Here is a 72,089-nt window from a genome sequence, read left to right on the forward strand (position 1 = left end):
GACCTCGGCCTGTGCCTGAGGAAGCTGTGACCCTGTCCCAAGCACACTGCCCCTCGAGGCTCATCGACTGGTGTGACAGGACCCAACTGTACCGCCTGTTCTTTGCTAATGTGGGACCTTGGGAAGGACATGTCGCCTCTCTGAGCCTCAGTTCACCCGTCTGTGGGCAATAAGATGGTGAATAACCAGCAAAGTGAATCCAGGCCTGACTTGTGCACCTGTTCCCACATGATGCCCCTGGCTCAGTAGAGCATGAAGCACTGTCACTTCTGTGGTCCCATTTGGGGCCCCCAATGGCCCATGAGGGAGGCAGGACAGGGGTGATCCCAGAACTGGTGATGGCTTGCAAGCAGGAGCCCCAAGTCCACTGGTCTCTCGGCAGCATGGGACTGCTGCAGCCTCTCGGCTGGGAGGGCTGGCTCTTCAGCAGCCTGCAGGGCCGGCCACAGCTCAACTGACTGGGCATTCTCTGCAGCACATCCAGTCTCTGTTCTCCCAGAGGGTGCCTCTGCAGGGGCTTGGTTTTCCTTGGCGAGCAGTCCACCTACCTAGCCTGTCTCTCATGTGGGCCTCTCAGCAGTGACCACCCTGCCTGGCTGCTGGGGTGGGGAAACAACTGGTGGAGCAGGGACTCACCTTGCTGGGCCTTGTTGGTTCTAGGCCTGGCTCTCTGTGACACCTACCATCCTGCTGCCCTCTGGACCAGAAGTGGACAGGCCTGGTTTAGGAATTCTGATGGTCCCCAGGCCCTTTGCAGGAGGTCAGAAGCCTATCCAAGGCTTTTCTGACTGACATACTTAGCTGTTGACCATGTCTTAAAGTAAAAGGGCTGTCAGCCAGACCTAGGCAGAGAGCCCCATGAGGTGCGTTCCTTCCGTCTCTGGTGCTGTTTGATCTCCCCCAGGTGGGTGGCTTGGGATTGGGACTCAGGTTCACAGAGGAGAATGTTCAGAGAAGGCAGGGGACCTGCCTGAAGACACAGTAAGGAGGTGAGTGGCTTTCTGGCTCCCAGTCCTGGGCTGGCTGTGCCTCGGTGGGCCTTCAGACCTGGTCCTCCAGCCCTTGCTAAAGGACCTTACCCCTTAGCATGAAAGGTCCAGTAGGTCCCTCCCATCATGCCTGATGTCATTTCAGACACTGCCTAGGTCCATGCCCCAGGAAGGGCCCTGCTCAGTGGACTTTGGTGGTTAAGGGCACAGGCTGCCTGGGTTTCTAGTCATGCCCCCACTGTCCCCAGCCTGAACCATCTTCTGCCTGTGCAACCCTGAGCAAGTTACCTCACCTCTCTCAGCCTCAGTGGCCTCCTCTGAATACAGGTGGTACTGCCAGGCACAGCTAACAGTGGGGAGCACTCCCATGGGCCAGGCACCTTTCCAAGTGCTTCATGGGCACTAACACTTCAGTCTTTTCAAATAGTCTCAGGAGGTGGTGTTATTAGCCCCATTTTATAGAGGAGGAAACTGAAGTTACAAAATAACCAGTAAGTAGCAGAGCTGGGATTGGAATCCTGCAGCAGTTCCCAGAGCCTGTACTCAGCCACCCAACGACAATGATAACAGTAACTAACAATTTCGGCCTCACAGGATTGTTCAGCTGTTAGATGAGGGAGCTTGCATAAGACATGGAGACGAGGCTTGGCGAGTGGCGGAGCTATAGAGCCAGCCTCCATCACCCATCCTGACCACTCCCTGCCTCCGCCGTCGGGTCACCCTCCCAGCCTCAGGGTGGATGTGGGGGCAGCAGCATGCACAGAGGACAGGAAGTGGGAGAGCACAGCACATGCACGTGTGCGTGCATGTGGGAAGCAAGGGGGCTGGAAGCCAGGCTCATCCCTACGGTCCTTGTGGTCACCCCACTGGAGCAGGACTGGTGGGGAGACTTCCCCTCCTTCCACACATGAGGAAAGTGAGGCTGGGACCCCTTCCCAGGTCGCTCAGCACATAAGAGGCTGCACTGGACTTTGGGCCCCCATGGGTGGGCTCCATGCTGTGCTCCCAGCTGACAGTGGCCTTTGCTGTGCCGGCAGTGGGAGCCACGCAGGTTTCTCACAGCGGCTTGGTGTGAGCAAGGCCGTGCCTTCAGACTGACCTGGCTGTGGTCTCAGGGGCGCTTTGGAGCACAGTGGCATTCCTGAGTGTTCTCTCTGTGCCAGCCCTGTGCTAGGGACTCTACATGGATTTCTTAATTTAATCCACACAACAGCCCTATGGGGCAAATGGGGTTGCCTTCACTTATGGATGATAAAACTGAGACAGAGAGGTTAAGCAACTGGCTCAAGGTCACACAGCCAGCAAATGTGGTGCTGGGGTCTGGATCTAGACTGCCAGCCTGTGGCCCTCATCCCTGACTACCGTGTCACACTGCCCACTTTTACAAAGATTTAATGTTTCCCAGTCTGGAAGGTTGCCTTGGGGGAGTGTGATGCATTCTGCATGTTCATTTTCCCTTTAGCAATCATCTGGTTTATGTAGACTCCAACTCTTGGGAAGGAAGACTCAGCTATTGGATTTGGAAAGTGTGTTCTTCATTAGCAATCTGGAGTGGGCAGATGTGATGAGAATACTGTCAGCCCTGTGTTGGGGGGACTGGGTCACCTCCAAGTTTCATTCCAGCCATGGGACCCCATGATTCTGAAACGTCATGAGGCAAAAATACATTGTCAATATTCTCCAGCAAGCTTGAGTTGCACGTGTAGCATGACCAGGAGTGGAGGCGTGGTGGGTCTCCATCAGCGATCTAATCTCCTGGTGGTCTTTTCCATTGTCGTGCACTGTCCCCGGGCTCCACAGGGACCTCGTCCTGGACCGAGATGGGCAATTGGGCTTTTCTCCATCTGCTACTTATGATTACATCGAGCCCAACCCACTTTAAAAACACTGGTTTGTCACACAGGTTTCTCAGATAAGAGATGCACGTAGTCGTGTTGGAGTGACAGAAGTTCGCCCTCCTGCAGCGACAGCACCCAGGTCCACTTCTGTGAACCGGCATTATTGAACCTCGTGCTGTACAGCGGCGCAGCCTGTGGAGGTCTGTAACAGGCGGCTCGCCCTTCTGCCAAGTGCCTGTGCTGCTGGGGTTTGGACTTCCTATGTTTGAGTATATTGTTTTCCTGTCTCCATCCTTGCTGCTCACCTGTCACTTCTCCTAATGTCAGTATGCCTGGCTCTAGTAGTCTCTTTCCCCCTTCTTGTTTTTCTGTTTTCAACCTGCTGGGGGCTGGGAAGCCGAGCCACCGAGCTCGTTGGAACTGTGAGCAAGGGACGGTTGAGCCTGCCAGAGCTGGTGCTCAGAGGGTCTCTAGGGACAGGCTTTGTCCCCATCTTCAGCCACTCACAGTCCGAGTGTCAGGGATGAGTTGCTGGATGGCATGTTTCAGATCAGCAGGACATCACTGTATTTACTGTTCCTGTGAGGGCTGGATGCTGGCAGGGGGAGGTCTGGTGGTACCTGGTGACTGGCAGGAATATGTGACTTGGCCAAGGTGCTCCTGGCATTCTGATCCTGTGTCAGACTTCCACTGGTGTCTCTGACTTCGAGTATAACAGTGACCATGACATCTCTGAATTCCTGTCTCACACTTTCCCTGGCATCTCTGACTTTGAGTGTAACCCTCACCGTGCACCTCCCACTTCATGTGTCACACTTCGCACGGTGTCTTTGACTTCACATGTCTCACTGTCTGTGGCTTCTCTGACATCTGTCACACACACCATGGTGTCACAGAGTTTCTGTGTCATACTACCCCTGGTGTTTCTAACTTCATGTATAACAATCCCCCTGTTGTGTCTGAGATCGTGTGTAACACTTCTCCTGTCATATCTGACTTCATCTGTAACACTCCACCTGGCGTCTCTAACTTCATCAGTCACAATGCCTCTTGCATCTCTGACTTCATGTATAACAATCCACATTCTGCATCTGACTTCGTGTGTCACATTACACCTGGTGTCCCTGAATTTGTGTATCACATCCCCCATGCTGTCTCTGACTTCATGCTTTGCACACCACTCATGTCTCTTAATTCATGTGTGACACTCCCTGTGGCATCTATGAATTCCTCTGTCACACATGCCCTTGTGTCTCTGTCTTCCTGTGTAACACTACCCCTGGCATTTCTGACTTCGTATGTCACACTCCCTCTGGTTCTCAGACTTCATGTGTAGCAGTCCATGTGGCTTCTCTTCAGTCATGTGTAACACTCCCCCATGGTGTCTCTGATTTCCTGTATAACACTCCCTGTGGTGTTCCTGACTTTGTTTGTCACACATTCCATGTCATCTCTAAATTCGTGTGTCACTCTCTCCCTGGTGTCTTTGAGATCTTGTGTAACACTCCACGTGGTATCTCTCACTTTGTGCTTCACGTGCCCCTTGCATCTCTAAAGTCGTGTGTCACAATCTCTGTGGGATTTATGACTTCATCTGTCACACATGCCCTGGTGTTCTGTCTTCCTGTGTCTTCCTACCCCTGGCATTTCTGACTTTGTATGTCACACTTCCCTGGTTCTCAGTCTTTGTGTGTAACCCTCCAGGTGGCAGGTCCTCAGTCATGTGTAACACTCCCCTGTGGTGTCTCTGATTTCCTGTGTAAAACTCTCAGTCACGTTACTCACTTTGTGTGTCACCTCCTCGTGTCATTTATGACTCTAAGTAACACTGCACGTGGTGTCTCTGACTTCGTATTTAACGTACCCCCAAGGTGTGTCTGATTTCATGAGTAATACTCTCCCTTGTGTCTGTGAATTCATGCATGATGCTTCCCCTGGCCTAATTTACTTCATTAGTAACACTCATTCAGGCATCTCTTACTTCATGTTTCACAGTCCACCTGGCAGCTCTGATTTAGTATGTAACAGTCCTCATCTCCTCTCTGACGTCATGTTTAACATTCCCCATGGCATCTCTGACTACATGTGTAACACACACCTTGGTGTCACTGACATCATAACAATTCACTTGCTGTCTCTGACTTCATTTGTCACTCTACCTGTGGTTTCTTTAACTTCATTTGTAACATCTCTCACTTCATATGTCACACTCCCCAGTGGTTCTCAGGTTTAGTGTGTAACAGTCCACCTGTTGTCTCTGATTTCGTGTGACACTCTCCTCCTTGTGTCTCTGACTTCTTGAATCAAACTCCCCACAGCATCTTTAAATTCATTTGTAACACTCTCACTGGCATCTCTGAGTTCATGTGAAACCCTCACCCTGCTGTCTCTGACTTTGTGCATAACTGTCTCACTGGCCTTTCTGGGTAACACTACCCTGGTGTCTTTGACATCATTTGAAAGACTCTCCCTGGTGTGTTTGACTTTGTGCCAAATACTATCCAGTGTCATCTTTGACATCGTTTGTAACAGTCCCCCTGCCACCTTTGACTTCGTACGTAACACTCCCCATGGCATCTCTGACTTTGTGCAGAACTTCTCCTGTCATCTCTGACTTCATGTGTAACAATCCCTCTGTCATCTCTGACTTCGTGTGTAACACTCCCTGGGGAATCTCGGAATTTCAGTGTCACAGATGAACCGTCATCTCTGACTTTGTGTGTCACACTATCTTTGGCCTCTCTGACATCCTGTGTAACACTCATCCTGGCGTCTCTGACTTTGTGTGTAAAAATCCCCAGTGGTGTCTCTGACTTCAGGTGCAAATCTCCCCCAACTGTCACTGATTTCATATGTAACACTCCCCCTAGCGTCATTGAGTTCATGTGTCACAGTACCACTGTCATTGCTGACTTCATGTGGAATACTGCCCATGTCATCTGTGACTACGTCTTTCACACTTCCCCTGTTGTATTTGACTTTTTGTGTAAAAATTCCCCTGTGGCCCTGACATTGGGTGTCACACTCTTTCTGGCATCTTTGTGTGTCACACTCCCCAAGGCATCTCTTACTTCATGTTTCACAGCCCACCCTGGTGTCTCTGACTTCATGTATAACCATCGTCATACCCTCTCTGACTTCGTGTTTAACTCTACCCATGGCATCTTTGACTCCATGTATAATAAAACACATTTTTGTCTGTGGCTTCTTGTCTAACACTCCACATGCCATCTGTGACTTCTTCTGTCACACTCCCCATGGTGTCTGTGCCTTTGTGTTTCCCAGTCACCCTGGCATTTCTTACTTCAGGTGTAATACTCGCTCTGGTCTTTCTGACTTTGTAACACTCCACCTGGTGTCTTTCACTTTGTGGGTAACACTCCCAATTGCATCTCTATCTTCCTTTCTAACACTCCCACCTGTGTCTCTGAGTTTGTGTGTAACCCTTGATGTGGCCTCTCTGACTTCATGTGTCACATGTCCCATGTTGTCTTTGATTCATGTGTCACTATCTCTCTGGGATCTTTGACTTCTTGTGTAACACAACCCGTGACATCTCTGAATGTGTTTCATACCCCACCTGTTGTCTCTGACTTCATATTTCACACACCCCATGGCATCACTTTCATCATGCATCACACTGTGCTTGTCATCTCTGATTCGTTTTTCACTCTCCCCCTGGTGTCTTTGACTTTGTGTTTAGCACTCCTCTTCTCGTCTCTGACTTCACGTTTCACAATCCCCCTGTCATCTCTGATTTCATGAGTCACTGTCCACCTGGTGTCTTTGACTGTGTGTGTACCACTCCCCATGGAGTCTCTGACTTCAAGTGTAACACTCTCATGTCTATGACATCATGCGTAATACTTCCGCATTGTGTCTCTGACTTCATATGTGAAACTCTCTGTGGCATCCCTGATGTTGTGTGTAACACTATACCTGTCATCTCTTAGGCCTTGTGCAACACTCCCCCTGGCATTTCTGGCTTCATGTGTCACACTCCCCCTGTCATATGTGACTTGTGGTTAACACTCCATGTGGCATCTCTGAATTTGTGTGTAACATACCCCTGTTGCTTCTCTGAATCTGTGTGTCAAAAACCCCAGTCGTCTCTAATATCATGCATCACAATATCCCTGGCATGTCTACTTCGTGTGTAACACTCCACCTGGGCTTCAGATTTCATCTGCAACACTTCACATGATGTCTTTTACTTCATGTGTCACAGTCCCCTGGCGTCTCGTACTTCCTGTTAGAATCCCATTGGCATCTCTGACATTCCCTGTGGCATCTACAACTTCGTGTGTAAAAATTGCTGTAGTATCTCTCTCTTCCTGTGTAACACTCCACGTGGCATCTGTGACTTCATGTGTAACACACCCCTTGGTGTCTTTGACTTCATGTGTCACAGTGCCCTGGCGTCTCATACTTCCTGTGTAACACTAAATGTGGCATCTCTGACTTTGTGTGTAACACTCCCTCTGTTGTCTTTTACTGTGTGTTTTACATCCCACATGGCACTTCTCTCATGTGTAACACTTCCCTGCCGGACCTCAGAAATCATATGTAACATTTTTCATGATGTCTCTGGTTTTGTGTGTCACACTCTGCCTGGTATCTCAGATGTCGTGTGTAACAATCCACGTGGGATCTCTGACTTCCTGTGTCACACTCCATGTGGCCTCAAGCCCCTTATGGTACACACACCCTGACATCTCCGACCCTTAGTATAAAGCTCACCATGGTGTCTCTGACTTCGTGTGTCACAATCTGCCTGTAGTCTCTATCTTTGTGTGTCATACTTCTTGTGGCATCTCTGACTTACCATGTAACACTCCCCATGGTGACTCTGATTTCATGTCACACTTCCCCTGGCATCACTGACTTGTGTCACACTCCTTGTGGTGTCTCTGACTTCGTGTGTAACACTCTTCATGGTGTCTGTGACTTCCTGTGTAATACACCACCTGCTGTCACTGACTTCATTTGTAAGACCCACTGTGGCATCTCTGAGTTCATGTGTCGCACTCAACTCTGCTTCTTGGGCTTCATGTGTAACACTCCCCATTCCATCTCTGATATCGTGTCTCACAATCCCCCTGTCTCTGATTTCTTGTGTCACACTCTACCTGGAGTCTTCGACTCTGTGTTACACTCCCCATCATGTATCTGACTTCGTATCTCACAATTCCCCTGTCGTCTTTGATTTTGTGTTTCACACTCTACCTGGCATCTTTGACTGTGTGTAATACTCCCTGTAATGTCTCTGACTTCGTGTGTAACACTCTGTTGCATCTGATTTCGTGTATCAAACTCCACCTGTGGTCTCTGACTTTATGTGTATCACTCCCTTAGTTGTCTTTGACTTCGTGCATAACACCCGCCCATGACATCTTTGACTTTGTGTGTAACTCTCCCCATGGTGTCTCTGAATTCATGTGTTAAACTCGCCATGGCATCTCTGACCTTGTGCCTAATATTCCCCATATCATCTCTGAATTTGTAACACTCACCCTTGCTTCTCTGACTTCATGTCTCACACTCTCCCTGGCGTCTCTTGGACCATGTGTTACACTCCTAGTGTTGTCGCTTACCTCATATGTACCTCTCACTGTGGTGTTTCTTACTTCATGTGTAACATGCTCCCTTGTCTCTCTGACTTCGTTTGTAACTCTCTGCTTCATGTCTTTGACTTCATGCATAATACTTCCCAATGGTGTCTCTGACTTCGAGTGTAACACTTCCCATGGAGTCTCTGAAAGAACCCCCACAAAAAGGGACAGGGCTGACTGAGGTGGAAGAGGCAGAAATTCCTTTCTGGAGAGAAAAAGACCACCTTCTAGCAGAGATGCTTCACGGCCAACTGGGAGCAGCCTTAACCCTAGCCTCCCCAGGCACCTGCAGCAAGAGCAACACGAACAGAAGGGCGCATATAGCCCACGAGGGGACACTCCCGGAACATTTGGAACTGGTGATGAGAGGGAAGCAAACTGCTGGACCTCATAAGGCATCTCTTATATAACCCCACCTCTCCAAGATCAGGAGATGTAGCTGACATCCTTGAATCATGGATCTAAGCACAGAGAAAGAGGCAAAATGAGGAGATAAAGGAATACATTCCAAGTAAGGAAACATGATAAAACCCCAGAAAAAGAACTAAATGAAGCAGAAATAAACTATCTACCTGACAAAGAGTTCAAACAAAGAGTCATCAATATACATGATTTTGGGAGAAGAACCCAGTGAGAACATCAACAAAGAATTGGAAAAGATAAAAAAGGATCAATCAGAAATGAAGAATGCAATACCACAAATGAAACCTTCACTAGAGGTACTCAATAACAGAGTAGATACAGAAGAATGGATCAGCAAGCTGGATGAAAGACTAGAGGAAATCACACAAGCTGAACAGATAAAAGTATAAAAATTCAAAAAGAGTGAGGGCAGCCTAAGGGACCTCTGGGACAACATCTAGCATACTAATATCTGTGTTATACGTGTCCCAGGAGGAGAAGAGAGAGACAAAGGTGCAGAGAATCTGTTTGAAGAAATCATAGCTGAAAACTTTCCTAGCCTAAGGAAGGAAACAGACATCCAAGTACAGGAAGCACAGACAGCACCAAATAAGAGAAACCCAAGGAGGCCCACACCAAGACACGTTATAATTGAAAGGTCAAGAATTAAAGATGAGAGAATCCTAAAAGCCACAAGAGAAGGGCAACAAGTTACATACAGAGGAAACCCCATAATGTTATCTGCTGACTTCTTCAGCAGAAACTTTACAGGCTAGAAGGGAGCAGCACGATATATTTAAAGTGCTGAAAGGAAAAAAACCTACAGCCAAGAATGTTCTACCCAGCAAGCTGATCACTCAGAATGGAAGGAGAGATAGTTTCCCAGACAAGCAAAAACTAAAGGAGTTTATCACCAAGAAACTAGCTTTACAAGAAATGCTAAAGGGACTTGCTCAAGTGGAAAAGATAAGACCACAAATAGGAATAAGAAAATTAATTTTTAAAACAACAATAAAATCACTGGTAAAGGCAAATATACAATAAATGTAGCAGCTAATATGAAGGTCAAAAGACAAAAGTATTTAAAATTATCTATTTCCATGATAAGAGGGTAATGGATACACATGCAGAAAAAAAGAGGTTGAGATATGATATCAAAAACAGAAAATGTGGGATGAGGGGAGTAAAAGAGTAGAGCTTTTAGGGCCAGCCCAGTGGTGCAGTGGTTAAGTTCACGTGTTCTGCTTCAGTGGCCCGGGCTTTGCCAGTTCAGATCCCAGGTGTGGACCCATGCACCGCTTGTCAAGCCATGTTGTAGCAGGCGTCCCACATATAAAGTAGAGGAAGATGGGCATGGATGTTAGCTCAGGGCCAGTCTTCCTCAGAAAAAGAGAGGAGGATTGGCAGAAGATGTTAGCTCAGGGCTAATCTTCCTCACACACACACACACACACACACACACACACAAAAGAGTAGAGCTTTCAGCAAGAGGTCAAATTAAAGAGACCAGCAACTCAATATTGATTTACGATACATGTAGGCTATAATATATGAACCTTGTGGTAATGACAAACCAGAAACCTATAATACACGAATAATTAATAGAAAGGAACCCAAACATAATACTAAAGAAAGCCGTCAAACTAGAAGAGCAAGAGAAGAAAGGAACTGAGAAGAATTACTAAAACACCCAGAAAAAAAAAGCAACAAAATGGCAATAAGTACATTCTTATCAATAGCTACTTTAAATGTCAATGGACTAAATGCTCCAATCGAAAGGCATAGGGTGGCTGATTGGATAAAAACGTCAGTGGATACAGAGGAAATTATTAATAAATGCTATTTTGTATCAAGAAAGAAAACGTACCAGCTCTAAGAGAGAACACTAACACCTTCCCCGTTAGCTCTTTCAAGAACGTGCTTAAGATAAAAGCAGTGCCCATGCCCACAAGTTCCTTTAGCTCATTATCAGAGCACTGCACACTATTTGTTGACCTTCACTGGAAGAATGGCTGCAGTGGACTTGCCGGGATGAGTTCTCTCTTACATATGAAGGGGGATCAGAACAAAAAGTCTTAGTTGCAAAACGATATATTCTCCTGGTAAGAAAATAGATTCTTCATCATAGTAAATGTGGTGGCCACAAGAACATACCAGCTACAGGGAGCAGAACTGACCAATGGCCCCAGCTGCTGCTCTGAAATCCATCACTTCTTTGTGCTGAGGCCACGCCTTCCACAGACTCTTCCCAGCCCATTACTGAGCTCAGCAGGGATAGCTTGGCTGCCCTCTTCCTGAAAGATGTGAGCTGCAGGATTCCTCTATTGGTTGACTTTGGTTCAAGGTTGTACCCCGTTGCCAAACTTTCCTTTCCTCAAGTCAGACCTCCATCACAGTCTGACAGCCCTGCCAGCTTCTCTAACTTCCACCACAATTTCTCTCTGAAATATTTCCCCGCCAAAATCCTTGTCATCTCTTGGAGGATCCAGATTAACATTGTGAGCCAAAACAAGAAAATACTCAGTTTCAAAAAATTTTTGCATCTATAATAGCATCTATTCCTTATAAATATCCAATAAACATTACCCAAAAGGGAAATTGTAACCCCCACAGTTTGGATGACGAAACGAGTTAAGTGATTTAGCCAAGGTCAATTACCTTATGTTTTTCAGTAGCTTCTCCATTTCCTAGTCTTCCATGATCAGTGTTCAGAAAAGAACTTTGAGTCTGCTTTCCCTTTTGATTATTATTTCCCTACTATGAACAACAATAACATCTATAATTTACTAAGCAGGCACTGTGTAAGCGCTTTGCATATATTCAACTTTTCATTTAATCCTCACAACAACTCAGGGAGGTAGATACTTCCCCCTTTATATATATGTGAGGAAATGGCTCCCAGAAATTAAGTGACCTGCTCAAGGTCACTCACCTATTAAGCAGAAGGCCTAGGACCAGCTCCTGACTCTAAATCTAGTGCCATTAGCACTTATCCTAACACGTCATATCTGTCAGCATTTTACTAAGTACACCCACATTCATTAGGAAGTGGGATGGGCACTTACCAGCAACTCCCCTGAGGAAGGTCTGGAGATGACAAGAGCCAGGGAAAGGAGCAGGTGGTGATAGGAGGTGACAAGGTACAGGCAAAGGTGAAGATGACTAACCTTCTCCCAACTTCTCCATCTCAGGTTGCAGAAGAGTTGCTCATGGCCACCTGTACTCCAAGGGGTCTTATTTCAAAGAAAGTATGGGGGGAAGTAAGCTTTTATTTAAGAGGTTGCAGCAATTATTTTCGCAAATAATTCTCATAAAAATGTTAGGAGATGGGACCCAGCTCCCTCCCACCTGCCAGCCATGGAATGGGGAAGAAAGTATTAGACACTCAAGCTTCTCCATGGTCCAATCTTTAGCCTCCTCTCCAGCTTCATCTCCCCTCATACTCTGTTTTACTTGATGCTTCAATACAGCAGCATCCTTACCGTGCTGTCACATATCACTGTACATTCAGTCATGAAGTTCACTGTCTAGTTCACCCTTACTTCCCTTCCCTTGGCGAACTCTTACTCATTTCTCCACATCTCAGCTCAGCCACCATATACTTCAGGAAGTCTTGCTCAACAACCGAATTGAGAACTCCCAGAGGACGCCTCCTCTGTGTTCCCCTATCCTACCCTCAGTGCTTACCTCGCCTCAACATTTCCCTTATTACGTGAGATTATCTCACACTAGAGATACAAACAAAATTATCTCCTTAAAACCTCACTCATACCACATCACTCTGGCCCATAAAGTGCTTCAAGAGGCATCCTATGGAAGGTAAGAGAAGATACAGGCCCCATGCTCCGACCTTTAAGGCCCTAAATGGCCTGGTCCCTGACCTTCTCTCCAAACTCCTCCTTTGTCCTTGCTTACTGTCATGCCACTGTCTGTTTTCAGATCCATCACCCTGCCAAACCCTCTCATGCCTTAAGACTTATTTCCTCAGCTCTTAGCACAGTTGTTCCTTTTTATTCTCCAGGGCTTTGCTTGAAAGTTGCCTTCTTACAGGCACCTTCCATCTCCACCTCTAGAACTGTCATCCTTTCCCACTGTTCCCTATTTCTTTTCTTCACTGCAACCACAGAATTTTATAATTAAGATATTTATTTACTTATTCATTTATTGTTTTCTTGTTATTTAAATCTCTAATTTAGTGGAAAACACACCCTCAACTCTTCATGCTACTGGAAAGCACAATCCAGACTTTTTAATCTGTATCCTTCCAGGGTGTTTGGTGCACTGTTACATCCTCAAATGTGCCAAGTAAATGAATGAGCAAGCAAAGTTCAGGAATGACATAAAAAGAGAGGGAATTACAAAATAGCAGAGATTTAAAGAAATTAAATATTAGTGTTAGTTTCCATAATAACTTGCATTGAGGGAACTCTGAGTGCTTTAAAAATACTAATTTACACTCTGTTCACAGGAAGAACTCATTATCTCTAACTTACGAGCAAAGAAAGTCAGCCAAATGAAGCGACTTTTCCAAAAGGAATATAATGCATTAAATAGGGAGCTTGGTCTAAACTCTGAATAGCTTTATTTTATACCCTGTCTTGTTCCCAAAGGATTTTAGATGGCTTTGAAAGACACAGACAGTTACACAATTTAGAGTGTTCACAAAAACAAAACAAGCCAGTTGCTCAGGAGAAGCACGATTATTCCTGGTACAAGGTCTGAAAGAAACTTCTTTCTTGGGTCCACACAAAGGGCAGAAAACCACATCCTCAATCACATCCTCCAGGCAAGGAAGCAGTGGGGCTCACGGGGTTGTTTGCGGCACTCCTCAGTGTGGGCCGATGGCGCGGGGCCAAGGCTCAGATCCACAGAGCAATTCTCCAAGGAACCAGATCAAGACAGCCCAGGTGTGCAATTCTCTGATGGCCTGTCTTAATCCAAAAAGAACATCTGGAGATTCTGGAGGAATCATTTAACAGCACACTCTTCATACGCTGGGCTCTGTGAATTTTACTTTTCACCCAAAAACTTCTAATAAGTACTACCTAACAGTGAAATTGAAAGTGACAAGCATCTGGAACACGGTCAATGTTGTGTAACAATGAAGATTTCCATCTGATTTATCAGTCAGATGACCTGGGGAAGGGTATATTAGCTAAGGTGTAGGTTAAGCTGTTCTAACAAAGAGACCCCAAAATACAGTGACCTAGATAAAACCACACTAACATTTTGGGAAAAAACACTGGGAACTTCTGGTCCTGTTGCCTGTGTTAACTAGGCCAAGAGGCCCATGGTGGGTAAGGAGGTCCTGTGGACCCACTGAGTGGGGCCTCAGAGAAGGGGCTTAGGGGGTCACTTACTGGGCTTCTGCGTTTCCTGTCTATAGTGCAGGAATTAGAGCTGTCCGCTGTGATGTTTCCTCCTTTTAATACTATGGCTGGGGCTGTTCTTCTATGAGGCATGACCAAAGTGTAGACCCCTCAGCCGGGAGTTCTCCACTGTGAGGGTTCCAGCAGCCCGACCAGATGGAGGGGATGGAGGAAAGGTGGCTTTGAAAATGCAAGTTCCACCTACCCGGGTCCCAGTATTTCCATTTTAGCCACTGAACTTTTATCAGCCAGGGAGCTTTTGCTGGGTTTCAAGCTGCCTCAGGAGCCCTCAGGAGCTGGCCTCAGGCGCCATTAATTAAACCCGCTTTAGCCCGGCAGCATGGCTGCAGGGTCAGAGTGTGGAGGACGCCGGGAGGAAGGGGAGGGTCGTGAAGGAGGAAGGGGAGGGCCGTGAAGGAGCGCAGAGCGTGGTGGGCGTGGGGAGGGGCGTGAGGGGAGGGGCTTGAAGGAGCGCAGAGCGTGATATGCGTGGCGACGGGCATGATGGAGGAAAGGGTGGATACATCGGTGCTTTCCTAAGAGCTGTAAGCAGCAGTGACTGCGACTCCTTTCAGCCCTCAGGCCATGGAGCAGTGGGCCTGCTGCTGCAATTTGCGCTTGCCCTGAATCTTTGGGGTGGGGCTTTCAGCCTGGGTGAGGCGTGAAGGGGGCGTTCCTGACGCCACAGGCGTCCAAGTCTTATGGCAGGCACCACTGTCACGCTCAGACTTCTCAGACTTGGTCTCAGGCTCGCCTGCTGTCTCTATGGGGCGGCTGTGGACTCTTCAGGTGGGTCGGACTCACTTTGGGGGGGTCAGAGCTGGGGTGGGGTGAGCACAGCTCAGCAGGCAGGGGATGAGGGGCAGGGTGGGGGATGGGGTGGAGGGTTCTGTGGCCATTTGGGGTCTCCTGGAGTGACCATATACAATTGAGAGGCTTCTGTTACCTGTTATCAGATGCATAGGACTAAACTAAATGATAACAGATGCTTGGAGGTCCCAGAGAAAATTGACAATGGAAACCTCACTGTAGGTGGGGCAGGCTAGGGCCATCCTTCTGTATAAAAGTATCAGGGAACCTTGGGTTGTGTTTCTGGACCATCTGTCCTTCTACCTTGTAGTGAACACAGGGAATGTGTACAGATAAGAGACAGAGGCTGTACCTGCCGATCCGTGTTCTCTAAATCTGTTCCATTCTGCAGAATGGTCAGCATGGCTTCATTCAAATAACATACTTATTACTTATGTGTATTGAGTGTTTGATGCAAAAGAAGTGCTTTGCAAATTAGCTCATTGGATCGGTCAACATTTGTAAGAGGTTGTTAAACCATTTCACAAAGGAGAAAGGTAAGGTTCCTATAGGGGAAATGTTTACACATAATCACAGTTATATGTCACAGGCAATTGATATTGCCTGCTATGTGATGAGTCTGTGATTCACTTTAAATTGGTGAGGAGAGTCTAGTTATGTATTCTTAAGTTGACAACCAATAAACTGTATTAAACGCGCCAGTCTGTAAATGAGATTTACCATATTTTTGGGAAATGTCCAGTTTATTTCACATTGCACATCATGTGATATTCCTTAATAATGAAGCTAGTATGTATTAAGGCTGTGTACAGACTGTATATACGTTTGCGGTTATGCAAGAATAACACATGCCAGATCAGCACAGGGAAGCGTTTGGCTAGAACCCCAAAGAGGACTTGAGCTTTCTATACCTACAGCCTCATTTCCCCAACTCTATCATGTCAACTTTCTGCCCCTGGACTCTGGTAGAGATGTCCCTGTCTGAACCAGAATGTCCACAATGTTTTAGGAATCAGCGACCTTCATGGATGTGGTTCTGGGCTTCACCCAGGAAGAATAGGCCTTGGTGGGCGCATCCTGGCAAAAGCTACACAGAGATGTGATGCTGGAGAACATCATTCATCTTCTCTCTGTTGTTGAGTCTGTCAATAAGGATTTATTTACTCAACAAGTATCCAGAGAAGTTTCCACATATCATGCTCCCCTCAGCTCTCATTTTTATTCTTTCATAACACAACTACGAGAAGGTAATTCTGTTTATTGATTTAATGACATGTAGTTTGCCCCTTCACTAGAATATAGTCTTCTTGACCACAATTTTATGTCTTTGTTGCTGCTCTATTGCCAGCACCCAGAACAGTGCTGAAAACTCAATGGATTTTTTTTAATAACTAAAAAATAAGATTAAACAGTTCCTAAGTAATTATTCTGTTCTAAGCAGTAAGCCCAAAGTTTGAGGCCACAGTAGAAAAAAACACCAGGCAACATAAATTTAGGTTATTCTGGATTAACTAGAAACATTTAATTCCTCCTTTGTTGAAAACACTGGGAATCTTTACTCTGTGAGCTTGCTCGTGCACATCCACGAGTTCCTCAATGCTTTTGGCTTGGTGTCACGGTGTTCCTCCTGCTCTGCTCAAGGACTTCCAAGGTTTTCTTCAATGCTCACTTAGTTGTTCATTGAGATCCTGTCCTTGACTTGAGGAATATGTATGGTTCTTAAAACACAGTTCAAAATTCAAGTGGCTTTTTCCCATGAACAGGGTGGCAGCTCTGCAAATAAGACACAATTTCCCATTGGAGCAAGGAGAGGAGTTGTGGAGGGAAGAAAGGGGATTCCCACAAGGCCTGAGGCTGGCTAAGCTCTAGGCATGTGTGTTCACTATGAGGAGAAGCCTAGTCAGTGAGGGATCAGGACCTTGGTAATGCCAACTACAGATTTCCTTAAGTCCATGGTCTTTTCAGGAAAGTATGGGAATCCAGTGGGGAAAAATTCTCAATGTTGTCATTATTCCTAGCATTTATCAATGTCTTTTATTTATAGTTTATGTCCTCTTTGGATTGAAAGTTTCATATTGTGAACTTTGCCCTCATCCCTTCCCCTTGATGATTTCTTCTCTCATAACCTGACCAAAATCTGTCTTAGTTTTCTCTTCAATCTTGAAAACATTTTGTAATTGACAGTGCCCTAAAACATGTTTCTAGACACTAGTGCATTGCTCCATTTCACATTCTTGCCCTGTGTAAGGGTCAATATTTGCCTTGCATGCTGTACAACACTTTGGTTCCCTAATGCCTCTTGAGAAATTTATTTTTTAATTGACTTTAGGCAGGAGAAGTAACCTTTAAAACCAAGAAATGGTACCTATACCAGATATCTGCAGGAAGGATCCATCTAACTGCACAGTGATGGTAAGTTTCTTGGGTTGAACCCTGGTCCCCTACATTAGAGGCCTGGGAATGGGATGATTACTAGTAAAGCACAATAACGGGACTATAATTTGAGTTGGGAGTAAGTGCCATCCCAGCAGAAAGTTTTGCATAATTTTAATTTAGGAAAGATATTGACCTGAGCTCAGAGCTATAACCTGAGTTCTTATAAAAGGACAATTGTATAAACATGGCTCAAATACCTAGTCTATGAAACACAATGAAGTTACAAAATTAACCAACTGTACAGTTGAGGTGTTATAAAGAGGAAATCTCTGGGCTGGTCCAGTGGCACAACAGTTAAGTTCACACGTTCCACTTCAGTGGCCCAGGCTTCACGAGTTTGGATCCCCAGTGCAGACATGGGACCACTTGGCAGGCCATTCTATGGCAGACGTCCCACATATAAAGTAGAGGAAGATGGACACAGATGTTAGCTCAAGGCCAGTCTTCCTTAGCAAAAAGAGGATTGGCAGCAGATGTTAGCTCAGGGCTAATCTTCCTCAAAAAAAAAAAAAACAAAAGAAGAAGAAATCTCAATGCATGCAAGAGAGTAACACACCGTGCATATGTAACTTACATGGGGAAGGTTTTTAACCAGGAACTATGACTGACTGATTAGCCTAGAATTCATACATAGAGAAAAGAACAAATGAACGTCTGTGGGCAGTCTTTTAAGTGCCTCTTAGCTCCTCCAATAAGCAGAAATCTCACATTGGGGAAGAACCCATTGAACAGAACTAGTGTGAGATGTTTTCACTCACAGGTTCACAGTGACTTAACATATGTGAAGTCACGTGGGCCCAGGAGGCCCACCTCTGTAAGCTGTTGGACCAACTGAGGCAGCAAAGCCATGAGGAAACACTGAAGTTTCACCTGGAAAATACCCAAGATATTCTCCAGAACATGAAATACTGGTAGGCAGACCAGATTCAAAAAGACAGAAGGGGATGGCCTGAAATCCATAATTAAGGTCAGATGAAGCCTGCTTAGGAGCCCAGGGGTGTGCCCAGGAAGTTCAAGATGAAAATCTTGCCTCTAACTTTGGAGAATGTTGTGGACTTTGCTGCTCTGTTCTCAGCCAACTCAGAAGGTTCCAGGGAGAATTTTGATCTGAATAGCTTATGGAGGGAGGTTTCAAGGTCATGTAATTTAAACAAGTGCAGTCAAAGAGATGGCTGTAAGTGAGGAAAGCAGGGCTCCTGGAGTGGTGAGAGTCACTAGGACAGATGGGAGAGATGGGGGGCTGGGGAGGGTGTGGGTACACCAACGATGCACTCCTCGGGTCCCCAAGATGCCAGATGTCTGGGAAGCAGCTGCCACCATGGCCTTTACCACTGCAGCCACCGCCAGTGCCATTTCCCCAACCACCAAGAACACCACCACAGTAGGCTGGACAGGGAAGTAAGAAGTAGGTTCCAAGTTCACCACTGTGGTCTCAAATCTGGACCTGGGAATGTTGGGATTGGGTCTGATAGGAGTCGTTGGGCAAGAGGAATTACCCTGAGGCAGGGGCATGAAGATCCCTGAGCTCCTCTCCAAGTGTCATTTGTTGTATTTGCCTCTGTTGAGCTGAGGTGGATCCCTGCCCCAGAGGTGACCAGAGTCAGCCCACTCCACATGCCACACCACAGGGGGCGCCACCCCACCCAATGCATCCCAGGAGGCTGTGGGACACCACCCCCGCTGCTGGTGCCCTTGCACCGGCTGCTGCCAAGTTCATCATCCTCCCTCGGGAGCCCGGCCTGGGCTGGGGGGAGCCAGAATGTGGAGGGGCTGAGACACAGTTTGGGCACACTAGCTGCCTGGCAGCCTCCTGCTCCAACCAGGCTGATGACAACTGCCAGGGTACTTTCAGGTCTCAGGGCCCTTTTCCCCATCCTAGACCCCAGACAGAGACTCATCCCAGGAAGCTGGAATGGCTGGCCTCCTTCAGACAAAGCAGGCTCCTCCAGAGGATACACCTCTCCCTGTGCCCTGCCACAGTGCACCCAGGGAGATGGCCAGGGGAAGGCCTGCCTTGGACCTTAGTCATGGATTTCTCTCAAGAGTAGAGCTCTGGGCAGCAGGAGGGCATGGCTTTAGTGACTCCAGAGTGAAGGGAGGTGCCTGCCCCTGGAAGGGCAGGCCTGCCAATTTCCCCACTATTTCCGCAGGGGGCGTGGCATGCCTAGTGTGGCCAAACTCCTTTGGCTAGCATTCCTGAGCCCTGTTGACTTGTCAAACATTTACTGCTCCCTGTGTTGAAAAGTTCCTTCCTGATGGGAGGCCTTGTTCTGTCAAACAATAAAGGAGGCCCCGGATGATCAGCATGCAGGAGGGATAGCCTTGCCCTGCCCCCTGGCTCCTGATGGGCAAAGAGGGGCAGAAAGCTATTTTCAAAGGATGGGAGTGGGACCTGAGCAGAAGGGGAGAAGGGGATGTGAGACACAGTTGTAGAAGTTGGGAATCCCAGTTCACCAGCAGCTGCACCCGGCCACCACCAGTGGGCTCCCCCACAATTTCAGTGCCACAAGGACCTGTCCCTCAGCAAGCCCAAGGGCCTTTCTGAGGCCAGTCACCTTTGCTGTGCATGCGTAGATAGAAAGAAGGGTTTTCCCTCCATGGAGTGGGGCTTCCAGAGTGCTAACAGTCAATAAGACCCATGGGATTTGTCAGTCAGTTGGGGAGGGGCGGGTGCACCCACCATCCTCTCTTCATTTCCCTGAGATCCTAGATCTGGTGAGAGTCACTTGAGGTTTCCATGAAATTAGTGGAGTTCTCACTGTGTTGTAGGGGGTCTTGTTGAGGTAATGGTTGGCCTCTGTGATATCAGGTCTCGGTGAGGTCAGAGGGGGGTCTCTATAATGTCACTAGAGGTTTCTTGGAGGTCATGGGAGTTCTTTGTGTGTTCAGGGAGTTCTCTGTGAAATCAGGAGACCTCACTTTGAGGGAAGAGGGGTTCACTATGAGGTCAGTGGAGGTCTCTGGGTGGTCAGACAAGTCTCTGTGTGGGCATGGGATGTCTCTGTGTGGTCAAGGGGAGTGTCTAAAGTGTCAGGGGATGTCTCTGTTAGGTCAGCTGAGATCTCTGTCTGTCAGTGAGGGCAGAAGGGGCCTCTATGAGGTCAGAGGTGGTCTCTGTGAGGTCACGGTGTTACCAAAATCAAAGTGGGTTGAATCCTTGCGAGTTAAGTTGGCATGAGCACACTAAAGCTATTTGGGGACATAAACCTTCCCTCGTTTGTTTGTCTTCCAGCCCTTGACTATTGGGGACCACTGAGAATGCTGTGTAGTAGCTTCCCTCACTTCATCTGTAGTAAGTTCACAGAAGGTGTCAGTTCACACGAGGGCAGTGTGGAAATTAATGGTAACTAGAGAAGCTCTCCTGATGGAGTGGCCATTTTTGCAGCTGCAGCTGCCACGTTATGTCCTTTGAAGGGCTTTACCATGGATCCCAGCTACTTTCTTGGGGACCTGTACCACTTCTAACAGTTTAAGCATCTCTGGCCCATGTTTAACGTCCATGATTCACTCTGGAGACCTCTGTGGCTGGAGGTCACTTCTGGGCAAGCATGGCTTAAAGACCCATTGGAATCAAGGAAAAGGGCAGCAGAGTTTAAGATATGACAGGATTTTAAAGAAATCTGAAGGGAATCTAGCATCATATCTTGATACTGCAGTATTCTATTTTGGGATAGCCAGAGGCCTCATCAGTCACTGGTAGACTAGAGAATTGATGTAGGAGTCCAAACCCTCATAGGTAGGTCCATAGCCAATTTTTTTGCTTTCTTGATTAACAAGCAGATGGCAGCTACTGCTCTGAAGCATGGGGGCTAAACTTTCACCACGGTGTCCAGCTTGCCCCATTCAAAAGCGTCCGTTTCTGGTCGCCGTAGTTTATCAGAGAGGCTGATAGCCATGCATCCAATGTAAAGAATCCAAAGAAGAAAAAACACAGCCATCCCTTTAGACACATCATATCCCTTACTGGTCAAGAAGCTGAACATACTTAGCTCACATCTGACTCTATCCTCCTGGGGATAGAATCACACCCCGCAGGATTACCCTTCTCCCCGCCCCCATTTTCGATGCCAATTGCAAGTTCGGGTCGTGACCTGTGCTCCTGACAAAGCGGCCGCGAGACCGCAGGTTCCCACCACCCCCTCCTTGGGTTGGAGGGCTCTGATAGAGCGGCTCACACAACTCGGGAGAACCTCTCCCTTCTGAACAGCCACAGGGAAGAGGGGCATAGAGCAAAACATGTGTGGCAGGGAGGAGGAGCTCCCGGGGCCTCTCTGGGTGTGCCACTCTCCCCGAACCTCCACGTGTTCGCCAACGCGGCAGCTGTCTGAGCACCGTCCTTTCGCAGTCTAACGGAGACTCCATCGCCTGGGCATAGTCGATTACGGTCATTGGCCGTTGGCTACTCAGCGCGACCTTCAGCCCCTCTTGCCCCCGCCCCCGCCCCAGGGGTGGGGGCGGGGACGGGGACGGGCCTGAAACTTCCAAGGCCCGAATCGAATCGCACAGTTGGTTTCCCCGGCACCCAGCCCCCACCCTTAGGGCTTCTCCAACACTCACCTCGTTAACACCAGTTCAGGTGGCGTTGAAAGGGGCTTGTTAGGAATAACACCAGACAAACCACTTCGCCTTTCTGGCTCTGGACTCGTTTCAGGAACTGAGCCCTAAAGTAATTCTCCTAACCAAAGATGCGCCATGTGGCTCTCGTATGGGCAATCACAGGACTTTTAGGCGCTCGGTGCCAGAAACCAAGGGAAGACATTTACTATTATAGCCCCAGGAGCGCACAGCATTGAGAGCACTAAGGTCTCGAGCAAATCTAGATTCCCCTGTTCTGAAAACTTCCTGATTCCGGGAAAGCTTCCCTTTCTGGCTTCTGGCTTCAAGGGGCATATGTTTTACCCGGGGCCAGCCACCTACCTGCTTCCGTTTTACCTTTCCTGGCGTGGCACCGGCTGCTCACTCCACCTGTCCTTGGGCCCATAGTTCCGAGTTAGCCCTGCTTGAATCATGGAGGGGAATCTCTCGCTTCTCAGGGGCTGCTGTATCCTGCAAGAGGGCCATCAGCTCACCTCCCCCACTTTTTGGCGCTTGGAGCTCGGTTTTCTCCTGTTCCCGGCCTGTGGAGTGGCCCCTAACTCACAGAGCACGTCCCTCCCTAGAAGGGGGTGGGGAACGGGGCATTCTGGTACACACAGGGAGGAATCCTTCAGCAGTTTGGACCCTGTTTCACAGGTCCAGGGCTCCAGAAATCTTCCGGTCTCTCCCTTTCCTGAGACCTCCTTCAGTTCACACTTTCCTTCAGAAAGATTTCCCTTGTGGGCATTCCACACCAAGAACACGGCTCCACGAGGGAGCAAAGATTCAGCCTGCTCTCCTCCTTCCTGCCCAGGTCACCGGGGCCTCCCGGAGCCAACCGGGGGAGGGGGCTGTCCCTCAGCCCCATCACGTCTCATCTGTGGTCAAGGGAAACTGCCACGGCTCGGTCTTCTTCGATCCCTTCCCTCCCTGGGGACGGTTCGGACAATCCTGCCACCAACGCCCTTCCTCTTGGCAGTCCGCACACCGATTAGCCCCCGACATTGTGGGTGGCCTCCTGGCCCCTCGGTGGGGGCCGGGGTTACTCACCCATGGCATATGCCCCCTCTCCCTCAGGATACCTTGAGGAGACTGGCGGGCCACAGCGAGCAGGGCGGCCTGCCTTTTCATCATCTTGTCTTCCTTTGCATCCTCAGCTTCAAGCCGGTTATGGAGCACCCTCCGTGCAGCCACTCGTAGCTGTGCAGGACTGGTAGCAGGACCGATCGCCAACTCTTGGGGTTTCCCACGGGTGTCTGGAGCACTTCTGAGATCTGAAACACGGATTCGGGATCACTGTACTGCCCCGGGCCTCCAGGTCCCAGTTTGTGTATCGCCTGAGGCAGTCCTGCGGCCTCTGGAACAAAGTGCGTGGGGGTGGCGGGGCGGGGGGGGTGGGAGGGGGGTGAGCCGCGGGGCGGGGAGGGGCGGCGCGGCTTTCCCCACGGCCCTATTGGACCTGTCTGAATTTAGGCCATTTAATGGGTGGCCGGCTTACTCTTTTCCTGGCTTTCAGAAGCAGACCCCGAAAATATCCTCCCTTTCCTCCATCCCCAGGATCATTGGGATTCCACCCTGCCTCGCTCTCTGGCACAGCCTGTCCACCAGGCCTGCGGATGTCCGATCCTGGGTCGTCTGCCTTACCCGCTTGTTCCCTGGCTTCGAACGGAACGGATGACTTTGCCTCAGGCATGCTAACCTTCTCCTCCAGAAGCCCACAATTCGTATGGGGCGAGAATTCATATGGAGTAAGTATAATAATATTGCTAATAAAGTTATTTTTATTATTAATAGCTAACAATTATATAGTGCTTCCTATATTCCAAGCAATCTTCTAAGTGCACTCTAAATATTAACTCTTTGAATCCTTGCCAATCCCCCATGAGGTAGGTATTATTTCTTTCAAATGAGGAAACTGAGGCACCAGAGCGAGGCTAAAACCAATATGTAACTGATAAATGAATTCATCGATAAGGCTGAGTAAAATGCAGGCTCTCTGTGTTCGGAGTCTTGGCTCTTGATACTCTATACCTGTGCTCCTGCAAGTCCTATGAAACTCAGAAGCTTGTACGATGGTGGTGAGGCACAGGGGCTTTAGGCAAACTGCTGAGCTCCACAGCTGACTCCACCCTTGGCTTGGTACTGAAAACAGTCCTGGATTTGAGAAGCTCAGTATCTACTGCCCTCTCCTCTAGGACCCAGTAGAGGTGTGGGATACAGACGCAAATATGGGGAGGCTTTTAAGTTCTAGGGGCAGGTTGTATCCAAAGAAGCTCAGGGCCTGCAGGTAACTTCTCCTCGCCAGTTTAGCACCTCCCCTACCCCTTCAGCCCCCGTCCATGCAGACAGGCAGCATGAGCCTGGAATCACACAGGCCTCGATGGAAATCCTGGCTCTGAAATGCACTGGCTTTGGGTAACAACTTAGGCTTCATGATCAAGAAGGTAAAATCAGAGGAAGATGGTGCTGTTGAATGAGCATCCCAGCAGCTGACTTAAACGGTAACCAAAATGACTGCCTGACTCAGGGGCATAAGGCTTTAATGCACACACACTTCACATGTCCCAGGCACAGGCTAGACATTCTACACGGCTCATCCCTTTTCATACTCCCAATAGCCCCTGGAGTTGTGTTGTTCTACACCCACGTCACAGGTGAATAAACTGAGGTTCAGAGACCTTAAGTAAGTTGTACCAAAAATTGGGCTGCTTTGAATCCTTGTTACCATTATGGGCTTAATTGTATCCTCCCAAAATTCATATATTGAAGCCCTAACACTTAGCACCTCGGAAGGTGATTGTATTTGGAGACAAGGACTTTAAAGTGGTGATTAAGTTACATGAGGCCATTAAGGTGGAGCCCTAATCCTGTCTGACTGGGGTTCTTGTAAGAGGAGGAAATTTGGAATCACAGGGAGACATCAGGAATGCGCTCACACAGAGGGAAGAACATGTTAGCACAGTGAGAAAGTGGCCATCCACAGGTCCCCTACTATCAGCACATAATCAGGAAGGGCAAAGAGGTTTTCTGGTGCCATTTTGCCCCGAGGCTTTATCTCATATTTGGTAACTCCTAGTAGCTCTGAAAAATACATGTTATGAATGTGGAAATATCAGTGGATCAGGGACTTTGTTGTTGCATTGTTGTCATTTCTCAGAGGATCAGAAGATGTCATAGGCATAAGCCTGTCTCTCCTAAGAAGGCCTGGAAAGAAATTACAGAAAGTGTAGAAGGCAGGAGCTACTTCTACTATAGCTCATTTCCAGATTCGGGCTGATATCAGATCTTCATTGGATTATTAATGTTTCTTGAGAGTGCTGCTTCATCAACTTTCTCTTCCCTGCCTGGGCCTTCAGCAGCTGATACGGTCATCAGCTGCCTAGCTTGTGGCCCTGCATACCTATGCCTTACCTATTCATATGTCCAAAGTGACATGAAGCTCAGGAGGCCATATTTTCTGATTTATGGTATCATTTTTGGAAAAGTTATATGAGGTATAAACAAAGCAAACTAGTTAAAAATCTAACAATCACTTTTATTTGAAGAGAATATGATCACATGCCATTAGAACTCCTCTGGAAAACCCAGGACATATATCTCACAACTTGCTTGCCTTTTTTTTTTTTTTTTAAAGATTTTATTTTTTCCTTTTTCTCCCCAAAGCCCCCCGGTACATAGTTGTATATTCTTAGTTGTGGGTCCTTCCAGTTGTGGCATGTGGGATGCTGACTCAATGTGGCTGGATGAGCGGCGCCATGTCTGCGCCCAGGATCCGAACTGATGAAACACTGGGCCACTTGCAGCGGAGCACGCTAACTTAACCACTCAGCCACGGGGCTGCCCCCATTACTTGACTTTTGAGAGGTAAGAAGGAGATAGAAATTCTTACCAGTGGCTATCTGGTTGCTAGAAACAGAAACTGCCTTTTGTTAACATAAGCAAAAGAAATATTTTTAAAGGCTGTGGAATGACATATAAAATTGAGGGAAAATAGAACTTCAGGAAGAACCAGAACCAAAAAATAATGAGAGATACAGGGACAGAGACAGAGAGTGGGGGGAAGGGAAGAAGGAAGGGAAGGATGGGTGGAGAAAGTGATAGAGTTAATTAAACAAGGTGGCCACAGCATAGGCTAAGGGAGGGGATGGGAGATTGACAGTAGTCCGTGATCCCAGAGAAGAATGTATTTATATACAAATGGAGGAAGGATACTGGACAAGCAAGTATAAGTGATTTTCACTGACAAAGCATTCCTAAAGTACTCATAAGCATTACGTGACTCCCTGATTGTCACATGCACAAGTATTGCTCAGTGAAATTCCTGCTTGGGGACTTCACCAAATGTCATCTATTTACACTCAACACCCATTTCCATCCCCTTGTACATTCTTGCTTGTGTTGCAGTACTTCCCATATTTGAGAGGGCTAAAAAGAACGTTTCCAAAACTCCCTTGATGCCACAGTTCTAGAATTGATTTAAGTTCCATCAAGGTAATGCAGTTGCATGAGATTTGAAAGGCAGAAGGGGTAGTGAAGGGCAGCAGGGACATTTCGTGTATTTATTTTCCGGCATTAGTAGCAACTCCAGGCCCTGGCAGGCATCAGTTTTTCCAGTGGCCAAAAGGCACTTTGCACTGCCTACTCACCAACCTCATGGTCAGGGGCACGGAGACATCAGCCAGAATTTCCTGCAGTTCCCCCATCCCTGGACTACATCTGCTGAGGCCTGACCCTGAGCCTGAGCCTAGCAGCAGACACCAAACTCCATTCTACTAGCCCTTGCAATAATTCTGTGGACGTCTAATTTCCTATAGTAAAGCCCTTTCTAGTGGAGATACTTAAAGTAGTTTCTGTTTCCTGCGTGCACCCTGAATGATACAAGTATCAAAAAGCTCCTTCAGTATCAATTTAATTTCCAGCTTTATTGCACATTCTTTCAGTGCAATGATATGGTTCACCCATCTTATGGCTCCTTTCCTTGCACAGATGACAGAGTTTTCTTGAGTAATTGAGCAGAGCTTCCTCTGACTTGCCTACAGGTGAGTTCAGTTATTTTGTTCCTTGAGACCACTCCCATTTCCCAGAACTATTGTGGACTATGCTGCTTAGCTTCAGTGGTTTCCTTGTTGTGTTTCATCTCATTACTCCCAGAAATGTAGACGCCGCACCAGTGAAGAAACACTAGGAGTGATGATTGCCTTGATGGCTGTTCTTTTAGGCCAGTTGGATCATAAAAGGCATAATTCTCCAAATATTATTATATCATGAAGCATTCTCTGGTGATAGCCCTTTGATAGGTACACTTATAGAAGAAGTTAGAGTTGGTATTATGCATTAGAATTTCAGTCACATAGTCCCTTGGATCTAGGAATCCCAAAGCTAGGTACTTATGTTACTGATATCTCACAAAAAATCCTCTCAGATTTACATATAAGTTTAGTGCAGGAATTTTTTTTGGTAAGTGTTTTTAAAAACGAAAACAGCAAAACGATCCTTCAGGGACCATTTAATTGAATTACAGTATATTCAATTGATAAAAGTATTCAGCTGTAAAATAACATGGTTGGCCCAATACAGGAAGATTTCCAAGATGTAATATTAAGTGAAATGGTAAGGATGAATTGCACAAAATATTTAGCATTTAGCAAGTTTTAAGTATGACAGGTGAAAAAATATGCATTGGTGTCAACTACACATGAACTGTTCACTAATTCCCCTTGGGATCAAAATACAAGGTTCTGAGAGTTTAGAGTGGCGGGGTGGTATATCATTTTGTGTTTCAGTGGAGAAAGAGAAACATTACCAGGTATTTCAAACAGAGGGAATTTACAACAGGGGATTGTCGGTTGGTTTTGCCAGGATTGGACGACTGAGAATGAGGGTATTCATTTCCTAAGGCTGCTGTAGCAAATTACCACAAACTTGGAGACTTAAAATAATAAGCATGAATGAAAAAAGAGAATGAAATATACAAAAAGAAGTGTATATGAGACATATGGGAAATGCTGACAATACCCAGTACACATGTAATCAACGTTTCAGAAGGACAGGAGGAAGAGAACGGAGCTAAAGCAATATCTGAAACAATTATGGCTGAGAAATTTCCAAAAGTCATAGAAGACTTCAAGCCACAGATCCAAGAAATGCTATGAATTCTCATGAAGACAAATACAAAACATTTAGAGCCCACCAAACATGGTATGGTCTAAGGTCTAAAGGGGTATTTCACAATAAAGGAAGTGAGGGCCCAACTTTGCATCTCTTCATTGTGGGGCCTGTGAGTGAGGGAGAGGAAGAAGCAGCAATCATGGAGCAGGGCTATAGCATGGCTGCTGATGGGGGATAATTAGGAGGGAATGAAGGTAGCCTCAGAGGCTCATTGATCCCCTCAAACATTGCTTGAAGACCTGTAACTCAAGATTTGGCAGAAAAATGGCTAAGAGTGTGCCTTCCCTCTTATCAAGGAAAAAAAATAGCTATAGTAATTCTTACTTACAACTACTTATACAAAGGGACAGAAAACCCAACTCAGTGGGTATAGACAATGAAGAGATTTTGTTTTATGTAAGTGCAAAGTCTGGCAGCAGCAAGACTTACAGGTGTGGGTTGATCTAACCATTCAGGTGTCAAAATCAAGGATCTGCTTTCATTCGGGCTCTCTGTTCTGCTTTACTTGGTGTTGGCATAATCTCTAGGCTCTACGTGGTAGTCCTCCAACTTCTCCAGGTGGGCACTCCTCTGCAATAGCAAAATAGCCATGGCAGCTATGTCACCATATCTGTAGAGCTCCCTCTTTTGGTAGGTCCTTCTAGGAAGGAGAGAACATTACTAGCTAAGAAATTATAGCAGATGTCTCCTCTCACCTCTGAGGCTCAGATTGAGTCTTATGTCCATCTTTGAACCAAGATCGTGATTGAGATACCACGTTAGTCTTCAACTAAGCAGAGACCAGGTTTAGAGTTGGAATTGGGGGTTAATACTACCAAACCACAGCACTGGGATGGGGGAGGAGTGGTCTCCGCAAAGCAAAATATAGTTGCTAACAGTAGAAGTGGGTAATCACCAGAGGAGGAACAAATGCTGGAAACCAAAGAAAAAAAATCAACTGAAATCACATGGCATGACACTTGACCCACTTCTCTTCCCTTTTCCTCCTGGGTTAGCTCGGCTCTCTTCTCAGCTGTTGCTTGAATGCACCAAACACCCCGCCCTTGAGGCCTTTGCTCTCCCCAGAGCTTTATCCTGGAATGCTCTTTCCTCAGACATTTGCTTGGCTTTCTCCCTTGTTTTTCTATTCAGGGCTCTATTTAAATGTCACCTCAGAGAGGCCTTTGGTGAATTCCCTATCAAAAATAGCAACTGCATTTCTATCTACCCCCATAATTGGCTTTGGTTGTGTTTATAGCATTTATCACTATTTGACATTATTTTATGTCTCTCTTTGCCCTCACCACTGGAACGCACTCTCGCTGAGAAGATTCCCTCGTGCTCATTGTTGTATCGTGGTGCCTAAAAGAGTGCCCGGCATGTAGTAAGCATTAAACAAATGTTTGTTGAATGAATGAATGAGTTAGAACCCAAGACCTAACCCCACTTCTGTAATCTTAAGCAGGGAACTGAAGCCCTTATTGCCTCTGTTACCTTATCTGTCAAATGGAGATGCTTTCTACCACAGAGCATTATTCTTCAAGTAAGAAAATGTGTGGGAAATGTCTGGCATGTACAGATCTTTGATATATATTATTCTCACACACATATATATATATTCTCACAAAGCTTCATTCAGTGGACCCAATGAGGCCAGAATCCTTTATTTAAATCAGTTGTTATCGACCCTGGCGGCACTTTAGGATTACCGAGGGAATTCTTCACAGGTGCTGAGCTTGGGTCTCACCCTGAGTCTCTTATTTAATTGGCCTGGTGTGACGCCCAATCATTGGCAATTTTTAAAGCTCCCCAGCGGGGTCTAATATGCAGCCAGTGCTCAAGACCACTAGTTTCTAGTCATTGGTGGGCTGATGGCAGGGCTGGATGTGTAACCATCAGACTCATGGAAGCATTGTAAAACCTGGCCCTTCCAACACCTGGAAATCTCTAGAAGCCAGCTTGGCTTATTTTCTCCAGTGCAAACCTTCAACTGGCAGACTACACAGATGATCCTTCCCACTGTGTTAGAAAGAAAAAACATCAGCTCTGCCTCAGATTTCTCAAATGATTTTTACATGTGCAAACCATGACCTGTTCCCACGCTTGTAGATGTTAGGGGGGAGAAAGGGAAGCTTAAAGGAGACCAGGGAGACTAGTGTGTATTTTCTTCTACAGAAACTTTTAAAAGTGCAGAGAAACTGGCCTGGGACAGGGTCTAGGATCTAGATCTTATACTAACAGGGATGATACATGTGAACAGTGCCCAGGACAATTCCTGGCCCATCGTAATTAGTGTTCAATTAAGCAAACTAGACTTGCCTAAGGTGTTATGATAATAATGACCCAACAACAAACAATGAATCCTTTTTTTTGAGCATCTTCCCTGTGTTAAGTATTTTAGGTAGGTAATTTTGTATCTCTACAACATTACGGTAAATCACTGGTTTTCTCCCCTTTCACAACTGGCAAAATTAGGATCTGAAAGCTTGCAGCTGGGAGAGGGAAGACTCAAGATTAGCATTCAGGGCTGACACCAAAGTTCATCTTCCTGCCTGTATACTCTATACTGTTTCTAGAATCCCCTTAACTCTCAAACTCTATGACTCGGAGCAACTTGGACCTTTTTCACCTGCAGTAAACAGAAAGCTTTTCCTTCACTTAAAATAATGTAAGTAGTGATAAATGCTAGGAATACAACCGAAGCCAATTGTGGGGGTACTGGGTTAGAGATGCTGTTCAAACCTCATCCCATTCAGACCCTCTGACTATTGATAGGAGAGGGAAAGTGGAAGAGAGAGGTTTGCCTGATCTTTGAGGCATACACCTGTGTGGGGAGAGGGGGCAGAAATGCCTGGTTTTCTGTTAAGAGGTAGGGCCATGGGAGGAAGCTGCTGCCCACTCCTCAAACTGTGCAAGTCCTCCTGATTCAGGTCAGTTCTACAGGCTCTTGTCTCTGCTTATCTGGAACTCTCTGCTCCTTGTGAACACCCACCATCACCTTTGCCTGGAAATTCCTATTCACCCTTTGGATCCACAGTTTAAGGGTCACTTCCTCCAAGAAGCCTCCTCTGGTTCTCCACCACTCCCACCCCTACCCTAAAACAAAATATTTTCACATCTTCTTTTGTTGTGTTTATGGTTGTTTGTAATTAAATAATAATTTTGAGTAATTGTTTAGCGCCTACCTCCCCTTTGTCAGCTCCATCAGGGCAGGAACCAGATCTTTCTCATCTACCTCCATATCCCCATCGCCTAACACAGTGCCAAACACATAGAAGGGCCTCAACATTTTATTTGCCTGGCTGTAAGTGTTACAATGAAGAGACCAAACTTAACCCTTCCGTTTTTTCTTTCTTTCTCAGGAAACAGAGGAAAGGGAACCTCTGCCACTCCAGTGCAGCCTGACATTCCTGAGATGCCTCAAGACACAACTAAACAAATGGTATGCACCTGGGTATGTGGAGCTTGAGGAAGAGCTTCACTCATCTTTCACCTTCTATTCTCTGATGCTGGGTAGTGTCCTCCTTTCTGTTTTTTGTTGTTGTTGTTGGTCATTTATTTTTTTTAATGATTGGCCCTGAGCTAATATCTGTTGCCAATTTTTTGTTCTTCTTCTCCCCAAATTCCCCTAGTACATGGTTTTATATTCTAGTTGTAGGTCCTTCTGCTTCTGCTATGTGGATGCTGCTTCAGCATGGCTTGATGAGATCCATTCCCAGGACCTGAACTGGTGAAGCCCTGGGCTGCTGAAGCAGAGCATGTGAACTTAACCCTTCGGCCACGGGGCTAACCCCCCCATCTTGGTTTTTGGTTTCCACCCACCACCGTGATGTCAGACTCTCTTTGACTTTGAGAGTCTCCTCTGGCAGAGAAGGGAGGTAGAAAACTCTTCAAGTGTGGGGTGGTTCCTGCCTTAGCTGATATCGCTGCAGAAACCTCTCTCCACAACCTGGTCATGGGCTTGGCACCTGCCGCAAGAAATTGGACCTGTAGCACGTGCACTGGTTCTGAAGCCTGAGACCAATCCTCCCACTGCCATCAAAATAAAGGGTGGTTCTGAGACCTATTTCAACATTTTTTTTAAAGATTTTATTTTTTTCCTTTTTCTCCCCAAAGCCCCCCGGTACATAGTTGTATATTTTACTTGTGAGTCCTTCTAGATGTGGCGTGTGGGATGCTGCCTCAGCAAGGTTTGATGAGCAGTGCCATGTCCGCACCCAGGATTCGAACCAACGAAACACTGGGCCACCTGCAGCGGAGCGCACGAACTTAACCACTTGGCCACAGGGCCAGCCCCCTATTTCAACATCTTAAATTCAGCTTCCAGAGACTGAGGGCGACCTTTTCCCCAGACACCACATTTTAAAATGTAATGGGCTCTTTGATTTTGCAAACAAAATCTGGCAAGCAGTTAAATTACATTTTAATATTCCCAGCACTTAGCCAGGAAAAGATGCAGACAGAATTGAAAAGCATCCTGAGTTTTTCTGTCGTTGTTTTTATTTAAATGCCCAGATTAGACCATAATTCATCTCAAAATGGCAGGAGGCCTCTTCATGCACTTCACACTTCAAAATGTCTTAGAAAATCATGTCAATTTTGGCAAGCCTCTTGCCATGCCAGAAACAACAGCAAATGCTTTTCTCCTTGAGTATCATCTATTGTGAATCAGATTATAAAAAAATACACCTTGCTCTTTTATTTTGCCTCTGTTTTGAGGATTTTATGGCATCTCTGCAGTAATTGATTTGTGTCACATTCCTGCATAAGTAGCATTCATTGTCCCACTTTTTAGAAGGGGGAATTGAAGCAGAGGTGTGGTAAAGCAACTTTCTTATGATCCCGGAGAAACTCACTCATTCATTCACTTGTTCATTCAGTAACCATGTCTTGAGAACCAGCTATGCCCTGGTCACTAACCAGACCTGGAGGATACATAAATGACTATCTCACAGGCCCGTCTCCAGATCTCTGGTAGAAGAGAGAGTCATTCTAATAAATGATTACAACATTCCACGATAAGTGCTGAGGTGGATAAAGGGGCCACAAAGAATCGCCCCTCAGCCAGCTTGTCTGTAAGAGAAGGCTTCCCACAAGAAGTGAAATATGAGTCAAATCTTGAAGGATGAGTAGGACCCCAACCATCCAAGGCCTGAGTGGCAAGAAGGGCTTTTACAGCAGAGGGAGCAGCATGCACAAGGCACAAAACAGCTTCGTGTTTTCTGGTTTTATGTGGTTGGAGAAAAAGATGCATATGTGGGATTGAAAGAAGATAGGCAAGAACGAGAACGAGAACAGTCTTACATGCCAATCACGGGACGTGGACTTCCTCCTGACACAGTGGGACAAAAACAGTATAGAGTGTGTTAGTTAGTACTCACTCACTTACTTAGTTCAGCCTAATTCAGGTTCATACAAATTCCCCCTTTCCCTGTCTTTAGTGGTCAAAGACAGTGTTGATCTCTCTGAAGAAATATAAAATTATTAAAATCACTTTTTCAGATCCAAGGACCTCTTTGAACTGTCTAAAGTCATCCTGCATGCAAATGTGCATTTGCCTGGGTAGATTATCTAAAGCCTCCGTTGGATTTCTCAAGTGATCTAAAGCTCTAAAAAGTATAAGGATCACTACTCTGTTTATTTTAGGAAAACTTTCAGCCCTTCCCAAAGTTGATTTTATCCAAGTAGAATTCTTTTATATTAATCTCTTAAAATTTACTGGTTGCTTGTTATCCACGTGGGTACCATATCATGTACCATTCTATTATTTCAAACGAAACAATTCTTCACATTTCCCAGCAGCAGGTTAATCCATGTTTGTTAACCAACTAAAACTGGACTTCTAATCTCAATTACTATTCTTTAGACCTATGGGATTTTCATACTTTCTATGTGAGAAGTTTGAGACAAAGGTACTATGTTGGAGAAATACAGGTATTTGAATGTTGGGGGAAGCACAGATGATTTTCAAAAGTTAGAGTCATAATTCTATGGTGAGTTAGTTGAGATTATTTGGATTGAAATTAAGAGAAGAAACTCTACTAAATTTATTGGAAGGAGAGAGAAGCGTATTATGCTACCTAAGGTTAGAAATGTAACAAGTAACAGTGAAGTAAAATCAGGGACTTGAACTTCATCATGACTTCCTGTATCTTTTCTCTTCTCTCTGCTGTTAGCTTCATACTCTCTCTCTCTGTCCGTCTCTATCTTTCTGGAGAGATCAGCCTTTTCTCATTTCCAGTACACAGCGTGTAAAACCTGTGAGAGTTCCTACCTCTCACACAGAATGATCTCTCTTTGTATATCCCTCTGTCTCCATCTCTCACAAATCGTTCCAAAATCACTGAACAATGAGTGCATTGGTCCCTTTGCATTAGATACCCTGTCCTGCACTGTACACTTAGATACGGCTGTTCTCTCCCTAAGCATATGGCTCGGCAGGAGGGAAAATTCCTGGAAAAGTGAAGTTGTGAAGATCAAGCAATGGATGCCACTCTGTACATGGTAGGTGACAGAATGCCTGTCATGGCTGCCGGGACTAGGTTGTCCATTATTCTAAAAACATCTCTATTTTGCAGTAGACATGAGATTAGGATACCAAACTGAGCTAGACATAACCTCTACATCTCCTTATAGTTCTGTGTCTACCATTCACTGCCTGATCTCAGTAAGTCACTTCCACTCTCTGGGCCTCGTCTCCCTTAGTTAAATTAACAGGACAGACAGAACTAGAAGTTCTTTATGGTCCATTACAAGGAGCCCATGAGCCTAAGACAATGTCACTATTCTTCCAGCCATTCTTTGTCAAGAACCTCAGGCTCATTGTCCAGAGGTTTTTCCGTGGAGAAGTTATAAGCAATTCCTGAAGATCCTCCTCCATGAATCCCACTAGTATAGAACATCAAGAAAAGTCTCAGCCAGTTACAAAAACCTTTTCTCTGTGCAAATCAGAAATGCAAACTGATTAAAGTCATGATTTCACCCTTCTCTTAAAAAAATAGAAAGCGTTCAACACAGTAATTTACATCCTGGAAGGCTTCACAGATGTAGTCCTATAGCACTCAGGGCTTGAAACCCATCCTCCAAGCTTTACAAAGCCAGACATTACAGTAAATCTCGCTAGCTGTATGGCCTCATCTTTGGCCAAGAGACTGGAGAAGATCTAGGTGGTGAATGTGTTGCCAGTGAGATAGTTGTGTTGTTTTGGTAGAAAACTCTAGAAGAGGCTCTGCAGCCAGAAAACCCTACTGCTGGGACTTCAGCCCCCAAAGATCCCCCAAGCTCTTTGAAAATCAGGCCAGTCTCACAGCCTTTCCTGAACTCAGTGATGAAGAACGAGTCTGAAGAATCGGAGACACGGATCAAAAGGTTCAGGAAGCTAGAAGATGCCCTATACTTGCGTGATCTGAATAATGCAGGTGAAGTGCAAAGCTTAAAGCTAATATACTTCTGTTTGTGTTTTAGTCTGAAAGTGGAGATCTCAATTTCTTTCACTTGTTAACAAATGCAATTTGTATATAACCCACGTGCCTGGCACTGTGCTGGGCGCAGTCAGGGAATACAAAGATGGATCAGATGTGTAACCTCCACCAGGTTGCTTAAAGTTTCTCTGTGTCTCTGGAGGAATCCACTTCCCCACCCGGGTCTAACCCACAGTCCAATCTTGCAATTCCCTTGATTGACATTTTCAGCATGCTTGCTAACAGACTGAACTCCAAACTTCTTAGCAAAGCAAAACCTGATCCTTGTCTACCTGACCAGTGTCTTCTCCTTCAGTTGCTATTCTCTCAGCATACCCTATCCTGTCAGAGTCAGCAACGTGCCTTCCTCAAATGCGATTTCTCCTGCGGCCATGCCCTCCATCTGAGCTGTCTGCCTCTCCTTTACCTACCTCACCCCCTCCCAACTCCCCGTCTTGTCCAACTGGCTAATTAATGCCTAAACATATTTTACGTTGGAACTCCACTCCACTCCTCTGAGACTCCACAGACAGATCTAGGCCAACCTTTATCTGATCACTTAGAGTTCATTAACATCCAGTATCATATTTAATATATTGTATTTTTTCAATCGAGGGCTTGTTACTATCTCACCAGTAGACTATATTCCCTTTTTATCCCCAGCATCTTGTGCAATTCTGTTCAACACTTTTTTTGAGGCAATAAGTAAATAAACAAATGTACATAAATAACTAAATCCAAGATGGGAGGTGATAAATGCCATTAGGGTGTGCTACGTGGGCATTCAGAGAAAGGAGGTTCCTTCCCATAAGGTGATCAGAAAGTCTCTGGTAATATGGGACTGATCACTAGAGATCAAGCGCAGTTTGCATACAAAGGGATGAAATAGAGCGCCCTCTCTGGCAAAGGTGCAGGTTAGCCAAGCAAAGTGTTACGTATGAAGCTCAAGGCAAGGAGTTTGCTTTGTATAAAATGTAAGGACCATTAAGAAGAATATCAAACGATAGAAGATGGGACCAGATCCAGGAAGATCTTAGATGCCAGACCTGGAGATGAAGATTTCATTCAAAGACAGTGAGTAGTAGTGAGGGTTTCTAAGCAGGGGAGTGGTATGATCAAGTTGTACTCCAGAAAGTTGGTGTTTCTGTGCAGAATGAAGGAGAAATTGAAAGCAGGAAAAGGAGGAAGGAGGCTATCGGAGTGTCCAACTGAGAGAGAATGCAATCCAGAACCAGGTCAGAGGCCTGCAGAAGGGAGGAGCACATACAAAAGCACATGGGCCGAAATTGTTGTACTTAATCACACGCTGTGGTTCGTGAAGACTTAGTGGCCCCTATGTGGCTCTGGGAAACACGAAACTTGTAGAAACAGAGATAAGAGTGGTGGTTTTCAGGGGACAGGGGGAGATGTTTAAAGGGTACAAACTTTCAGTTTTCAGATGAATAAGTTCTGAGGATCTAGTGTACAGCACGGTGAGGCTAGTTAATGTAGGGGAGGAAGACATTTCCTCTTCCCAAATGTGGGTTCGTCTGGCCGGAGAACGAATTAAATTCACCTGAGACAGAATAGCAAGAGAAAATTAAACAAAGCTTTATGAGGAGCCATGGCCCGGGGCCTTTCTTCCCGAAGGAAGAAAGGGCACCGAAGAAGTGGGGTGCACAGAGTGGTTATATATCCCCAAACAGGGTGTTTCACGTATGACTGAAATGTCCCTTTTACAACAGTCACGAGCCTGCTCTGTCAGCACAGCCCTTGATGGAGGCAGATATTTCTGCTGTCTCAGTGAACGCCGCGGGGTGGCAGGTGTGTTGCCTCGGGCTGGGGGATCACAGATGAGCGCAGCAATCAGTTCCTTGCCTACAGAGAGGGAGGCACCTTTACAGATAGAGATTTACCTTACAGATGTAAATGTGTCCTAACAAAGGGCAAATTCCACTCCTCAGAGCCTCCTTCCCTGTCCCACTTTATCAAAAGCAATCAGCCTCAAATAATCCTGATGCCAAAGAGACATATCTGGGGGTGGCCAATTTCAGGTCCCTACAGTCCCGCCTTTGAAACTAAAAGTTTCACAATCCAGAAGCTGAGTGGTAGATTGTTTCATCTCACTGAACACATTTCTTAGTCCTGGTAATAGATCAGTCCAGTTAAATTCATTTTAGAAGGTGGCGACGCAGGTGGGCTCCCAAAGTTAGGCCTTCATTTTGGAAGCAAGCAATCAGGTGTTTAAGATGTATTTCTATGGAAATAAAAAGAAAAACAAGGTTAATGGTTGGAGCAAATTATAAACTAGTTCCTGAGTCCAGGAGGCAGCCAGTCAAGAAGACTTCTGGATGTCAGAGTGAAGCATCTTTAGCAGCTTGAAATGTCTCTGATGATGTCATCAGGCATTCAGATATCTTTCTGAGTGGCTTACAGCTTACACAGCAGCAGACAGGAATCTCTCAAGTTTTTATCAAGTCGTTCAGCTTTAGTTTGCAAGGCTTCAGGAAAAAGAGTAGGTTCAATTCTCAATGATTCCAAATGAAAATGAGGAAAAGATTGAAAACATTAGTTTGGAGATTTGTAACCAGATATTTCAGCAGAAGAATTCAGGATCCAGTCCAGTTCACAGGTGGAAAAAAACCCTCAAAGACAGTTAACAAAACTAGGATCTAACATCCACAAATGTGTCTTATAGCTTTTCACTGAAACATAATTCTTCTCTCTAAAATCACCCTCATTTTTACCAAAGATAGCCAAATTAAGACTAATTCGTTTGCAAAATAAGTTTAGTTTCAAGAAACTTGGCCCAATTATTTACATAAGTGCAGCAAGAATAGCAGTTGATCATATAGGCTCTTAAATCTGCTTTGCTGGAATTTTTTATGAGGAATCTCAGATTGAACTTTAAAGACCTCTCGAGGCCAGGAAAGCCACGCCAAGGACTTGCTGTCAGATTTTGCCTACAGTACCTACAGATTTGGGTGGACTCCTCTCTTCTTGAGGTCCCCCAAAATATTCCAAGGTTCCTTACATCTGCCAGATAAGCAAGCTTCCTTACTTACCGGGTAAGATTGCCAGAATCTCTGTAAACAAGGTACCAGGCCCATGTTTCCAAGTGGCTTTATTTCCAGAAAGTCAACCTTATTCCTCAAAGGCAGTATTGTCATATCCGAGTCTGTATGTTTCTCTCAAATATGACATTCCAGTCAAAGCCTTGGTAATACAACCAATGTCCTGTTATAAGGAGAACAGATTCTTATTGAACTTATGCAAATAACAATATTGCCATGAAATAACCATACTCACTCACTTACTAGGTTTCCAAATTCTGGAGGGATCAGGTAGGGAGAAAAAGATAAATGTTTCAGTTTTGCTCACAAAGGTATAATTTCACCAAATTGGTAAGTCATAGTTAGCATAAGAGAAAAAGAGAAAGATCTCCTTGAATCTGAGAAAACAAAGCAACACATCAAAAACAATATTTCAAACAAAAGTCATAAAAAAATTATAATCATCCTCAGTTCATTCAGTCCCATATAATCAGTTCTTGATCTTAATCTTCTGTTAGCAGTTTTATGGGGTCTTCAGTTTCTCCACTAGATTTCTGTACTTTCTTACCCAGTTCAGTTCTATGATCTGAAAGTTTGTCAGAAACCTGTATTCCAGAGTAGTGTCAGAGTCCTTTTTATGAATCCCTCTGAAGATGAGACATATTTGCAAAAGCAAAAAGCATCAGAGTAAAACAACTGACTGTAAATAACAAAAGACTTAAAAATGACAATTGACAGAGAAACTTGGTTATTTCTGTGATATACAACACCTTAAAATAATATTTAGAATTATGGCTGATAGCCAGGACAGATCAGAATTTAGGAATGTTATATAATTTTCAAAACACTTATATCAATAACATTTACCCACATAATACCAGCTAAGAAAGATTATCATCACTTATATGACAATGCTTCCAATGTAATTTAACAGACCAATAAGCCTAATTAGTTTAGAATCTTCCACCTTATAGGAAGAGAGAGCAAATTTCTCTGTGAAGTCCCAGTGGCCCTCTGAAAATCCCCAGAGAAATCCTCCTCCTTCATCCAGGTCAAAAGAAAGCCTTTATTCAGGACTTGAATATTTTTGAGGAAGAAGCTTGTCAAAAATATCAAAGGTTTTAAAACATTTGTGAAACAATGCTCAGGTATCAACAGCAAAAAAAAAAAAAAACCTTAATAGAGAGACCTCTGTCTTTTTGCATAGGAGATTATCTTAACCAAACATAGATCTTCTTCTGGAAACTTACTCAGAAGGAAAAACCTTTTATAATTTCTTTATCAAGAGCAGACTAAGAGTTTAAGAAAATTATCCTTTTTAGAGAGAAAGCCAAATTCTAATTCTTGTACAAGTTTACTTTTTCATATTAAAACCCATTTACCTAATTAGATTCATTTCAATCTTAACCAACTTGACCAGGTACAAAACTCTTTTCAGAATTTCTATAACTTTGTTTTACATTCAGAATTTGTCCCATGCTTTCTTTCTTACTTTCTAGTACTTTAGGACAAATTTATCTTTCTTAATCCAACAAAATATTTCCATTCTTTATACCGTCTTTACTAAAAACACACATTTTACTTTCCTTGAATACAGAGCATTTTCCTTATTAATTTCCAGTAGCTTTAATTACATGTGTTAATTAGACTTTTAACCCTTACAGACCGTAGTAAAAAACTAAAAACTAAGCAATTAAGAATTGTCTTTTATACCAGCATTCTAAACACTTCATAATTTCTAGAAACATGCCACTTCACAATAAAACACAAGGCATACTTTCTAATAGACCCAAATGTTTTTAGCCTCTTTGCAATAAGAAGCCAAAAGTAGATAAACTTACATTTAATAATTAATGTCTAATATCTTATTTGGAAATGATCTAGTTACTCAACGAATTTTATCATTTAAATTAACCTAGCAAAACTTCAAAATTTCAAGTTACCAAAGATTTTGGAAGTTATTTTAAATACACATACCATAAACTACAATTATTGCTAAAAAAAGTTATCTATAAACTCTTATTTCATTTATATCTAAACCATTTGTTCCCAATAATTATGTTTAGATTACCCACAAAAACTTTGAGACATTAGACAAACAGCTATCATTTAAAGTTATTATGCTGACAAATTTCTAACAGAAAACATGAACTTTTTTGACTAGTGAACCCAGGCTGCATGTTTGCATCACATCCAAATACTGACAGCTCTTTAGGACATGCCTTTTCAATCAAACCAACAAACTTAAACTTTCATTAACCAAAGATTAATCCATATCATCTTAACTTAAAAGACATTGGGTTAATTTCCATTGCATTTAGAATTTATGTAAGCGCTGACTTTAATCCAATTAAACAGAGCTCTTAGTTTTGGCCATATCACCCGGGGTAAAAATATCACACACACATAGACACACACAGACACAGCGCTTCCACAGACATTGTTTTAAAAATCACTCCATGAATCTGGTACAATACAAAACTCCCTAGTTATGAATGCGAATTTTGTTCTGAGCCTTTTTACTAATATTTCTGGAGAAGACACTCAAGATGCTAGATTTTTTTTCTCAGCAAGGGCACACTTATGACCTTTCCCCTCTTTTTATTTTTTCCTTCAGTCTTAGGATTAGTGATGGTCTAGATAGTAGTTCCTGGAGAGGGGAGATGATAATCCTTTTGAGATAAAGGAACTGGGTGGAATCTGAACTGCCTCTAGAGCTGTATGTCCAGTCTTGCAAGGATTTTCCAAGGACAGTTGGAAGTTACTGGGTTTAACTTAATGACATTCTAGATTGACCTGCCTGTCCAACTACATCACAAAGGGACAGAGAAACTCCTCAAGTTTTCTCCAAGCTGGAGTTTCTGGGGCATAAGCCATCCAACTGAAAGCGTTTCCAACTTTAAAATGCACCCAGGGGGTGAGTCTCTTAGGATGCTTGAGGCATTCCTCATGGTGGTAAAGCTGGTGTCCAATTGACAAGGCCAGAGAAAGGGTGCAAAGGCGCCTGACTGCAGGCATCAACATAGTTATAAGATCTAGTCAAATCCCACTTAGCCCAGGGCACTTAGTCCCTGAGCCAGCACAGGTGAGCCAGGCAGGGAAGCAGGAGGCAAAGGCCTGGAGAACAATGGAAAAGAGATCAGGCCTCACCCTCATGGCCTCTTCCCCAAGGGTTATCGAGATAGAGGTCACACAGCAGTTCCCGTGCCGGGGCACACAGTACCATCAGGACAGTTCACAGAATAAACCACAGGTCTCCTATTGTCATAACCAATTCAGTAGGCACCTAAAATGCTTAACAAGTCGATCGCCAAGAGAGGGCACCCCACGTGGTTGCCGGGGTGATCAGGCCCAGAAACCAGAGTGGGGGCTCCCAGAGGTGGAGCCTTTCACACTTTAAAGATTTCTTTGTTTCTCAATTGCAAAGCTCAAAAGGAGCCCAAAAATGGTCACTGTCACTTTAAGAGAGAGGAAAGAAAAGGGTCCATTACCTTGAAAATCTCCCGAACCTAAGGCAGCATCCTACTTGTTCTGCCTGTGGGGTTCCTATAGCAAGGGACGATGGGGCGCATCCCTCTGCATTGCATCCCTTGTACACCTTCCCTATTATGCCTGGCAGTCATTAAGTGCCAGGTGAGTTGTCCCAAAGATCAAAGAACAGAGAAAAACAGTGAAGAATTTTTCCTCCGGTCTGGGGGACATTCTACCCAATTGCGTCCTGGAGCCATTCTCCCAAGAAGGGGTTCCCATACTCAACCAAAGGTTAGAGTTTGGTACTTGCCTTGAACCGGAGTCCCGATTGGGACTTACCCGCAGTTCAGAGAGTGATCAGGTGCCAAAGGAAGGGATCCCAATCCAGCCTTAGGAAAAGAAACCTTCCACGGGAGTCTTGGAGATTGGCGGCCGTCCTAATGACTTAAGTGGCCGACCCGTGCCCATGTAAAATTTGTCTATTACAGATAGAGTCAGGAAGGAATGGATTAATTCATTTTCCATCACCCTCAGGCTTAAGGTACTGATTCTCTTCAGGCTGAATGCCACGATTTGCCCCATAGAGTAGCCATGGGCAAGCAAACATGGATTCATACAGCTGTCCCAGAAAGTTCCCGATGGAGCAGTGAATTTAGATCCATCCTTGAAAAAGAGAAAGGCACAAGGAAAACTAGAACTTCAGCTCCCAAGCTGGTGAAGCAAGCTGGCTCAGCAGCCAAGGAGTCAAAAGAAAGACTTCCTGGGCTCAAGGCCTGGAAATAGCGTTCCTCTATTCAAATAGCATGGGGACAGGGCCTATGGGCAGTGAAGAGCTGCAGCATGGCAGCAGGACCCATGGCCAGGACTTAACAGGTCTTAGTCTTATAATATTGCATAAGGAAGCATTCCCAGAAAGACGTTTTAAAACATACTCAAGCAAAGTTGATATAACCTCTTCATAAAGAAAATCAGCTCAAGCATTCCAACTTTTATAATCTTATCAACACTTAGACCTTTATATTTTACCAATTCAATTATAACTTGAGTCAGGGTTTAAACCTAGTTGCCATTTTTTTGTGTTTCCTTTTCAATTTGGCTTTTTTTTTTTACAGATACCAATTAAAAATTATGATGAGAGCTCTCACAATTTTTTCCCCCAATTTAGAAGTTTTCCGAATTTAAATGATCCATCGTCTGGCTGATTTGACGAGTAGGATCTTAACAGCGACTCAACCAAAGCTTAACCAAGGACAAAGAGGCGTCCCCAAAAGAGATCAAGAAAGTTCACTCCCAAAAATAGCCTAAGAAAGTAAAGGCAAGCAACAAATGTTGAGACGACAAAGGCCCCTTATGAAAGCAGTTGGGACCTCTTATGACAAACTTCCCCGAGAGCTTACACAGCCAGACAAAGAGAGCCAAGCTCTCAAGACAAACTTTCCCAGAGCCCCAGTCTATGTGACTGGCTGCCAAGATGCGTGCCGGTACATGCATCCTCCAATGGCTGAGACCAGAAAGGTCACAAAGCCAAGCTCTCAAGACATAGAACAAGACAAAAAGCCCAGACAACAGGCTTATAGAGATGCCTGTGTTGTATGACAAACAAAAAGACAGAGACAAGGAAAAGTCTATCTCTGGGAGGAAAAGGATCTACAACCAGTGAGTACTCAAATCCTAGAGTCGCTGAATCCGAGAAGCTAGCCCCACCAACATTTTCTCCTGCTAATCTAAATTTAGAAGAGCAAAAACCTCACCACTCTTGCTTCCTTTGGACTCTGCAGGCAGAGATCCGGGAGACTGACGTGGTAAGAACTCTTACCTCTTGCCGGCTCTCGTCAGGGGTCCGGGATCTCTCAGCCGCAGCAGTCCAGGAACAAGCAGTGTCCAGCCAGTGAAATTTCATCCTGCCGACTACGCCAAAACTGTAGGGGAGGAGGACATTTCCTCTCCCCAAATGGGGGTTCGTCTGGCTGGAGAACGAATTAAATTCACATGAGACAGAATAGCAAGAGAAAATTAAACAAAGCTTTATGAGGAACCATGGCCCGGGGCCTTTCTTCCCGAAGGAAGAAAGGGCACCCAAGAAGTGGGGTGCCAGAGTGGTTATATACCCCCAAACGGGGTGTTTCACATGTGATTGAAATGTCCCTCCCACAATAGTCACAAGATTGTCCTGTCGGCACAGTGCTTGATGGACAAAGCAGGTAGTGGTCTGCTGTCTCAGAGGGCGTAGCTGGAGGCAAGTCGATTGTCTGGAGCTGGGCGGTCACAGGTGAGCTCAGCAATCAGTTCCTAGCCTAAGGAAAGATGTTTAATCATTAAGAAATGCCAGCGTTGGGAGGGGGAGGGAAGTTAGTTACAGGAGGTTACCAGACTAGCACAATAAAATGCAGATTTTAAGTCCTTGTCTTTGGTATTGATTAAGAGTTTTTAGAGAGAAGGTCATCTCCTTTCTTCTTCCTGGTACAGAAAGGGAGGCACCTTTACAGATAGAGATTTACCTTACAAATGTAAATGTGTCCTAACAAAGGGCAAGTTCCACTCCTCAGAGCCTCCTTCCCTGTCCCAGTTTATCAAAAGCAATCAGCCTCAAATAATCCTGATGCCAAAGAGACATATCTTGGGGTGGCCAATTCCAGGTCCCCACAATAACAAAAGAAAATCAAAAGAGATGCGGGAAATCGAGCTTCTGAAATGGCCCGAATCAGTTCCCGAATTTGCAGCCTTTCCTCCAGACTCCGGTTGGCTTCGTGCTGTGATTGCAATTGCTTAACAAAGGGGGTATCCCAAGCCAGATTGCTAAGGCAAAAGAAAGAAAGAAAGAGAGAAAGGAAAAGAAAACTGGGAAAACAAGTTTTTCCACCGTGGTCTGCTATGACAACACCTAAATCAAATCTAAGGAAAATCTTTGTTCTATATGTCTGTCTGTCTGTATCTATATATGTTACAAATGTGTGATACTTTACCTCCAGATGGTACAATTTCTAAAGAGCTCTATTCCATTGACTTAAAGTAAGCGCTTACAAAAAAGTTTCTCTAAGAAGTTTTAACCCAAATGTCTTTCAAGTTAACATGACATAGATTAATCTTTGCTTAATGAAAGTTTAAGTTGTTGGTTTGATTGAAAAGGCATGACCTCAAGAGTTGTAGGTATTTGCATATGATGCAGGCATGCAAGCCTGTGTTTACTAGTCAAATAAGCTCATGTTGTCTGTTAGAAATTCGTTAGCAAAATAAGAGCTATAAATGATCAGTTTTGTCTGATGTCTCATGAGGTTTCCGTAGGTAATCTGAACATAATTGTTGGAAACAAATGATTTAAATAGATAAAAGTGGATACAATAACTGTTTTATGGTCTGTATACTTGGGAAAAAAAACAGCTTCGAAATTCTTTTTGGTAACAATCTTGAGTTTTGCCAAGTTAAATTAAATGATAAAAAATCTGAGTATCTGGGTCATTTTTGGATTGGATAGAACACTGAAACATTATTGCTAAACGTATCTAAGTTTATCTACTTTTGCCTTCTTATTGCAGAGAGGCTAAAAGTCTTTGGGTCTTTTACTGTAAAGTGTGGGGTGTTTCTAGAAATTATGAAAAGTGTTTAGAATGCTGATATAAAAGACAATTCATAATTGCTTACCATTTTCGTGTTTCCTACGGTTTGTTAAAGGTGAAAGAGTTCTAATATATGTGATTAAAGCTGCTAGAAATTAATAAGAAAAACAGCTCTGTATTTAAGGAAAGTAAGGTGTAAATTTTTAGTAAAGAGGGTATGAAGAATGGAATATTTTTGTTTGATGGGTTAAGAAAAGATAAACTTGTCCTAAAGTACTAGGTGGAAAAAAAAAAAAAAAAACGAAAGACTTTGGGACAAATTCTGAAGGCAAAAAGAAAGTTGTAGAAGGTCTGTGAAGGAGAAATGGAAAATGGTGCTAATTCTTTCCAAAAAATAGAAAATCTTTTCTAATATACCGTTTGTAATATTTTACATCAAATCATTCTAACTTTTCATAATGAATATTTTGGCTTTGAAATGCAAGTTACTATAAATAAAAATTATCACAGTTAATAAGACTAATTTCAAAATTAGAAATTTTTTCTGTGAAATAAGAATATGAAAACTAATTTTTCAGTTTTCATCATAAACTATTGCATAAGTTTTAAATATCTACTGAGTCCATTAAATTCCAAGTGGTGGCTTTATTTTAATACAAGTTACTAGAGAACTGGTTTGACATTCTAAAAACAGTTAGCCCAAACTGGTCATTTTTAAGATTTAGTAAATTTTTAGAAAACACACATCTAACAACATCCTATTGTCTGAAGAAAACATGACATTTCCCAAAGGACTATCATTTGACGACAGCAGTTAAGCAGAAAATACTGGACTGGGAGTCAGTAGACCAAATTCTCTGTACTGGGCTTCTTACTAGCTTCTGACTTGTTTCTCAGCAACTGCATGTCAGTGAAGAATACAGGACGACCAGCAGAGCTTGGGGTCACCTAGCAGAAATGAAGTCGAGTTTCACTTTTATGTGGAGTTCAGATAAAATAGGGATGTAAAAAAGCTACACAAATTACGCAAAGGAGTTGAAAACATGTCCATGCAAAAGCCTGCACACGGTGCGTATAGCAGCTTTACTGATAAAATTGCCAGGATTAGGGAGCAACCAAGATGTCTTTCAGTGGGAGAATAGATAAAGTGCTGTCTATCCAGACAATGGAATATTATTCAGTGCTAAAAAGAAATGAGCCATCAAGCCATGAAAAGACACGGCAGGGGCCGGCCTAGTGGCCAAGTGGCTAAGCTCGTGCACTCTGCTTTGGTGGCTCAGGATCCTGGGTGCTAACATGGCACCGCTCATCAGGCCATGCTGAGGCAGCGTCCCACATAGCACAACCAGAAGGACCTAGAACTAGAATGTACGACTATGTCCTGGGGGGCTTTGGGGAGAAGAAGAAGAAAAATAAAAAGACGAAGATTGGCAACAATTTTTAGCTCAGGTGTCAATCTCTAAAAAAAAAAAGACAAGACATCGCAGAACCTTAAATGCATATTACTAAGTGAAAGAAACCAATTTGAAAAGGCTACACACTGTGTGATTCCAATTATATGACATTCTAGAAATGATAAAACTATGGAGATAGTGAAAAGATCAGTGGTCGCCAAAGGTAGGAGGGAGGGAGGGATGAGTAGGCGGAGCACCGAGGATGTTCAGGGCAGTGAAACTATTCTGTACGAGACCACAATGATACACACATGTCATTGTACATTTGTCCAAACCCTTAAAATGTACAACAGCAAGAGTGAACCGTAAGGAGATGCTGATAACGGGGAAAGTTGTTCATGTGTGGGGACGGGGTATATGGGAACTCTCTGTACTTTCTGCTCAATTTTGCTGTGAACCTAAAACTGCTCTAAAACTGAAGTCTATTTCAAAAGAAAAAAGCTATACAAATGGAGAAAAAAACTTCTCCCAAAGTAGATATAATCAAATGATTCTAGATGTTGTATGTTATACTTTGAATAAGCTGGAAATTTTTTGACTACTAAGTAGCTTCTATCATAATTTGTCTGACTTTACATTAGCTTATTGTTGTTCTATATTTCTGATAACACCAAAGCCAATTTGTGGTGCCAAGATAAATCAACGGATACACACATATCCCCTACTATTATGTGAGAATTAATTTTTGCTCAGATATTGAGTAAAGCACGCAAGTAAAGGGAATGTTAACAACTGTGCTAGACCAATTCTCATTACAGGTGAAATGAGAAAATTTTTTAAAGGTTTAGAAGAAAAACAAGGCTGGAATACAGTAGTTTAAAGCAAGTACTTTTGAAAACATTTGGAAATTTTTGTATAGAAGGAAAACTAGAAAAATATAAAAACCTGGAAAATGAATTTAAGCAGAAAAAAGCAAATGATTAACACTAAGAATGTGCTTAATACAATAAAAAGACAAGCTAAACAGATTCACAATGAATAAAAATCAAATTTTTTGTTGGTTGAAAATTTTATGAAACTGAAAATGACTTTCATAAATTTTCCATCCTATTACGCTTAAGACGATGATTGCCACTGAGTTTTGCTAATAAATCATCTGAAGGAAATACCTTGAATGACTGATCCAAATGGAGATTCAAAAGAAGTGTCTTTCGATTATCATTCAGCATGCTATCTATTTTTTTCATATGAGGCAAAAGTAGCTCATCGTAAAACAAGATAAAATTTATTGGAATAGGATAAACTATCAACAGAAAAACTTGTTAAAAATCTGTCTTTGGGGGCCGGCCCCGTGGCCGAGTGGTTAAGTTCGCGCGCTCCGCTGCAGGCGGCCCAGTGTTTCGTTGGCTCGAATCCTGGGCGCGGACATGGCACCACTCATCCAGCCATGCTGAGGTGGCGTCCCACATGCCACAACTAGAAGGACCCACAACTAAGAATATGCAACTATGTACTGGGGGGCCTTGGGGAGAAAAAAGGAAAAAAAAATAAAATCTTAAAAAAAATCTGTCTTTGTCTCAAAACATTATTAAGACCTCAGCCGAGTGAGAAAGCAGCAGCGCAGCGTGTTGACAGGATGAAAGCCCTGCGTTCTGACCCGTCCTCGCCTCTAGAATCAACTGACACACGACATGACCGGTGGGCAACTGCCTAATTTCTCCAGACCTCATTTGCCATCTGAACAGTAAGAGTATTACAGGATATAAACTTATCTAACATTATAAAATTTTATAAAATACTAAGTATGATATTCTTAATTCACTACAGTTTAAGGAAAAGAAAAATGATCAAAATCCAGTGTGAAAACTACAAGGGAAGAGTCAAAAGAGTTATTTCAGAAAAGGAAACTAAAGGTGTGACAAAGATCCTACTCAAAGCTTTGTGCTTTCTTCGTCACCCCTGAAACTTTAAGCTCGTTTGAGAAAAGCACTTCCAGAGTGTAAAGATAATTACTTTTGGTGCTGTGTTAAAGACTTTAGAGTACAGACTGTTTCTTAATTCATCAGCATAATAACATATTTTTATAATACTAATGACCTTTCTGAAAATGCATATATAATCCTCAGAATCTGGTTACTAATTTCATAGTTCAATAAAATATTTGGAATACAAACACAAGCACAGTGACCATCAGAAGAACACCTCCTCTAATTGAAGAAAAGGTCCTTAGTGTGCAATGTTCTCTAAGCTCACTAGAACACACCTGGTAGTTTTCTTTCATCTTTCCAGCAGTGATTAAATCAATTCAAATATTACAAGAGTTTACATCTCACAAAAACAAGTTTTAAACATTTGCGGATTATTTTAAAGTATTATAACCGTTAAAATCTTTCCCCCTTATATTGAATGGAGAAAAATCAGAAAACAATGATAAACAGTAGGGAAAAAAGTCATTTAAAATACAACTGTCCGGAAATGACCACTACTAAGAGATGCATATTTTAGGATGCAAGGAGTTTTGATTGACAGGGAAAACACTTAATGGCAAAAAGCCAACATGGGGAATTAACTATTGGGTTTTAATAATGGTTCTTCTACCACTAACTTGTTCTATAACTTCAGGAAATATATTTTATCTCTTTGAACCTTCATCTACAAAATAAATGTTTTGGGGTCAGCCCAGTGGCATAGTGGTTAAGTTTGTGCACTCCACTTCGGTGGCTCGGGGTGTGCAGGTTCAGATCCCAGATGTGGGCCTAGCACCACTCGTCAAGTCACACTGTGGCGGCATCCCACATAAAACAGGGGAAGATTGGCACAGATGTTAGCTCAGGGCCAATCTTTTCGACAAAAAGGTAAATAAATAAATGAATAAATGCTTTAAACCAGGTAATTTCTAATGTCCCTTCCAGCCCTACATGACTCTACAATGACTGATGTACAGATTACCGTCTCTGATTATATGGTCAAAAAAGCAATGGCCCAGAAACTAGAAAACCTTGGACTTTAATCCTTTCTCTGCTTCTTCCAAGTTGTGGGCTCTTAAGCAAGTCACTTAACCTCTTTGAGCCTCTCACTGTCTTCATCCACAAAATGGCTAAATCGTTCTGGGATTAAAGTGGAATAACATATGTCAAAGTATGTGGAAATAATAAAACAATACATATTTTTAGGCAATGCTGTTGAAGTATATTGTTACTGACTATGCTTTGCTATTATCTTTTGATCTTACACCCATAGAATCATTTTGACAGAAGAAGGGTAATAGAAACTGGCTCATTAATCCTTTCATTCATCTTTCTAGTTGTCCCTGGTGAACGCTAGAGTAGCTGAAGGGTAAACATTAGTGAGCAACATTAGATATATTTTATATAGTTTATTTATATATCAACTTCATCCTTACTTTACTATAAGAAAGATTAATAAAGCAAGAGTATAAAGGAATAATATTAATGAATAGAAGACAATGCATATATTAGTTTAGTACTAACTGATTAGGAAATAATTACTTTGTGATATAGCTTTTACTGGACACCAATATACAATTTTAATCTTTACACCATTATTATCCAGTTCATCTAATTATTAGAAAACACAATATATTGACATCTGGACCCTGCATGTAATACAGACACTGAGTGAAATATTGTAAAGCTCATAAAGATTCTTAAAATTGAAAGAAACTAGCAGATAGTTACATAATTTCCCCAGGAGTAGAGTTCAGTAAAAATACATTCAATACACAGTTATTCAAATATTCAGATAATTCATGAAAAGATATGACCATTCTATAGAATCAATATATCATGAATTTGTGAACTGACAAAAACCATACATTAAACGCACGACTAACAGACAAGGACAACAAAGACCCGGGAAGTGCTACTCAGCAGACCATATACCGTTGCTCTTCTCTAGACCTTGCATCGTGTCGGGGTCCAGGACAATGCTGACAAGCAATTCCATGTAGCTTTTAAAGGTTTCCTTCATCGGTCTTGTTTTCAAAAAACAAGTGACAGAGGGAGCTGGAGGACCAAATGCTGGGAAGGAGAAAGGATGAAATGTTAAATACCCGTTCCTGACAACTGAACAACACTTTTATCTGTAACAACAGCCTATAAACAGAGTAAAGGTTGTAGATAAAATTTCTTCAGATTCAAGGTTCTCCCCTCTGCCTTCAAACACCCCAAGTGAGACACTCTCAAAGCTGGTTAGCACATCAAAATCAATAGAGAGATTTAAAAAAAACTCCACATTGATGGACTTCTTAAGACATAATCTTGTTTGGCGGGGGGGTAGTGGTGAGGAAGCTTGCACATTATACTTCAAAAAAGGTTCCCAGCTAACCCTAACCCTAACCCATAACCCCTAACCCTAACACTCTAACCCTAACCCCAACCTCAACCCCAACCCCAAACCCTAACCCCTAACCTTGAACCCTAAACCCTAACCCCTAACCCTAACTCGAACCCTAAAACCTATCTCCCCAACCCTAACCCTAACCCTAAACCTAATTCCCTAACCCTAACGACAAACATCACCATACCTTTAACCCTAATCCTAATCCCAACCCAGAGCCTGTACCCAAACCTCAAACCTTAACCCATATCCTGTATCCTTAACCCCCAACCCGTAAATTCGCCTTGTCGACGAAAATAATCCATAACCAATCTATAAATGAAAATTTGGGTGAGTTTATTCTGAGCTTAAATTTTAGGATTATAACCCGGGAGAGTCTTTCCACAAAGGAACAGAGCACTCCAAAGAAGTGGGGGTATAAGGGTGGTTATATACCCTCAAAGAGGGTGTTTCACATATGATTGAAATGTCCCTCCCACAATAGTCACAAGACTGCTCTGTGGGCACAGCGATTGATGGAAACAGCAGGTAGGCCTTCTGTCTCAGTGAACGCAGCAGGGTGGCAGTCTGTTGTCTCCAGCTGAGTGGTGACAGGTGAGCTGGGTGGTCAAAGGTGAGTGCAGCAATCAGTTCCTAGCCTAAGGAAAAATGCTGATCCCTAAGGAAATGCTAATGTGGGGGGAAGTTGCACCTTTATCTCAAGGGCCTTTGTTCTGGCCCTAGGAAGTGTCTAAGCAGATATGCAATGCGTGCTCAATAGGCACAGTCAGGCCCGTTTGAAAACAAAAGTCAGGCCTCATTAGGTTTCTACCAAATGGCTTCCTCATATACTCCAATATATCCTATTGCTTGCCATTTTTATTTGTCAGCCTTCACCCTTACTCTCACCCGCACCCCGCTCTTCTCATCCCTTGCTTCTAATTCCAGACCCCATCTTAAACCCTAAACCTTTGCCTAAACCCTAAACCCTGACGCTGACCCCGACCTCAACCCCTTCCCTAACCACATCCCTGACGCCAGCCCTAACCCTAACCCTTTAGCTGCAAATACTCCATAATTAATCTACCACTGAAAACTGGGTGAGTTCCTACAAGGCAGCTGTGGGGACTAGCCCGGTGCGGGGCCTTTCTCCCCAAGGTAGCAAGGGCACCAAAGAAGGGGGTCACAGAGCGGCTACATAGGGTCTTGGAACAAATGGCATCCGCCACATATGACAGGGATGTCCCTTCACTTGCCACCAGAGGCTTTGCTGACACCGCAGGTCAGTGAACACAGCGGGTCAGAGGTCTCAGGCGGCCAGGTCGGCAGGCACTCAGTCCTGAGTTTAGGGGGAGACGGTTTTCCTTCCAGAAACGCCGGAAACGCTGATGCTTCCTGCGGGTCGTGGTGATGCGGGGTCGGTGAGCCGAGGAGTCGAAAGAAAGATTTCTTCGACTCTCAAGATCTGGCAGTAGTGCTCTTTTATTTAGAGAATAGTGTGAGCATGGGGACAGGACCCACGGGCAGTCAGAGCTTCTGCTGCTGCCAGTTGGGAGAGTAAGGCTAAATTTAAGGCATAGGTATGTGAGTTATCTCTTTACAAGACAAAGAATATGTAAAAAAGTTAAAATGGTATCAGTGCCCATATGGTCTGGCCATTTGACGATCCCACAACTTTTAGATAAGAATCGAACCGGAGTGAGTAAATGGCAGAAAGTCAGACGCTTATTTCCTCGGCTAAAGACAAAGGAGGATTTGTGGGGGGGGGAGCGGTGGGTTTCAGTTACATGAGGTTGCCAGACAGTAACCAACTTAAGTTCTTGCCTCTGGCATTGATTAAGAGCTTCTAGAGATAAGACCATCCCCCCTTCTTCCTGGCACAGAGAGGGAGGCATCTTCACAGATAGAGGTTTCCCTTAGAAATGTAAATGTTTCCCAACAAAGGGGCAAACAAATTCCACTCCTTGGAGCCTGAATCTCATCTGTAGTTTTAAAACTAACCAGCCTAAAAATCCTCATCATAAGCCATTTTAAAATTAAGCAGCCTAAAAATCCTCATCAGGCCGAGGGGCGCTGCTGTCACCCAGGTGGGGATGGCGGGCGCGGGTTGTCCCCAGGGCGCCACCGGCTTCCCTCAGGATCACGCGCTGACGCGCAGGGCGTGGGGACGGAGCCCAAGCACTTCCGGCCCTGGCTACGCCCCTGGCCCCACAGTCCCTCGCTGGGGAGAGGGCGGCCCGGGTCCTGAGTGCCCGTCGCCAGGGCAGGCGGAGGCCCACGCGGACAGCCGGAGCGGGTGGGCCGTGAGATGGGGGCGTGAGGGCAGCCGCGCCGTCCCCTCCCTGCGTCCCTCGGGGCGCGGTAGGCCCCGCCCGGGCCCGACTGTCCCCGCTCCGTCCCCGCTCCCTCCCGGCGGCGGCCTCCCTCAGGCCCACCCCTCCAGCCCTCGCGCCAGCTCTGCAGATGCGCGGCCTCTGGTCCCGCTGGGGCCGCTCTTCTTCGCGGCGCGGTCTGTGTCTGCCAGGGTCTCGCTGGGAGTGATGTGATTAAGGCTGCCCCAGCTAGAGAAGCCCAAGGTGACCTGGCCTACATGCCAAACTATATGACCCAGTGGACTTTTTTTATGGTATGAATTAGGACCGCCCCAGGGAGAGAAGCCCAGGGCATCCTCACCTACATGCCGATCTATATGGCCAGATTCGTATCTAAAGTTATATGACCGCACAATAACCAGACCCCATCTGCACTGAAATCATTTAATGACTTTTTACATCATCTTTTCTTTTCTCCAGTAAAAATAAGTCACGTACCCATGCCTTATAAAATTAGCCCTAACCCTCAACTCAGGGCAGCAGCAGGAGCTCTGACTGCCCGTGGGTCTTGTCCCCACGCACCAGCTCTGCCTGCCCATGGGTCCTGTCCCCATGCCAGCGGGGGCAGCAGCGAGCCGACCGCTCTGCCTGCCCATGGGCTCTGTCCCCATGCCAGCGGGGGCAGCAGAGGCAGCAGCAGCAGAAGCTCTGCCTGCCCATGGGTCCTGTCCCCATGCTATTCCACACTATTCTCTAAATAAAAGAGCACTACTGCCAGATCTTGAGAGTCTAAGAAATCTTTCTTTCGACTCCTCGGCTCACCGATCCCGCATCATTTCTGGTGGCCCGTACGGGGACCTTGCTTCAGGATCTTCCTACCGAACTCCGTACGGGAATTGCTTCATCGGCTTGTGAGCTCGAGTTCTGGTAAGTGCCCTTTTCTTCCTTGTGCCTTTCTCTTTTTCAAGGATGGATCTAAATTCACTGCTCCATCGGGAACTTTCTTGGACGGCTGTATGAATCCACGTTTGCTGCCCATGGCTACTCTATGGGGCAAATTGTGGCATTCAGCCTGAAGAGATTCAGTACCTTAAGCCTCAGGGTGATGGAGAATGAATTAATCCATTCCTTCCTGCTCTTTTTCAAGGATGGATCTAGATTCACTGCTCCATCGGGAACTTTCTCGGACAGCTGTATGAATCCACGTTTGCTGCCCATGGCTACTCTATGGGGCAAATTGTGGCATTCAGCTTGAAGAGATTCAGTACCTTAAGCCTCAGGGTGATGGAGAATGAATTAAGCCATTCCTTCCTGACTCTATCTCTAATAGACAAATTTTACGTGGGCGCGGGTCGGCCACTTAAGTCATTAGGACGGCCGCCAATCTCCAAGACTCCCGTGGAAGGTTTCTTTTCCTAAGGCTGGATTGGGATCCCTCCCTCTGGCACCTGACCACGCTCTGAACTGCGAGGAAAGTCCCACTCGGGACTCCAGTTCAAGGGAAGTACCAAACTCTAACCTTTGGTGGAGTATGGGAACCCCTTCTTGGGAGAATGGCTCCAGGATGCAATTGGGTAGAATGTCCCCCAGACTGGCGGAAAATTCCTCACTGTCTTTCTCTTTCTCACTGTCTTTGTCCTTTTCTCTCCTGGGGACCATTCGCCAGGCACCTATTACTGTCAGGCAGAATAGGGAAGATGTTCAAGGGATGCCCCCATCATCCCTTGCTACAGGAACTCCATTGGGGGGATTTTCAAGGTAATGGCTCCCTTTCTCTGGGACCATTCACCAGGCACCTATTCCTGCCAGGCAGAATAGGGAAGATGTTCAAGGGATGCCCCCATCATCCCTTGCTACAGGAACCCCAATGGGGCGATTTTCAAGGTAATGGCTCCCTTTCTCTGGGACCATACGCCAGGCACCTATTACTGTCAGGCAGAATAGGGAAGATGTTCAAGGGATGCCCCCATCATCCCTTGCTACAGGAACTCCATTGGGGGGATTTTCAAGGTAATGGCTCCCTTTCTCTGGGACCATACTCCAGGCACCTATTCCTGCCAGGCAGAATAGGGAAGATGTTCAAGGGATGCCCCCATCATCCCTTGCTACAGGAACCCCAATGGGGGGATTTTCAAGGTAATGGCCCCTTTTCTTTCTCCTTTTCTCTCGGGGACCATTCACCAGGCCTATGCTGTCAGGCAGAATAGGCACCAGGCACCTGTTACTGCCAGGCATAACAGGGAAGGTATACAAGGGATGCAATGCCGGGGGACGCCCCCATCACCCCTTGCTATAGGAACCCCACAGTAGGAACAACGGGTAGGACGCTGCCCTAGGTTCAGGGGGGATTTTTCATGGTAATGGACCCGTTTCTTTTGTCTCTCTTGGAGTTACAATGGCCATTTTCATCTCCTTTTGAGCTTTGTGACTGGGAAACAAAGAAATCCTTAAAGAGTAAAAGGCTCCACCCCTGGGAGACCCAACTTTGGGTTTCTGGGCCTGATCACCCCAGCAACCCTAAGTGGGGGTGCCCTCTCTTGACAGTTGACTCATTGAGTATTTTAGTCACCTACTGAGTCGGTTATGAGGGTAGGAGACCTGTGATTTATTCTGTGAACTGCCGTGCTAGCGTAGTGTGCCCCAGCATGGGAACTGTTGTGTGACTCTTATCTTGATAACCCTCTGGAAGAGGCCATGAGGGTGAGGTCTGATCTCTTCTTTTCCTTTCTTTGTCTGTTTTGCTCATCATCTCTTCTGTTGTCACCAAGTCGAGGTTAAGTTCAGGCTAGACCTGAGCAGAACCTTGACCTTCTGTAAAATTGGAAAAAGAAGACTTTTGCCAGGGATTTAACTCTCAAACCTGTCTCTGGGAGCCCCAGCCTCCAGCCAGTTCCAGGCCTTTGCCTCCTGCTTCCCTACCTCAACTTTGCTGGCTCAGAGACAAAGTGCCCAGGCTGAGTGGGACTTGACTAAATCTTATAACTATGTCAACACCCGCAATCGGCCTCTGCACACCCGCAATCAGCCTCTGCACGCTTTCTCCAGCTGCTGTCAGTCAGACACTGGCTTTACCGCCACGGGGAAGGCTCCTAAGCATCCCCAGAGACCCACCCTGTGGATGCATTCTAACTCCATCTGGGAGAAAATTTGAGGGGTTTCTCTGTGCCTTTGTGATGCAGTTGGACAGGTAGATCAACCTGGAATGTAATCTGAGTTACAATCCAGTTTCTGGGAAATCAAGAGCAACTGTCCTTAGAAAATCCTTGCAAGACTGGAAATACAGCTCTAGAGGCAGTTCAGATTCCACCTAGTTCCTTTATCACAGAAAGGATTATCATCTCCCCTCTCCAGGAACTACTATCTAGCCCATCATTAATTCCTAAGACTGAAGAAAAAAAAAGAAAGAAAGAAAGAAAGAGGAGGGGAGAGGCAAAACGCCATAAGCGTGCCCTTGCAAAAAATCTAGCATCTTGAGTATCTTCTCCACAAATATTGGTAAAAAACAATAGCTCTAACAATAGCTGTGCAGTCTCTGTGTACGTGTGTCTATGTGTATGTTATATGTGTGATATTTTTACCTCCGGATGGTGTTGTCAAAATTAAGAGCTCTGTTTAATTGGCTTAAAGTAAGCGCTTACATAAATTCTAAATGTAGTAGAAATTAATCCAATGTCTTTCAAGTTAACTTGATGTGAATTAACCTTTGGTAAATGAAAGCTTGTTTAAGTTTGTTGGTTTGATTGAAAATAGTCTTCTTGTCAGAGTTGTCAGTATTTGCATATGATGCAGGCATGCAGCCTGGGTTTACTAGTCAAATAAGTTCACATTGTCTGTTAAATTTGTCAGCAAAATCATAGCTTTATATGATGACCAGTTTTGTCTAATGTCTCATGAAGTTTTTGTGTGTACAATAACTGTTTTATGGTCTGTATACTTGAAAAAAAAAAAGCTTCCAAATTGTTTTGATAACAATCTTGAGTTTTGCCAAGTTAAGTTAAATGATAAAAATCTGAGCATCTGGGTCATTTTTGGATTGGATAGCACACAAGCATTACAGCTAAACTTATCTAAGTTATCTACTTTTGGCTTCTTATTGCAGAGAGGCTAAAAGTCTTTGGGTCTGTTATTGTAAAGCAGCGTGTTTCTAGAAATTATGAAGTGTTTAGAATGCTGGTATAAAAGACAATTCATAATTGCTTACCTTTTTAGTGTTTACTATGGTCTGTTAAGGCTTAAAAGTTCTTATTAACCTATATAATTAAAGCTACTGGAAATTAATAAGGAAAACAGCTCTGTATCTAAGGAAAGTTAAAATGTATGTTTTCAGTAAAGAGGGTATAAAGAATGGAAGTATTTTTGTTTGATGGGTTAAGAAAACATAAGTTTGTCCTAAAAGTACTAGAAAGGAAAAAAGACAGACTTTGGGGCAAATTCTGAAGGCAAAAAGAAAGTTGTAGAAGGTTTGTGAAGGAGAAATTCTGAAAGGAGTTTTATGCCTGGTCAAGTAGACTAAGATTAAAGTAAATCCAATTAAGTGAATGAGTTTTAATGTTAAAAATAAGCTGGTACAGAAATTAAAATTTGGTTTTCTCTCAAAGCATAATTTCCTTGAACTTTTGGCCTGCTCTAACTCTACCTAAAAGACAGAAAATCTATGTTTTGTTAAAATAATTTCCTATATTCAGAAAGAAAGAGGTCTCTTCTAAAATTTTTTTTTGATGGTGTTGTTTGCTCTTGACTGTCTCTGTTGTCACTTTGAATGGATGCCTGAGCATTGTTTAGCAGTGAGCGTTGTTTCCTATTTGAACAAGCATTTTAAAAACTTTTGATATTTTTGACAAGCTTCTCCCTCAAAAATATTCAAATCCTGAATGAAGGCTTTCTTTTGACCTGGCAGATGGAAGAAGAATTTCTCTGAGGATTTTCAGAGGGCCCCTGAGACTTCTCAAAGAAATTTGCTCTCTTCCTATAAGGAGGAAAATACTAAATTAATTAGGTTTATTTGGTTTATTAAATTACATGGGAAGCATTGTCAAATAAGCGATGATAAACTTTCTTACGTGGTATTACGTGGGTGAATGTTATTAATATACGTGTCTTAACATTATATAGCATTCCTAAAATTCTAATCTGTTCTGGTTATCAGTCATAATGCCAGTTATTATCTTAAAGTGTTATATGTCACAGAAGTAGCCAAGTTTCTTTGTCAATTGCCCTTTTGAGTCTTTTGTCCATTTGCAGATAGTTGCTGTTTTACTCTGATGCTTTTTGCTTTTGCAAATATGTTTCATCTCCAGAGAAATTCCTGGAAAGGATTCTGACACAAGGGTTCTAAACTACAGGTTTCTGATAAACTTTCAGATTGTAAAACTGAACTGGGTAAGAAATTACAGAATTCTAACAGAAACTAAGCTCATAGATCTGCTAACAGAAGATTAAGCTCAAGAACTGATTATACAGGACTGTGTGAACTGGTGAGGATGATTATAATTTTTTTATGACTTCTGTTTGAAATATTGCTGATGTTTTGTTTTGTTTTCTCATGTTTAAGGAAATCTTTCTTTCTTTTCTCTTATGCTAACTATGACTTACAGCAATTTAGTGAAATACATTTATGAGCAAAACTGAAACATTTATCTTTTTCTCCCTACCTGATCCCTCCAGAATTAAGAATTAAGAAACTCTGTGAGTGAGCATGGTTATTTCGTGGCAATATAGTTATTTGCATAAGTTCAATAAGAACCTATTCTCCTTATAACAGGATACATTGGTTATATTACCAAGGCTTTGACTGGAATGTCATATTTGAAACATACAGGCTCAGATATGACAACACAGCTTTTCAGGAACAAAGATTGGACATTCTGGAATATAGCCACTTGGAAACATGGGCCTGGTACCTTGTTTACAGAGATTCTGGCAATCTTACCCGGTAAGTAAGGAAGCTTGCTTATCTGGCGGGTGCAAGGAACCTCAGAATATTTTGGGGGACCTCGAGAAGAGAGGAGTCCACCCAAATCTGGAGGTACTGCAGGCAAAATCTGACAGCATGTCCTTGGCTTGGCTTTTCTGGCCTCGAGAGGCCTTTACAGTTCAATCTGAGATTCCTCATAAAAAATTCCAGCAAAGCAGATTTAAAAAGCCTGTATAATCAATTGGTATTCTTGCTGCACTTATGTAAATAATTGGCAGACCAGTTTATCTTAATTTGGCTACCTTTTGTGAAAATGAGGGTGATTTTAGAGAGAAAAAATTATGTTTCAGTAGAAGGTATAGTACACATTCATGGATATTAGATTCTAGCTCTTCTCTTCTGCAAGATTCATCTGTTACTAATCATAATGTTTCCTTGTGGCCATCCATCTCTGATACCTGGGAGTTCCCTGGCCACAAGCAAACCTTTTCCTTCAACACTACTGCCCAAATACTAACTAGATTTGCCTTGTCACAGGTGGATCATAAACGACAAGTTCCAAAGGTAAAGTCCCCAATTTATTGATACACACAGGATGGACTATATCAAATTTGGGACGAATATATTTGGCTCACTCCTGCTAGTGATCAACTCAGTAAAAGTCCACTCTATGTTGGGAACAAACCAATCACACCTGTGATACATGGCCTAATAGCACCCGACCTATGGGAAAATTCCCTGTCATATGTGTTCTCATATCATAACCTTAAAAAATACTGATTGGTTTGAGACTGACTGGGATAGACGGCCCAGCACGCGTTGGTTAGGCCCTAATGGCACTCAGTGGCTATGTGGCTCCAACTTATGGCTTTGGCTGCCACCTGGATGGATTGGACGATGCACTCTAGGCTTCGTCTGGATGCAAGGTAGAACTACATTTACTATATCTCCTCCTGCTAACCTACCCAACCTGCAACAGCGCTGGACCTGCTCTGTCTTCCACTGGTATGACCATCTTTCCTCAATTTTCCTTCCCCAGTTAGGAATCGAAAGTGTCATCTTGCCCATGGAAGCTCTAAACAAATTTACTATGAAAGCATTAAAATGATACACAACATAGCCTTTTGCTGCTCGATTTAGAAGTGTCCCAAATGCGTAAGGCAGTCCTCCAAAACCGAATGGCACTGGATGTCTTGACAGCAGCACAGGGGGGCACTTGTGCCATTATAAAAACTGAATGTTGTGTTTATATTCCTGACTACCATCAAAATATCTCTGGCTTCCTATGTGATATGAGCCACCAAATTAAGTCCATGTCTGACCCTCCCCTATCTCTAAACGACTGGTTGAACTCCTGGTCAGGACCACGTTTCTAGACTGCTATCAAAACCTTATTCATTGGGTTCATCATATTGCTAGTATTTCCTATTATAATTTGTTGTCTGTTTCATTGTTTGTCTTCCGCATGTCAACAAAGTTTCACCTCCTGGACCACCTCTCGTCAAATGATTCTCTCGTCTCCAGAGGATCTGTACGCCTTGTCAGCCTTGGACTCCACGGGTGCAGCCTTCCGGTCCACTGAACTTCCTACCTATACCTATGGCCCCATTTAGGGACAGCTCTACGACCTTGTACAGCCGGAAGTAGTTACAGAAGACTGACCGTCGTCCATATCCCCAAAAGATTTCGGGGCCAAATGGGTTCAGGGGGGGTTTATGATGTGGATTAAGGCTGCCCCAGCTAGAGAAGCCCAAGGTGACCTGGCCTACATGCCAAACTATATGACCCAGTGGACTTTTTTTTATGGTATGAATTAGGACCGCCCCAGGGAGAGAAGCCCAGGGCATCCTCACCTGCATGCCGATCTATATGGCCAGATTCGTATCTAAAGTTATATGACCGCACAATAACCAGACCCCATCTGCACTGAAATCATTTAATGACTGAGGCCCTGCGCGCCGGCTCAGTCAGACCCGGGGTCCCCTCCCTGGGTCTACACCATAGGTGGCAGCCCAGCACCCGGGCCGGGGGCAGGAGGACAGGAGCTCCATGCAGATGGGAAGCAGAGGTGGCAGCCCTGTTCCTCCCTGGCCGCACTAACGCCAACTGCGCCCTAGACCCAGCCGTCCTCACTACCCCAGCCCTAACTCGAGCCTGACCCTGACCCTAACTCGATCCTGACTCTGACCCTAACTCGATCCGACCCTGAGTGCAGCCCTGCCCCTGACCATGAGCCGCCTGCCCTGGCGACTGTCCCACCTGCTAGATACGCAGATATCTAGGGGAAAAAATAAAGCACTATGAGGCATGGAGAGAACAGCTGTGCTGAGATTCGAGTCTTAAGTGGCCTATTGTAGCAGGCATCAAATGGAAAGTGTGGCGTGTTTCTAGAAATTAGGAAAAGTGTTTAGAATGCTGATATAAAAGACAATTCATAATTGCTTACCATTTTCGTGTTTCCTACGGTTTGTTAAAGGTGAAAGAGTTCTAATATATGTGATTAAAGCTGCTAGAAATTAATAAGAAAAACAGCTCTGTAGTTAAGGAAAGTAAGGTGTAAATTTTTAGTCAAGAGGGTATAAAGAATGGAATATTTTTGTTTGATGGGTTAAGAAAAGATAAACTTGTGCTAAAGTACTAGGTGGAAAAAAAAAAAGAAAGACTTTGGGACAAATTCTGAAGGCAAATAGAAAGTTGTAGAAGGTTTGTGAAGGAGAAATTCTGAAAGGAGTTTTATGCCTGGTGAAGTTGGCTAAGATTGAAATGAATCTAATTAAGTAAATGGGTTTTAATATGAAAAAGTAAAGTGGTACAGAAATTAAAATTTGGTTTTCTCTCAAAGGATAATTGTCTTGAACTTTTGGTCTGCTCTTGATAAAGAGGTTATAAAAGGTGTTCCTTTGAGTAAGTCTACCTAAAAGACAAATCCGTTTTGTTAGTATAATGACTGAGGTCACTCTTAAGACTTTTGATTGTTTCTGTTGTCACTTTAAATGGATACCTGAGCATTGTCTGACAGTGAGCGTTGTTTGAACAAGTGTTTTCAAATCTTTTGATATTTTTGACAAGCTTCTCCCTCAAGAATATTCAAGTCCCGAATGAAGGCTGTCTTTTAACCTGGTAGAAGGGGGAGGATTTCTCTGGGGATTTTCAGACGGCCCCTGGGACTTCGGAGAGACATTTGCTCTCCCTTCCTGTAAGGTGGAAGATTCTAAAGTAATTAGGCTTCCTTGGTAGGTTAATTTACATTGGAAGCATTATCAGATAAGCGATGATAATCTTTCCTAAGTGGTATTATGTGGGTAAATATTACTGATAGAAGTGTTTTGAAAATTAGATAACATTCCTAAAATTCTGATCTGTCCTGGCTATCAGCCATAATTCTAACTATTATTTTAAGGTGTTGTATATCAGAAATAATAAGTTTCTCTGTCAATTGTCATTTTTAAGTCTTTTGTTGTCTACAGTCGGTTGTTTTACTCTGATGCTTTTTGCTTTTGCAAATACTTCTCATCTTCAGAGACATTCATGGAAAAGACTCTGACACTTACTCTGGATTACAGTTTTCTGATAAACTTTCAGATCACAGAACTGGACTGGGTAAGAAATTACAGAAATCTAATGGAGAAACGGATAACCTCATAGATCCTGCTAACAGGAGCTTAAGCTCAGTAATCAATTATACAGGACTGTGTGAACTGATGAGGATGATTATGACTTTTTATGACTTTTATTTGAAATATTGTTGATTCTTTTGATGTTTTGTTTTGTTTTGTTTCCTCAGATTTAAGGAAATCTTTTCTCTTATGCTGACTATGACTTACAGCAATTTAGTGATAGTATACCTTTATGAGCAAAACTGAAACATTTATCTTTTTCTCCCTACCTGATCCCTCCAGAATTTGGAAACCTAGTAAGTGAGTGAGTATGGTTGTTTCATGGCAATATTGTTATTTGCATAAGTTCAATAAGAATCTGTCCTCCTTATAACAGGACACATTTGTTATCTTACCAAAGCTTTGACTGGAATGTCATATTTGAGAGAAACATACAGACTCAGATATGACAATACTGCCTTTGAGGAAGAGGGTTGACTTTCTGGAAATAAAGCCACTTGGAAATATGGGCCTGGTACCTTGTTTACAGAGATTCTGGCAATCTTACCTGGTAAGTAAGGAAGCTTGCTTATCTGGCAGGTGCAAGGAACCTCAGAATATTTGGGGGGACCTCAAGAAGAGAGAAATCCACCCAAATCGGTAGGTACTGCAGGCAAAATCTGACAGCATGTCCTTGGCTTGGCTTTTCTGGCCTCGAGAGGCCTTCACAGTTCAATCTGAGATTCCTCATAAAAAATTCCAGCAAAGCAGATTTAACAGAGCCTGTATAATCCGTTACTATTCTTCCTGCACTTATGTAAATAATTGGACCAAGTTGTATTGAAACTACACTTTATTTGCAAACCAGTTCATCTTAATTTGGCTATCTTTTGTAAAAATGAGGGTGATTTTAGAGAGAAAAAAATTACGTTTCAGTAGAAACTATAGTACGCATTTATGGATATTAGATTCTAGCTCTTCTCCTCTACAAGAGTCATCTATTACTAGTCATAATGTCTCCTTGTGGCCATCTGTCTCTGATACCTGGGAGTTCCCTGGCCACAATCAAACCTTTTCCTTCAATACTGCTGCCCAAATACTAACTAGATTTGCCTTGTCACAGGTGGATCATAAGCAACAAGTTCCAAAGGTAAAGCCCCCAACTTATGGATACACACAGGATGGACTATATGAAATTTGGGACGAATATATTTGGCTCACCCCTACTAGTGGTCAACTCAGTCAAAAGGCCACTCTGTGTTGGGAACAAACCAATCACACCTGTGATACATGGCCTAATAGCACCCGACCTATGGGAAAAATTCCCCGTCATATGTGTTCTGGAAAGGCACCCAAAGGAGAGCTCCACCACTTCCAGTTCTCAGTTAGGTAAGCTGGGTTTAACACTGCATGAGGTCTACTAAACATTTGTTCCTCAAAATGTATAATGTGGTTAGATTTTTATTTTGATAAATCAGTTAATCAAGTGCTAATTTAGTAAGAAATTGATTTTCCGGAATCAGGAAATTACTGCAGTGTCTAACACAACCCCATTTATAAAGCTAAACTAATTCTAGTACTAAATGCATATTCTGGATAACACTGAAGGAAATCTGTATAAACAAAAATGGTTACCTCAAGATAGAATTCACGATAGAAATTCAATATATATCTAAATAAGATTTACTGAAAATAATGAAAAGTGTAGTACAGATACATCAAACATAATTATAACCACAACACTTTCCTTGTGAAAAATACAACTATTAGTGAAATAAAATGTACGACTGAAAATTTTTCCAAAGGGAAAAAAGTATAAAGGAAAATACTTTTCTTTGAGATAGGGAAAATAGTATGTCATTGTTTTTTTCATCACAATATAATTTGACATGAAAAGCAGTCATAGAATTGCACCAATTCCACATCCAGTTTCCTGAACATAAGAGTAAAAGGAGTTCGTAAAGCAGAATGCAGATTCTGAATTTCATATTTTAAACTGTTGATATTCTCGTACAAAATGTCACATCACACCAGATCTGTTTTCATAACGTACAATACTTTCCGTTTCGTGGCCAGACACGAATGCAAACATAGGCTTTCTGTCCCCTTTCTTTCATCCTGGTGTTTAGTCAGAGTCAGGAAAAAATTATCAAGTTATTTAAGTGTTATCTCTCTAGCAATAACGAAAAATTGTATTTAGTGCATGCTTCATTTGTCAAAAAACGCTTCTGAAAAGAAAACTCAGTTACGCAATGGTTTACAAAATAGAAAAATCATTCATTAGGATACACATGTCGTGGGATTTAGGTCCACTTCCGAAGGACTGAATTCCTTGGCAGCACCCCTGTCCTTCAGCAGAGGTCACGATGCCAGTTCCCTGATCGGAGCAGGCGGGCCTGCAGGAGACCACTGCTTGATATTCGATTGTCTGAGGCCCCAGACCCTCTTTGATCACCCCTCTCCGCCATCTCATTAGTGCTACAAAATAGACGGCACTTTTGTGGAAATTGTTAGGAACATTTCTGCTGAACATGATTTAGAAGTTCTCCAAATTTTTCAAATAGGTCTTCCACCCATTTTACATTTTTCATACAAAGTTGAACAATTTCTTCCTGTCCTAAATCTTCATTTCTTTTCTGCACAGAAGAAATCTAAAATAAAGAGAGTTGGCACATTCGCTTATACTTATCACTTTATAAGCTCTTCGCAAGGGCTTACTGTTTCTATATTCTGAATGAAAAGAGATTAAGTCACCTACAAGTAGGAATCCTTTTTTGGAAAAATCTATCCATGGAAAAGGATTATTTCAAATAAATTTGGGTTAAGTCTAATACTATCATTTTTGGCTCCGTGGGGCAGGGAGGAAGGCTAGGAAAAGTGGTTCAAACTTTCTCAATTCCTTCCAATTGTGTTAAAAGCTGAAAGGCAAATTTGGGGGTCAATTCTGCATTTCAAAGCACTGTAACAGCGGTCACCATATTTTACATGACCATCTTTACTTTCTCCTTTGCTAGACAGAGGTTCGATTTATGAACATCCTTCCACACTAAACCATGATCAAACATATCGGGTACAGCCTTGAGCCAACTTCACCCTTTTTGATTAAAAAAATTGATAGTGCTGGTCAAAAAAAGGTAGTAATGTCTATAGTCATTTAACTTCTAAGCAAATTAATCCTTATATCCAATCCAAAAATGGTATTATTGTCATACATAACTTCTGAGCAACTTAAATTATGGTATTTAATAGTTAACATTACATTTTAATGATCATTTCTTCATGCCAAGGAACAAATGCCCTATTTCTCTGCAATTAAGTGGGATAAGGCCATGCTAGTGATAAGAAGACAGCAGTGACTGAAGCGAATTACAGCAGAATCATCATACATTATGAGAGAACATGCGGCAAAGGACCATTTATTATGGCAAGGTACAGCAAGCTCTAACAGCTTAAAAACATTACCACTTACAGTTCCCACGAGAGGCGATGAGCCTCAGATTACTCTGAGCACCGAGCACAACACACGACAGAGACTCCGAACAATAAGTCTTCTTGTTATTATTTACAGGAGAATATAGACACATTTTCTAACAATGGTCTTTAAAACATTAAAAAATACTATACCTACAGTCTCCTTAAAATTTGGAGAAACACACATTTCTTTGGTAAAATAAGTGAAAAATAATTACCTCATCTTTACATATGAGATAAACATGATATTTATAATGATGCAGTGAATGATATAAAGAATACAACTGTATTTTCTCTGGATCGACAGCAAATTCCTATAAAATCAAAAGAGTTTACAGATATATTTATTTCATGGAGCTAGCTGAGCTAGGAATACTTTTACAAAAGTACTAGACCAAAAGTCTCAATGGAAATCTTAAAAATGATTTCTATGGCTAGGCATTACCCTGTATTAATATTGACAAATAAAAATGGCAAGCAATAGGATATATTGGAGTATATGAGGAAGCCATTTGGTAGAAGCCTAATTCGGCCTGACTTTTTTTTTCCTCCAAAAGGGCCTGACTGGCTATTGAGCACGCATTGCATATCTGCTTAGACATTTCCTTTGGCCAGAAAAAAGGCCCTTGAGATAAAGATGCAACTTCCCCCCGACATTAGCATTTTTCCTTAGTCTAGGAACTGATTGCTGCACTCACCTCCCAGCTCACCTGTGACCACCCAGCTGGAGACAACAGACTGCCACCCTGCTGTGTTCACAGAGACAGAAGACCTACCTGCTATTTCCATCAATCGCTGTGCCGACAGAGCAGTCTAGCGACTATTGTGGGAGGGACGTTTCAATCCTATGTGAAACATCCTCTTTGAGGGTATATAACCACCCTTATACCCCCACTTCTTTGGAGTGCTCTGTTCCTTTGTGGAAAGACTCTCCCGGGTTATAATCCTCAGATTTAAGCTCAGAATAAACTCACCCAAATTTTCATTTATAGATTGGAAATGGATTATTTTCGTCGACAATATCAACAAGAAGCTTATTCAAAAACAGAATTTAAATTGTATTTTAAAATCTTCATTCTTTTTCCCGAATATAAATATACACTATTCCAAAAAATTAAACATTATACAAAAATTCACACAGTAAACATATAACATGACTTATAAAGCAAAAGAATCCTATAATCTCTTGATTCAGAGATAAACGAGGTTAACAGCATTACAGTTATGCATTCTTCCATGTCCCCCCACACATATATTAACAACACTAATTTTGTAAAGGGAAGGGAATTATACTATACATACTGTTCTGCAACTTTCTTTTTAATAACTAGTTTTTCACCTAACTAAAACTTGGATATCTTTATCTTTATTACATGTGTGCCCCCAATATAAATTACATGAGGGCAGGGATTTTTGACCATTTTTCACCGTTTATTTGTGGTACTTAGAACTGTATATGGCACACCATGGGCACTCAAAACTTTTAGTGAAAGAACAAATGAATCTACCTTTTCTTTTTGAAAAGGTCATAGCCAGCGAGTTGTTTCTTAGCTTCCCAGAGAGGTGCAAGCCAGACGCTTTGGGGCCTGTCTCCCCTTGAGGAACCAAGGCAGGGCTTTGTGCCTTGCAGCTCTAGGGCAATGTAGGACAGGGCAGAGCAGAAGTTATACTTCAGCAAGATCAGGGCTGGGTAGCAACAGCGTTTCACAGGCCTTTGTAAGAGATGTTCCCGGTAGGCTGTAAGAGCACTGTGGAGAGTGAGTTGTTTCTTAGCTTCCCCGAGAGCTGGAAGCCAGACACTTTGGGGCCTGTCTCCCCTTGAGGAACCAAGGCAGGGCTTTGTGCCTTACAGCTCTAGGGCAATGTAGGACACGGCAGAGCAGAAGTTCTACTTCAGGGAGATCAAGACGGGAAGTAACTGCGTTTCACAGGCCTTTGAAAGAGATGTTCCCGTTTGGCTGTAATAGCACTGTGGAGAGTGAGTTGTTTCTTAGCTTCCTAGAGAGCTGGAAGCCAGATGCTTTTGGGCCTGTCTCCCCTTGAGGAACCAAGGCAGGGCTTTGTGCCTTGCAGCTCTAGCACAATGTAGGACACGGCAGGGCAGATGTTCTACGTCAGCCAGATCAGGGTTGAGAAGCAACTGCGTTTCATAGGCCTTTGCAAGAGACGTTCCCGGTAGGCTATAAGAGCACTGTGGAGATGGAGTTGTTTCTTAGCCTTCCAGAGAGCAGGAAGCCAGACGCTTTGGGGCCTGTCTCCCCTTGAGGAAGCAAGGACTGGCTTTGAGCCTTGCAGCTCTAGGGCAATGTAGGACATGGCAGAGCAGAAGTTCTACTTCAGCGATATCAGCCTGGGAAGCAACTGCATTTCACAGGCCTTTGCAAGAGATGTTCCCATTTGGCTGTAAGAGCACAGTGGAGACTGACTTGTTTCTTAGCTTCCCAGAGAACTGGAAGCCAGACACTTTGGGGCCTATCTCCCCTTGAGGAACCAAGGCAGGGCTTTGTGCCTTGCACCTCTAGGGCAATGTAGGACACGGCAGAGCAGAAGTTCTACTTCAGCGAGATCAGGACTGGGAAGCAAGTGTATTTCACAGGCCTTTGTAAGAGAGGTTGCCGGTTTTCTGTAAGAGAAGTGTGGAGAGCGAGTTGTTTCTTAGCTTCCCCGAGAGCTGGAAGCCAGACCCTTTGGGGCCTGTCTCAACTTGAGGAACCAAGGCAGGGCTTTGTGCCTTGCAGCTCTAGGGCAATGTAGGACACAGCAGAGCAGAAGTTCTACTTCAGCAAGATCAGGGCTGGGAAGCAACTGCGTTTCACAGGCCTTTGTAAGAGATGATGCCGGTAGGCTGTAAGAGCACTGTGGAGAGCGAGTTGTTTCTTAGCTTAACATAGAGCTGGAAGCCAGACGCTTTGGGACCTGTCTTCCCCTAAGGAACCAAGGCAGGGCTTTGTGCCTTGCAGCTCTTGGGCAATTTAGGACATGGTAGAGCAGAAGTTCTACTTCAGGGAGATCAGGGCGGGGAAGAAACTGCGTTTCACAGGCCTTTGTAAGAGATGTTCCCGGTAGGCTGTAAGAGCACTGTGGAGAGCGAGATGTTTCTTAGGTTCTCAAAGAGCTGGAAGCAAGACTGTTTGTGGTTTGTCTCCCTTTGAGCCACTGACTCAGTGGTTTGTGCCTTCCACCTCTAGAGCAATGGAGGACATGGCTTAGAGCAGAAGCTCTAAGGAGGCGAGATCAGGGCTGGAAACAAACTGCGTTTCAGGCCTTTGTATGAGAGGTTCCCAGTAGGCTGTAAGAGCAATGTGGAAAGCGAGTTCTTTCTCATCTTACCAAAGAGCTGGAAACAGGACGGTTTGTGGCCTCTCTCCCCTTGAGGAAACAAGGCAGGACATTGTGCCTTGCACCTCTAGGGCAATGTAGGACACGGCAGAGAAGAAGTTCAAATTCAGTGAGATCAGGGCTGGAAAGAGACTGCGTTTCTCAGGCCTTTGAAAGAGATGTTCCCGGTAGGATGTAACAGCACTGTGGAGAGCAAGATATTTCCTACCTTCCCAAAGAGCTGGAAGCAAGACCGTTTGTGGTTTGTCTCCCTTTGAGGCACTGACTCAGTGCTTTGTGCCTTCCCCTTGTAGAGCAATGTAGGAGATGGCTTAGAGCTGAAGTTCTAAGGCGGTGAGATCAGGGCTGGAAACAAACTGCAATTCAGGCCTTTGTAGGACTGGTTCCCGGTAGGCTTTAAGAGCACTGTGGAAAGCGAGTTCTTTTTCAGCTTGCCAAAGAGCTGGAAGCAAGGCGCTTTGTGACTTGTCTCCCCTTGAGGAAATGATTTATTTCTTTTTCCTTTACACTCCTAGTGCTGCGTGGGACAAGGCAGAGCAGAAGTTCTACTTCAGTGAGATCAGGGCTGGAAAGAAACTGTGTTCCACATGCCTTTGTAAGAGATGTTCCCGGGAGGCTGTAAAAGCACTGTGGAGAGCTAATTGTTCCTTAGCTTCACATAGAGCTGGAAGCAAGAACGTTTGCTGCTTGTCTCCCCTTGAGGAAACGATATATTTCTTTTTCCTTTACACCCCTAGGGCAACGTAGGACATGGCAGAGCAGAAGTTCTACTTCAGTGACATCAGGGCTGGAAAGAAACTGCATTTCACAGGCCTTAGTAGGAGATGTTGCCTGTAGGCTGTAAGAGCACTGTGGAGAGCGAGTTGTTTCTTAGCTTCCCAAAGAGCTGGAAGCAAAATGCTTTGTGGCCTGTCTCCCCTTGAGGAAACAATGCATGACTTTGTGCCTTGTACCTCTAGGGCAACGTAGGACACGACAGAGCATAAGTTCTACTTCAGCGAGATCAGGGCTGGGAAGAAAGTGCGTTTCACAGGCCTTTGTAGGAGATGTTCCCGGTAGGCTTTAAGAGCACTGTGGAGAGCGAGTTGTTTCTTAGCTTCCCAAAGAGCTGGAAGCAAGACCGTTTCTAGTTTGTCTCCCTTTGAGGCACTGACTCAGTGCTTTGTGCCTTCCTCCTCCAGGGCAATGTCTTCACGGCTTACGGCATAAGTTCTAAGGCGGCGAGATCAGGGCTGTAAACAAACTGCGTTTCAGGCCTTTGTATGACTGCTTGCCGGTAGGCTATAAGAGCACTGTGGAAAGTGAGTTCTTTCTCAGCTTGCCAATGAGCTGGAATAAAGACGCTGTGTGGCCTGTCTCCACAGGACTTTGTGCTTTGCACCTCTACAGCAATGTAGGACATGGCAGAGCAGAAGTTCCACTTCAACGAGATCTGCGCTGGAAGGAAACTGCATTCCACAGGCCTTTGTAAGAGATGTTCCCGGGAGGCTGTAAGAGCACTGTGGAGAATGAATTGTTTCTTAGCTTCACAAAGAGCTGGAAGCAAGAACGTTTGCTGCTTGTCTCCCCTTGAGGAAACGATTTATTTATTTATTTATTTTTTTTAAAGATTTTATTTTTTCCTTTTTCTCCCCAACGCCCCCCGGTACATAGTTGTGTATTCTTTGTTGTGGGTTCTTCTAGTTGTGGCATGTGGGACGCTGCCTCAGCGTGGTCTGATGAGCAGTGCCATGTCTGCACCCAGGATTCGAACCAATGAAACACTGGGCCGCCTGCAGCGGAGCGCGTGAACTTAACCACTCGGCCACGGGGCCAGCCCCACGATTTATTTCTTTTTCCTTTACACCCCTAGGGCAACGTAGGACAAGGCAGAGCAGAAGTTCTACTTCAGCGAGATCAGGGCTGGGAAGCAACTGCGTTTCACAGGCCTTTGTAAGAGATGTTCCCGGTAGGCTGTAAGAGCACTGTGGAGAGCGAGTTGTTTCTCAGCTTCCCAATGAGCTGGAAGCATGAAGCTTTGTGACCTTTCC

General features: G+C 44.0%; 3 long non-coding RNA genes across 3 annotated transcripts; 1 reads left to right on the forward strand and 2 right to left on the reverse strand.

The window, feature by feature from the left end:
• The first annotated feature begins 14,668 nt into the window (after positions 1–14,668).
• On the forward strand, positions 14,669–31,643 carry LOC139082459 (uncharacterized). Its single transcript, XR_011538484.1, has 5 exons — positions 14,669–14,999; positions 16,030–16,267; positions 17,350–17,432; positions 27,018–27,070; positions 31,550–31,643. It is a non-coding gene; the product is annotated as an uncharacterized lncRNA (long non-coding RNA).
• LOC139082458 (uncharacterized) lies at positions 15,747–32,420 on the reverse strand. The gene is made up of 3 exons (XR_011538483.1): positions 32,323–32,420; positions 23,114–23,305; positions 15,747–17,948 (listed from the first exon to the last, which is right to left on the reverse strand). It is a non-coding gene; the product is annotated as an uncharacterized lncRNA (long non-coding RNA).
• A 32,319-nt stretch (positions 32,421–64,739) lies between these two features.
• Positions 64,740–67,034, reverse strand: LOC139082457 (uncharacterized). Its single transcript, XR_011538482.1, has 2 exons — positions 66,939–67,034; positions 64,740–65,900 (listed from the first exon to the last, which is right to left on the reverse strand). It is a non-coding gene; the product is annotated as an uncharacterized lncRNA (long non-coding RNA).
• Between the last annotated feature and the right edge of the window lie 5,055 nt (positions 67,035–72,089).

This window comes from Equus przewalskii, chromosome 1, assembly GCF_037783145.1.
Source record: "Equus przewalskii isolate Varuska chromosome 1, EquPr2, whole genome shotgun sequence".
NCBI classification, from domain to species: Eukaryota; Metazoa; Chordata; class Mammalia; order Perissodactyla; family Equidae; genus Equus; species Equus przewalskii.